This window comes from Cnephaeus nilssonii (assembly GCF_951640355.1).
Source record: "Cnephaeus nilssonii genome assembly, chromosome: X".
Taxonomy (NCBI): Eukaryota; Metazoa; Chordata; class Mammalia; order Chiroptera; family Vespertilionidae; genus Cnephaeus; species Cnephaeus nilssonii.
Window position 1 is genome coordinate 4,944,630 of NC_137071.1, and position 57,303 is coordinate 5,001,932.

Sequence of the window (57,303 nt, forward strand, 5' to 3'; positions counted from 1 at the left end):
TTAAGCCATCGAGGAGAGGCTCTAGAACAAGTCTGCTTAGACATAATATAAAGTAATTGCAGGAGTGATGGCTCATCACCTTCGCTGTATTCTATTCATTAGAAGCAAGTCACAGGTCCCATCCTCACTCAAGGAGTGCAGGTTGCATGGAGGTGTAAACATCAGGAGATGGTAGGTATCTTAAAGTCTGTCTGCCACACTCGCGCCTTCCTCACTTCTTACAGGTGTATTTCCTGAGAGCAGACCTCAATAAACCTTCATGCAAGTATCTATCTTAGAGTCGATACCCAGGGAGCAGTACTGGAGGCAGGGAAGTGAGCTAGAGACTGTTGCTGTAACATCAACTATGGGTGATAGCAGTCGGAGACTGAGTAGCAAATTTTCTATTAATAAATGTATAATAATTATTAGCATTTAGAATGACACATGGCCTATCTGAATGGAAAACCAATTCTAAAAAGTACAAGATGTCTTCAAGGAAGGATACACACAACAAAAATAATTCATTTCTAGGTCTGTAGAACAGATTAAATATAATAAAAATTAGGCTTACTGTTTCACAGTGTAAAAATAAACCTCAGACCACAGTCACATAATCAAAAAAATAATTAGCACTTTATTTAGTATAGATTGTACTTCAACAAATTGCAGAAAAAGTCAAATAGAGCTGCACTAGTAGCGGTTGACAGAAAATACACAAGCAACGGTTGTTATAACAGGATCAAATTCTACCTTGTTTATCAATACTTCCATTTTTATCCATCCCATGTACAATAATTAATTTTATCCATGCTTAGTCATATACAGAATGATATAAATAATATTCATAATTATTTCCACACAATATTATAGGGATTCTCCATTGGAAAAAATATTTTTCCTTAGGTCTTCAGAGTTTAAAATATATATAGTCCTTATTTTTGAAAATGCTTAAATACTGATGGACTTCTAAATCAATAATTACAAACACCAAATGACTACACTTACACACTGTGTTTTCAGGGAAATACTTTAGAATATTGGGAGTAGTCAACAGCTTATGATTCCAATGGTCTTCACAGGTATTATTGATTGCCTTTCATTTTCATGCATATTCAAATTTTCTTACAAAAGAAGAATGGTGAAACAAAATATGTAATCTGCCCTTAATAATTTGTGGTGCTCAACAGTTGCACAGAAACATGTGTTGAGTTTCTTGGGAAGCAGAATAGCAGCCCTTCAAAGAGGAGTGAGCCGCTCATCCTCTGTCATGAAAGTGTCATTAATGTGCCATCCCTTCGTATCTAGGGGGTCACAGGGGATGCCATTTTCAATTGTGATCGTGTTTTCACTCTTATCTTCAGTGTCATCTACTTCAGATGGTCCTTTGTTCTTCCTAAATGCACATAAAAAGAGTTATTGGGATCTAGGAGGAGAAAGCATGGTCTTTTACACAAATAGGGAAAGCAGGAAAGGAAAGAGGAAATTTAGAATGATGGAAAATTTATGCTATTTATTTATATATATAAAACCCTAATATGCAAATAGACCGAATGGCGAACAACCGAACAACTGGTCGCTATGATGTGCGCTGACCACCAGGAGGCATGCGCGGAACATGGCGGGTGTTGGCCGTGGTGGGATGGTGGAGCAGGTGAGCAGGGGTGCCAGACCAAGGTGGGGTGCCGGTCGCTGTTATCAGGGCAAACCTCTGGTGGTTACTGAAAATTCTTTGCTCCCACACGCCACGGTCCTACCCGGTGCTTGCACCTGCTGCTGGTGCCAGTCCCACTCACACCCGCTGCCAGCACCAGAGCCGCCACTCGCACCTGCTGCTGATGCCCAGCGCTGGTCCCAATCGCTCAGCGCCAGCAGCTGCCAGCCCCGATTGTCCCTAAGGGCTTCTGCACCTTCCCCTGCTCCTGAGGGGCGATTGGGGCAGTGGCCGCCACTCACACCTGCTGATGGCAACAGCCCCACTAGCACCTGCTGCCAGCACCGGCCCCAATCACTCCACACCATCAGCAGGTGCAAGCAGAACTGGCTCCATCCGCATGTGGGAGCAATGGCGGGGGAGGGGAGGAAGTAAGACTGCTGGTAGACAGGGGACCAGGGGCCGCAGTGGGAGGGGTTGGGCAGGGGTGTGGAGGATGGGCCGATGGTGCCCACTGCAGCCTCGCAGCCCACAGTTCCTTTCAAGGTGCACAAATTTGTGCACTGGGCCCCTAGTTTTCAAATAAGTTTCAAAGATCATAAAGAGCTGATGTGGTGAAAAGATGCTATTAAGATAAGAAGTCTTCATGGATGACCTATACATATTGATCAAAATGAATTATCTTACTTGGAATACATACATATATATATACATATGAATACATATGTATATTTATATAAATGCTTACGTTTGTATACACACATATATACATTACATTAACACACAAATTGAATGTAGGAATATGAGGAAAATAATTGGTAAGTTAAAAAATTTGGCTCTAGGAGAACTTCACAAAAATTGAGTTTAAAAAAGTAATAAATTCCTCTCACAGGATTTGATAAATAAATGGTCTGCAAATGTTGAGTGAAAATCAAATTGAAATGGCTTGTGAAGAAGCAAACTCACATTACTTTAGAGAAAGGAAGTAAATATTATAAATTGTAGGTATCACTGCTTGGCTCTACTCATTACAAAACAATTGTATTTATTTGTAAGCCATGTTTTTGGAACTCAAAACACATTTTACTGATTACATTACAACTCGTAGCTATAATTTCAGGTCATTTCAAAAATACTACATGACGGGATAAATTTTGAGTTTTCACTCTCAGATTCTTTGTAGACACTGCTACCCCAACCCAAGTGGTAACCAGGCCCTTAATATTTCCTTGGAGTGTGGAAAGCTATAGCCTTTAATTCAAAGGTTCTTCCTGTCTTTTGTGAAAGACCAAAACAGTTGAACCAATTATGCTTGATATCATAGAGGTAAGGGGCAAAAAAGAGAGGTGGGTACCTCTAGGCAATCACAGGGAGGAGGAGTTTCCCTGAGGCTTATCACAAGTGTTGGGGCACAGTGGAAACATGATGTGAAGCACAAAGCTTCCAGACTTACCAAAGATTCTATTGTCCCAGGAATCTAAGAAAACTCCAAAGAGGCAGACCTGAATGATCACATGTCTGGGATGATAGGCATTGCTGTGGTGACTGGGACAGACACTCACCACTATGGAAGTGCCTTAGAACCTTAGTGACTCTGGAAGGTGAGGAGGTGGTGAAGATGCCCCAGTAATGACTGAGGTAGTTTCCTATTAGTCCTATATGAAAGTCCACTTCAATATGCTTTAAATAATATGGAGTAGGAAGAGAGAAAAGAGAGAGCTTGTGTTTATGAAAGAATCATAGCTGATATAGAAGGAATGACAGAAAATCACCACTATAGTAGTTTATTCTAATGAGGCTCATCAATGGATACGAAACCACTGAGTGAGAAATGGTTAGGGAACAGGATATTTACATGGTCTCAATATATCACCCCCAAAAGCAATGTACTAATTATAAAGAGACATTTGTATTTTGTCAAGGGAGGAATTTTGGTGAACATCACCAACAAATGAGACAAATTCACAAGTGCCTCCAGATGTGACACACTAAAATTATATATTATATATGTAATTCTGTGATCCTGCCCCACCCCATCACCAATTTTTTTTTACCTTAATCTCTCAGGAGGAAGTAATCAGAGTAATCGAAATCCAAATAAATTTAAAGATATTTTGTAAAACAGCGAATCTGGACTCAGCACAGAGTGGGCTTAGAATTGGATGAACAGACACATAGGTGGCTGGCTAGCTAGCTATACAGAGGGTAAATGGATGGATCAATCAATGTATATCAATGACTGATTGGCTGGATAAAAAGTTAGTGGATGGATGGATGGACGGACGGATGGACTGTTATTCAGACAGTACCCAAAGGTATATCTTGAATGGGATCCACTGAAGAGAGAGAGAGAGAGAGAGAGAGAGAGAGAGAGAGAGAGAGAGAGAGAGAGAGAGAGAAAGGAAGGAAGGAAGGAAGGAAGGAAGGAAGGAAGGAAGGAAGGAAGGAAGGAAGGAAGGAAGGAAGGAAGGAAGGAAGGAAGGAAACATACATATGTGTTATTTCCTGTATCTCTTGTTATTTTTTCAAATGGATGGAAGAAAATATTCATTATCCTACCTTAGGAATTAGGAGTCAGTATAGATTTTGCCAGGCTTTGTTGGTGGTTTATTAGATAATTTCAAATAGCTATAGTTCATAATGAAAGTAGCATCCAATACTGTAGATCCCACTGTCATCACATGAAAGTATTGTGCCATTTTATATGCCTCTGTCAAATGTGTCACTATAAGACCCAATGCTGGGTTGAAAGTTGGGGGTTATAGTCCCAGAGACCTAGGAAAGGATAGGCTTCTGTGTTTCTCCATCCTCAGAGTGAGGCACTACAATGGCTATTCCAGGCCCCAGCAATCAGTGATGAACACAGGTTGGGGTGGGCATAGAGTTTCATGTGATGAGAAGGTCCTCCTGCCAGATGATGTCACCTACCAGAGGATTAGAATACTCTGGCCCCTCCTCTTCTGGACAGGAGTATTGTTACTTTCCATGTCCTCCAGAAAGCAAAAAACCAAAAACCAAACTGACATTCTATAATGATCAATCTCATCATTTCACTCATAGTACCCAACATTCATTCAATAACTATGTTTTAAGTGCCTACTATATGTTGGAAGAGACACAGTCCATGTCCTAAAGTGAAAAGAATAGATTCAATAAAAGGGAAAACCTCCAAATTTCACTCATGCTCCCTCCCTCCATTTTTCATGGATTATAAAAGAGAGGAGTGGTATTTCAGTAGGGATGAAGCCCTGGAAACAAATGTATATTTATAAATTATCATTAAAAATGCCTAGCTCAATCAATTTTCCCCCAAGTCACTCTTGATTGGGCTTGGAGTAAATAATAATATCCATAACAATAAGGAGATTTTAAACAGTCCAATCTTACCCTAAAATTTCTGTGTTAAGTATGAAAGCCATATTACAAAAATCTTAGTGGATGGAGCAGTCTGGAGTAGGTGGCAATGCAACACAGTGTTGGAAATAACAGCTGCCAGTATTTATTTACCAGTTTCTTCACTTTAAAAATGTTTTTATGGAATTAGAAGAAAAATTGCAGAGAGCTGAATCCAGGCAGATCACTGCAAGGAATCTTGCCTCCCTCTCCTCAACCACAAAGGAAAAATAATCCATCCGTCATCACAAAGGAATGGGGAGGAACTAAAAAGGAAGATGCAAACAGATGAGGACAAGTTTATATTTTTTAGAAGAAGGATTTCTCAACCAAAAAAGATTCTGAGTGAAATTGCTGTGGAAATTTAGCAAACTTAGCTGTGTCAGTGGCTAAGTAGGTACATATTGTTCTTTTGTGACCTTAGAGTCAGTTGTACAGAGTCTTGACATTGCTGGGCTTCACAAATTGCAGCGTCAGGAACATTCTGGCTGGTGGAGATGATAAGCAGTTCAAAGGTGATCTTACAGTAGTAATACAGCACTTTGTCACGTTTCATAGTGTGTACTGTAATAAACTGATTCACTGCCTGTGCATTGCTTCTACTAAGAATAATAAAACTTAACTATCTTTCTGAATCATTCTGATTTGTTGTTCTGAAAAAAAAAAAATCCTGAAAAATAAAATGAAGTGTTAAATGACTTCTGCTGTTCCTGCAATGTCAGGTAGTTCAGGAAGAGAATAATAAAAAAAGTGACTGGCCCAGCTGGCATGGCTCAATGGTTGAGTGTCGACCTATGAACCAGGAGGTCACGGTTTGATGGCTGGTCAGGGCATGTGCCCGGTTATGGGCTTGATCCACAGTGTGGGGTGTGCAGGAGGCAGCTGATCAATGATTCTCATACATCATTGATGTTTCTATCTTTCTCCACCTCCCTTCCTCTCTGAAATCAACAATATACAGATATATAGATATTTTTAAGTGACTAAAATACCTGAAACTAGCCCCTAGGAGCCTTGAGAGTGAATAATCTCCCACAGATCTAGAGAGAATAGGGGACAAAAGAAGTATCACATGTCCCTCAGAACTAGGGGGTGTTAATGAATAGGGATTGCTCAAGATAAAGTAGTGGTGGAGTACTTCTGTCTTCCTTCAAAAAGATAGGGCTGAAGAGACAAGGCCCAAGAATAGCCATTAAAACAACAAAAGATAGACAAATATGATTTTTAAAACATAATAAATTATTGAAGAATTGGGGCTGTCCTCATAATACGGATGATTCCTGGGGAAAATCGTGTTGCTGGAACAATTTCAGTGGGCATTGCAGCACAGTGAGATTGGTGGGCTTTGGGATCAAGCCTGCCTTGTTTTAAACTTTCTAACCATATATCTGTAGGCAGGTCGCTTTATATCTGCCATGTGATAGCCATAATACTAATTAGTATCTCTTACATGGCAGAAACCAGTGCTTTGCATACATCATTTCCTTTAATTCCCATTGCAATATTATGAAGAATGTATTGGTATCCCTACTTTTCATATTTGAGCTAAGATTCAAATATGTAGAGTAACTTGTCTTTCAGAATGCAACAAGATTGGTGAAAGCAGTGGACCTAGAACTCTATTTAGTCTCACAGGCTTCACTCAAAACACATATTTGATTCCTATTGAGTATGCACATTTAAGAACAGCAAAGAAAAAGACAATTATTAGCTCTAAAATTTCTGCAACAATTAGGGAGCTAGGTGAAAAATATTATTCTCATTTTCCATATGTGATGTACTCAAGCTCACTCAGCTAATAAATGCCAGGGCCTGAGACTGGAACCCAAAATCAATAGTATTGATCCAGTGCTCTTTCTACTAAAACACACACAGCACATCATTGACATCATCACCATTACCATTATCACATCACCCTCACTATTATAACCATCATTGTCAACATCATCATTCACCATCACTATCATCATTATTACTCAAACACCATCATCATCATCATCATCATCATAAGGGTGACAAGAGAACTAAAACATCTACATCTGGGCTGGAGCTAGTCCTAGATCTAGTACAGACATCATTGTGAAGCATATGCAGTTCATCTTGTCTCCCTCAAGACTAAAAGTTTTAGGGACAGATCATATCTTTTCCATGATTAGAAAAGGCTTTCATCACAATTATTAGGGCTCTCCCCACTTCAAACTACACCCTCTCCTCACTTTGAAATAATACTTTGCGCAAGAGAAACCCACCAGATTATAGCAAACTTAAAACACAACAAATCAATTTATCTTCAGAATGCTGTCATAATTGTCCTGACTATATTTGCTAATTATTGATGCTCTCCAGGTTTACAAAGAGATTTGTCCATCTGTTTTCCTAGTTTGAACATGAAATGAATTTGTGGAGGCAAAGCTGTGACAACCGCCTCACTTCTCCCAGGCAACAGATTATGATGCCACACACCCAATTATTATATTACTGTAGAATCTACTCAGAAGGAAAGAGCTGATCCCAGCACAAACTAGCTGAAAGGCCAGCAAATGGCAGGATAATAAAATAATAGTAACAGCTCACACTTATTGAGCGCTCACTGTATGCCAGGCACCACTCTAAGCACTTTACTGCATTAATTCTTTTTACCCCACCAAGTTAATTATTTCTAGTATACCTCACTGTTGCTCTAGCAAAGTTATCTACACAAAGAGAAAAAAAATTAACCAACATGATTCTAGCACCACAAACCATATTCTCCTGAGCTTGATTTCCCTGACTCATTGCCTGTGCTTCCTGATATCCATACAGTTAATGGATTATATATAAGAGCAGAATCAGGTGATAAATACTTGGAATCTAAGCAGTTTATCTCCAGAGTCCATTTTTTAAACTCCGATACTATATTGGGAAACAAGGAGATAAAGTTAACCCATAAAGGTTACAATCAATAGAAGCCATAGAATTATAGCATTTTAGGATTAATGCAAAACTGTAAAATATTAAATGTAAGTATTCAAATATTACAGGTAATATTTCTTAATATTAAAAAAAAACATAATAAACGACTTGTACCAAGTTTCTTTGTATTACATATCATGCCAAGCTCAAGAAAATCAAGCAAGCACAACTTGATCTCAATCTTTGAGTTTCATTTGGGACTAGACATAAATCACATTTATTCCACAGCATTTCACTTATCATTTATGAAAAATTATAAAGCCCATGATTTAAAATGATTCCTTTGTGTTAGTAACTAAGGTGAAACATATGGAAAGTAGCAAACCTCAGGAGAAACATTGAGTTGAACACACACTTGGCCAAACAGATCTTACATGTCCTATCTGGCATCAACCCTTTTGAAAACAATGCATGTCCCACTTATCAGAATTTTCCTTTCTCGGTATCAGAAAAAAAGGTTTAGAAGCATCAAGTGTCTAGTGAAGAGTTGAGGCCTCCCTCCACTTCCCCTCTGTATCAGAGGTACTTGTAAACAAAGTTTTCTCCTTTCATCAGGCTGAGAAATCCTGTCTCTTCTCACCCTGCCCCACAACCTTACTAACTCCGCCTCTAGTCTGAAGTTCTCTCTTAAAGTAATATCAATCATTTAGACAGCAAAATTTCAAGTATTCTAGAATCCAGGTAAATAAACTCAAGGAGTGGAAATCTTCCAAGTTAGCACCTTATGAATAGATTTCCACTCATAAGGTGCTAACTTGGAAGCTGTCAAACTAATTTAATTAAAGTAACCGGGGAGAAACCAAGATGGCGGCATAGGTAAACACCTAAACTGCTACCTCGCACAACAATTTCAAAACTACAACTAAAGGACAAAATGAACATCATCCAGAACCACAGGAAAGCTGGCTGAGTGGAAATTCTATAACCAGAAGAAAGAGGAAAGCACATGGAGAATCAGAGGAGCTGCAAAAGGCTGAGGTGCAGAGACATGCGCACAGGCGGCTGAGTGCCTGGCTGGCTTTCTCTAGCGGGAAGGAAATAAAAGCTCCTGACTGCACTGAACCCCAGTTCTGACTGCACTGGACCCCAGTTCCGGGCGAGACCCTGGGGGCCCAGGCTTATACGGGGGGAATCTGGACTGTCAGGCGGAAACTCAGGGGAGCCGCGAAAGGCAGAGGTCTGGAGGCACGCGAGAGTGCGCAGAGAGGACTGACTGCTGAGTGTGCCGCTGGCTTTCTCTAGCAGGTGGGAAACAGAAGCTCCCCCACTACACTGAACTCCAGTTCCGGGCGAGAATCTGGGAATCCAGATTCATTGGGGGAGAAACTGGACTGTCTGGCAGCGGGAGAAACTCAAGGGTGGCTTACTCTTCGAGGTGTTTGCAGTAATTATCGAGGGACACTGAGACCCAGGGGCATCATAGGGCAGGGCTGACGGGAAGCCAAGACTGTCTGCTCAGCCCTGAGAATCCGTCCCATCCAAGCTGAGCACAGAGGCTTTTGCAATTTTGCAAGTCTTGTCTCATAAGGCTGTCTCCAGCACAGAAGTTCTCCTGGCGTAGACACAGCTGATCCTCACAGCCAATTGGCCTGGAGGTCAATTCCTCCCAGTGATACCAACAACAATCAAGACTTAACTATAACAAGGCTGTACACACAGTCCACAAAGGGGTGCACCAAGAGCGTCCACCTCAAGTAACTGGGGAGGCCGAGCCACTGGGCCATATAAGACACCTAGCACACAAAGCTACCCTACCAACTCAGGGAAGCAGCGAAAATGCAGAGACAAAGAAACAGATCACAAACGAAAGAAATGGAGGAAAACAAACGACTGGATATGGAGTTCAAAACCACGGTTATAAGGTTTTTTAAGAATTTCCTAGAAAAGGCCGATAAATTTAATGAGACCCTCGAGGATATGAAAAAGGATCAACTAGAAATTAAACATACACTGACTGAAATAAAAAATATTATACAGAGACCCAACAGCAGACTAGAGGAACGCAAGAATCAAGTCAAAGATTTGAAATACAAAGAAGCAAAAAACACTCAACTGGAAAAGCAAAAAGCAAAAAGAATCCAAAAATTTGAAGATAGTGTAAGAAGCCTCTGGGACAACTTCAAGTGTACCAACATCTGAATTATGGGGGTGCCAGAAGAAGAGAGAGAGCAAGATACTGAAAACCTATTTGAAGAAATAATGACAGAAAACTTCCCCCACCTGGTGAAAGAAATAGACTTACAAGTCCAGGAAGCGCACAGAACCCCAAACAAAAGGAATCCAAAGAAGAGCACACCAAGACACATCATAATTAAAATGCCAAGAGCAAAAGACAAAGAGAGAATAATAAAAGCAGCAAGAGAAAAAGTTAATTACCTACAAGGGAGCACCCTACGATTGTCAGCTGATTTCTCAACAGAAACTTTGCAGGCCAGAAGGGAGTGGCAAGAAATATTCAAAGTGATGAATAGCAAGAACCTACAACCAAGATTACTCTACCCAGCAAAGCTATCATTCAGAATTGAAGGTCAGATAAAGAGCTTCACAGATAAGAAAAAGCTAAAGGAGTCCATCAACACCAAACCAGTATTATATGAAATGCTGAAAGGTATTCTTTAAGAAGAGGAAGAAGAAGAAAAAAAAGGTAAAGATAAAAATTATGAACAACAAATACATATCAACAAGTGAATCTAAAAATCAAGTGAATAAAAAATCTGATGAACAGAATAAACTGGTGAATATAAGAGAATCAGGGGCATAGAAAGGGAGTGGACTGAAAATTCTCAGGGGGAAAGGGGTGTGGGGGGGTGCGGGAAGAGACTGGACAAAAATCATACACCTATAGATGAGGACAGTGTGGGGGAGGTAAGGGCAGAGGGTGGGGTGGGAACCGGGTGAAGGGGAGCTATGGGGAAAAAAGAGGAACAATTGTAATAATCTGAACAATAAAGATTTATTAAATTAAAAAAAAATAAAGTAACCGGAATATTTATTAAAATGCATCCCATTTTAATAAATTCTAATTTAGTGGGTCTGTGATAAAGCCAAGTGATTCAGGGAGTTTATTCAAAGGCCACTTTAAGGAATGCAATTCTATATCATACCATAAGCACTAGAGGGATGAGCATCCATCAAAGGGAGGAAGTATAAAACAGCCAAAAAGAATCTGGGCCAAGATGGCGGCTACAGGCACTAGGCCAAGAAGAGGTAGGCCAAGGTGGGGAGGAAATAACTGGAACTGCTGGCATTTGGAGGTGGAGGACTACTAAAGACTAACTCTGCCCACCCAAAAAGTCTTAGCTCTGTGTATCTAGCTTATAAAATCATAACGTAGATTTAAAATTGACTCAGGATATGTAACATTCATATGTAGAATAGAGAGAATTATAGTAATAGAAAGAAGCATAATTAAATAAAGGACATTGGACTCCAAAAAGTCTCTAAATACAAGAGCATAGGTGATATTTTTTAAATCACCATTTTTTTTCAAAGTTTCAGATATAAGGCATTATCTTCAGCTAGGGACAAATCCTCTCCTTATTTTTCTAAGTCATGAGCAAACAGAAAAACACTCTTTAATCATTCCCTTTCAATATCTTACCTTCTACGTTGCCAGATTCCTGATAAAACCAATAGTGTGATTGCAACTATGACGATACAAAATACCACACCAAATATAATAATCCAGATGGGCACAGATGGGTCAGTGGGTGGTGCAAAAGTGGAAGGAATTTTTAAAAATTCCAGAGTCTGGTCATTCAAAGAGAAGGCATTGTTGATCCGGTTCCTATTCATTCTAAAATACAATGACAATAAAAACAAACAAAACAAGACAGAAAAAAATTAGAAAATGTAGACCTATCTCTCCATGATTAGACAGTTTCACGAGGGCATTCATGCTGTGGTATTCTTTTCATAAGTTGCTGTGCTCACTGTCAGAGAGGTGCTCTTCTATACACTACTGCTCTCCCTTGTTGCAAATGTTCTAGAAGTAACCAGAAGTCCTGAACTTTGAGCTCTGCCCACCATGTTTTATTTCCTAAGAGGGTAGCATCTAGATTAAAATGACAAGAATCTATTTAAGGTGATTTGCATAAATACCAACAGCCCCAAAAGATAAAATTATATGTTAACAAGTGAATGATGAACGAGAACAAAAGAAAACCAGGAAAAGAAAACATTAATCCAGGAGCAGTTGCAAACCCATTGGTTTGATCTTTTCCCTCCATTAATTCAACCAACATTTGTGGAAAACTTACTAAGTACCAAATACTGTGCTAGGTGCTGTAGATACAATGTGAAATAAAAATACCAAAGACCTTACAGTCTAGAAGGATGACAGATCAGCCCCTCTACAACCACAGTGCAATACAAAATGTTTTATGAAAAAGGCAAATATGGATACAGTTAGGGAGCCCAGCAGAGGGCTAAGGACATCATAGTGAGAAGTCAGGGCCGCTTTCCTGAGAAGGAACTTTTGAACTGTGTTTTGAGGAACAGGTAGGAGTTCTTTAGACCAAATTGTGTAGTGAGCACAGGAATGGAGACATGGCATAGTATGATTTTCTCAGTAAACTGCAAGTAGTTCTATATGACTAAAGTAAATGGTGCTTTAGGAGTCCAAAAGTCAAGAAAGCATAAAGGTAAATGTGCTACTTTTCCTGGGGAAAATCTGCATTTTGGGTGGTTACACCAGTTAGGAAACATGCCTTAGGGAAGGGTTGGTTATAAAGACTTCTTTGTCTGAAACAAAAAAAAAAGTTAATTTCTAACTGGAATTTGAAAACTAGATGAGGAGATTTCTTGGAGATATGGTATGGCCTTTACTGAATTCACACTAGACAAGCTGACTTCATCTCCCTCTAGAGCAGCCCTGAAAAACAGAAATACAATGTGAGTCTTATGTGTGACTTAAACATTTTTAGGAGCTGCATTTTTAAAAAAAGTAAAAACAAACAAGTGAAATTAATTTTAATAATATATTTTCCCAATACATATAAGAAAATATAATTTCAACATATAATCAATATTGCCTTGGTTCACGTCTTATTTTGTATTAAGTATTTGAAATGCAGTGTGTTCTTTACACTTAGAGCATATCTAACCTTGGACTAGCTACATTTCAAGTGCTCAATAGCCACATATGGCTGGTGACTACTGTCTTGTACAGTGCCGGTATTGAACTTGACAGTAATGGCTTGAGAATCTCTGCTGATCCGCACCAAGCTATCAGGAAAGACCTCCTTTAGCAAATAAAAATCTATGCTGACGCATGATTATTCATTAATATAAAGGATAATCTCAACCAGATAATCTACAGCAGGGGATAATGTCAATGTGATTTTTACCAAACTGTAGAATGTTTTCATTTTTTACAACCTAATATTGATAATCCAGGAACACAAATATTTCCACAAAATAATGAATTCTAAGGTCTAAGTCAGAGTAAAATGAAAAGTTGCTCTGCATTCTCATCCTATCTACCTGGTCGGTTAACACTTTGCTATTCTATCACCTTTCGGGCTGATTAGAAGTTCCAGTTCAGTACAGACTAAACCTCAGTCCACCACTGAAATCCCCAATAGGTATCAATCAACAAGAATCTTTCAGCCAAGATTGGCCTTGAATATGGGCAGACCCTCACAAAACAGCTAAAACAGCCATCTTAGAACTGGTCAGTCATTCCCTCACCTGATTCTATAGGTGTAAACACTCTAGTAGAGAGAAAAAAAATCACTGGACTTGGTGGCAGCATGCCTGGGTTCAAGTCCTCGCCGTTTATTTTTCTAGCATGGTGGCCTCAGCAAATCAATTAATCTCCCTGAATCTCAATTTCCTCATTTATAAATGTGGAATAAGAATAATGACTCAAAAATGACTGGCATTGGTATTAAATGCCACAGATGCATGAAAACATGCCTGTGAAGCAAAAACTGTTAGGCAAATTAGGTATAACTAGTATTATTTTGCCCAACTATGTAGATCCTTCAGACTTGAAATTTCTCTTGCCTGCACTCTAAGTACCACATCCTTCTTTTCACTCTATCCTTCCCTCTTGGTATTGTTTCCTTTCTTTTCTTTTTTTAAAATTTTATTTAATTGTTTAAAGTATTACAAATAGTAGTACTTATGTCTCCTTTTTTTCCCCATTGACCTTCCCCCGGCCTCCCCTACCCCCTGGGACATGCCCTCACCCCGCCCCCCCCCCCCCCCGCAGTGTCTTGCATTCATTGATTATGCTTATATGCATACATACAAGTCCTTCAGTTGATTTCTTACCTCCCCCCACAACCCTCCCCAGCCTTTTCACTGTAGTTTGACAGTCTGTTCTATGCTTCTCTGCCTCTGTATCTATTTTTGTTTATCAGTTTATAATATTCTTTATTATGCATAAATGAGTAAGACCATGTGGTATTTTTCTTTCACTGACTGGCTTATTTCACTTAGCATAATGCTCTACAGTTCCATCCATGCTGTTGCAAATGGTAAGAATTCCTTCTTTTTTACAGCAGCGTAGTATTCCATTGTGTAGATGTACCATAGTTTTCTAACCCATCTGCTGATGGATATTTAGGCTGTTTCCAGATCTTAGCTATTGTAAATTGTGCCGCTATGAACATGGGGGTGCATATATCCTTATTGATTGGTGTTTTTGTTTTCTTGGGATATATTCCTAGAAGTGGTATTATTGGGTCAAATGGCAGTTCGATTTTTAATTTTTTGAGGAAACACCATATTGTTTTCCACAGTGGCTGCACCAGTCTGCATTCCCACCAGCAGTGCACGAGGGTTCCTTTTTCTCCGCATCCTCTCCAGCACTTGTCGTTTACTGATTTGTTGATGATAGCCATTCTGACAGGTGTGAGATGGTACCTCATTGTTGTTTTGATTTGCATCTCTCGAATGATTAGTGACTTTGAGCATGTTTTCATATGTTTCTTGGCTTTCTGAATATCCTCTTTCGAAAAGTGTCTATTTAGGGCCTTTGCCCATTTTTTGATTGGATTGTTTATCTTCCTTTTGTTAAGTTGTATGAGTTCCCTGTAAATGTTGGAGATTAAACCCTTATAGGAGATAACATTGGCAAATATGTTCTCCCATGCAGTGGGCTTTCTTGTTGTGTTGATGGTTTCTTTTGCTGTGCAGAAGCTTTTTATTTTGATGTAGTCCCATTTGTTTATTTTCTCTTTAGTTACCATTGCCCTAGGAGCTGTATCGGTAAAGATATTGCTACGACAAACGTCTACTATTTTGCTGCCTATGACTTCTTCTACGATTTTTATGGTTTTCCATCTTACGTTTAAGTCCTTTATCCATTTTGAGTTTATTATTGTGTATGGTGTAAGCTGGTGGCCTGGTTTCATTTTTTTGCATGTATCTGTCCAGTTTTCCCAACACCATTTATTGAAAAGACTGTCTTGTCTCCATTGTATGCTCTTGCCTCCTTTGTCAAATATTAATTGAGCATACTGGCTTGTGTCGATTTCTGGGTTCTCTGTTCTGTTCCACTGGTCTATATGTCCGTTCTGGTGCCAGTACCAGGCAGTTTTGAGAACAGTGGCTTTGTAGTATAGCTTGATATCTGGTATTGGGATCCCTCCAACATTGTTCTTCTTTCTCAAGATTGCTGCAGCTATTCGGGGTCTTTTTTTATTCCAGATGAATTTTTGGAGAATTTGTTCTAGGTCTTTGAAGTATGCCATTGGTATTTTAATGGGGATTGCATTGAATTTATAGATTGCTTTGGGTAGTATGGACATTTTAATGATGTTGACTCTAACAATCCATGAACATGGTATATTCTTCCATTTGTTCATGTCTTCCTCTAGCTCTTTTTTTAGCATCCTGAAATTTTCCTTTATTTTCATATAATCCTGTTGAGCCCTATCCATTCCCTGACATAAATTTCCATTCTATTAGCCATCCTCACCCCCTGAATAGCTTCTCCTGCTATTTGAAACAAACATTTTGTAGTGAACATATTCATCTACATATCTACCTTCACCCCAAACACTCTTCCTCCTTACATGAACTGAGGCCTGGTTTAACCACAGTGCCTTCATTTTCCTTGCAGCCTTCCCACATCACAGGGCTTGAATAAAAGCCCTTATAACGTGAAATACTAATACAATATTCCTAGTTCTTACTACCTAAGTGGTGGATCTTGACAGTATTCTTAGTAGCAAAAGTGTAGGAACAATTTAGTTCAAATCATCATTTAAAGCAGATTAAATCATTTCCCATTGGTATAGATCAGGAGTGGGGAACGTCTGGCCCACAGGCCAAATAAGGCCCTCGAAATCATTTGGTCTGGCTCTGCCAAAGCATTAATGGTGAGTTAATGAAATGTTTGACCAAATATAGCAGGCTAATTTTTTAAGTTGAACATTTTCTATGGCCTACGAATAATGTTATAAATATCCAAATGGCCCTTGGCAGATAAAAGGTTCCCCACCCCTGGCATCAATAACTTTGCTTCAGCAAGGGAAATAGATGATTGTTCACACAAAACCTTTGGCATTTGATCATGTGCTCATTATCTTAAATGTTAATATTTTACAGAAAGCAAATGAGTTCTTTCACTAGATATTTCTCCTTGGTAAAGACAATAATGTACACCTTAGTAACCTAGAAATCCATAGTGAAGAGAGTTATTTACTTTGTTTCTTTTTTTTTCCAGAAAATACAGGGTGTCCCAAAAAAATGTATACATACTTTGAATAATTATTAATTCCAATGGGTTAAATCTGAAAAGAAAGAAACATCAATTGAGCTATCAGCTGCTAAAATGTATGTGCATTTTTGGGATACCCTATAGTTTGTTTCTTCCAATATACCTTTGCCCAACATGAATCATGCATGGGATCTGAAGTTTTGACACATAAAGTGTGCACAATAATTGAAATAAAAACAAATTGCATCCTTATGCTTCTATGAAATAAAGATTACATTTCCCTTTTCAAAGTCTGTTATGATCACAAGGAGAGGAGGAGAGGAACCGTCAGGAAAAACTATAAATCTTGAAATGGGTAAAAAAATATCACTGAGTATCTGGCAAAAACACCTTTTTGAATAATTTCTGCCTTTTCTTGTTTATGAGTTATTTTGCAAATCTGTAAGTTGTATATAAAACTAACATAATGTAAATGATTCCTGTCCACACAAAATCAAATGAATTGTGTTTGGTGGAACACGATTGATGACTACTTGATAAATAAACCGGTGCATCTTTTTTTAAATGAATATCACCATTCCTCAATTCCTATGTATGCATGCTTACCTGAAGTCTCCTTTGAACTAGTTTTAATATTTTACTAGTTTCCTCATTAACAAATGAAATAATAAAGTATTTGATAGAATTTATTTTTTATTTGTATGAATCCTAATTTTATCTCTTTTTTAAAAAGGTATCTTTTACAAATTGGTAGTCACAACGTAGTCATGAGGATGCAAAGTATAGCACAGGGAATATAGTCAATAATATTGTAATAACTATGTATGGTAGCAGATATGTACTTGAAATACAGAGGGAACACTTTGTAAAGTATATGATTGTCTAACTTGAAATGTTGTACACTTGAAACCAATATGAAATAATATTAAATGTAAACTGTAATTGAAAAATTACAAAATAAGATTAAAAGGTATCTTTTAAAGATAAAGACTGTACATTGACTAAGGAAGGTAAGTTCTTAGAGACCCAAGAAATCTGAGCTAGGAGTACCATATTATTCTTGTTTCATAAATGAAAAAAGGAAAGTAAAAGAGAAGTAATTTGTCTATATTCAAATAATTAGCAAGAAGCAAAACCAGAATTAACAACCTAAACATTTGGCCTCCAGAATCCATGTGATGCACCATCACACAATAGTTCTGTACAAGGTGTTCTTGCTTTAAAAAAAAAAAAGACAGTACTAAACATTCTTAGCTAATATTTAAACCAAGGTCTCTCAACCACAGCATGATTGACGTTTGGGGTCTAATAATTCTTTGTTGTGAGATACTGTCCTGGGCATAGTAGGATGTTTAACAGCATCCCTAACTTCTGCCTGGTGGCAAACTTCCCTCTGCCCCGTGCTGTGACAGCAAAAATATCTGGAAACATTGCCAAATGTCTCTTGGAGGGAAAAGTACCCCTTAATGAGAACCACTGATCTATAATCTCTAATACAAACTAGCAAAATAAAACCTTTGACATCTTAATAAATAAATATTGTGAAGCAGAAATAAATTTCTTTAATGCCTATGAAAAGAGTTGCATTAATCAACAGGTTGATTTACTGGTAGAAGGCATATTTCACAGTGATTACCTTATGGCTGACTGTATCTCATCAGCAGGAAGTGTGTAGTTTTTCGTAGGATCTGTAACCACAAACCAGAATGACACCCTCCGGGTTACATTGCAAAGTAAGACATGGGAAATTCTGCAGATAATGGGGAGAAAAAAACACACACCATAAGCAAATTAAGCCACATTTCATTGGACTATCCACTCTGGTGTTATTGCCATCTTAAGAGATGTCTTAGCTATTAATGAAAAGTAATTTCTACCATTATGAAGAGAGGTATTATTAAGAATAAAATTACATAGGAAATTTCTTTTGTTTCAAAATCATATACTTGAGGACCACTCCTTAAATAAGGACTCTACCAAAAAATAAAATCAAGAAGAATTATTTAGTAGAGAGCTTTAGAGACCTCACTCTCCATCACCTGTTAGCTGGCAGCACCCCTGCCTTCCAAACACTGGGCCTCTGAACCACTGAAGCTTCTTGGATCCAGATAAATCCATTGCCCACTCTTGATCCAATAGTTGCTCTAATGGCCACTATTTTTGTGCCTCTCCCACTCCGGTATTGGGCTGGACCAATAACAACCTCCAAACTGAAGTGCTTTGATCAGTTTACCATAAACCTTTGAACACTGTTTTTGCAGTTACCTGCTTTCCAACTGTAAATTGGAAATGTGCTTCCCTCTGATCATACACATGTATCCACCCACCCAAGGGCACCCTGACCCCTGTGCCAAGGAGACAGTACTGAGGCCTCTCAGCCAATGCAAGAAAGGATAAAGGAAGTTTGACAGACAACTCTAGTTGAGACCCAGACACCAAGAGAAGGAGGCGAAGCCTAGAGCACAGGCCATTGGCCTTCAAGCCCGTATGGAGAAAACGGAGTGATCCTTTCCTTTGTGCCCAGGCCAGAGACTCTGCTCCTGGTGCAACAGGTCGAAAGGAAGACAATGCCACTACCCTCCCTAAGCCTTTCCTGTCTGTCATCCACCCTGATGCAAGGACACCACCAGCACAGGTCACAGTCACGGCTGGAGACTGTGAGAGAACTGGAAGCGTGTGGTCATGCTGGTGTCCTATTACTTGAGGCCCTGCCACCACCAACTCCCAAAATTCAAACCCACAGTTCTTTTACCCTGGTGAGTACTACTCTGCCCCTGCATGAGTCAAGGATACTACCAGGTCACCTTCCACCATCCCAGCTGGCAGGTCTGCCAAGCCCCAGACCCCCACCCACCCCTCCTGCCTTTTCCTAGGAACATACTAATGAGGAGGGCATTTTTCACCCCTGCTTGTCCAGTGTGCATACTAAAAAGTTTGTTCTTGTTTTAAACATTAAGTATAGGCATCTTTATTATCTTGGAGATTGTCATAGTCTTTCTTTCAAAGATTCATATAATAGGATTCTTCCACACCACAGTTTCCCCAGCTTGGCACTGTTAACATTTGGGGCCAGATAATTCCCTCTTGCTTGCTGGGTGCTGTCCTCTGTATTGCAGGGTTTCAGCAGAGTCCCCGGTCTCTAACCTCTAGGTGCCAGCAGCATACCCACATTGTGAAAATGTCATTGCCAAATAGTCCAGGATGTGGGGAGGCTTGGAAGGAGGTGTGTGTGTGTGTGTCACAGAGACAGAGACAGAGACAGAGAGAGAGTCACCCTAGTGGAGAATCCCTGATGAGAGAGAGAGAGAGAGAGAGAGAGAGAGAGAGAGAGAGACCGACCCTACTGGAGAATCCCCGAGAGACAGTGCCCTCTACTGGCAGAAACTGTTAAGCTTCTTCTCCCAAAATGGTGTGTTTAAAACATGCCCAAGATACAGAGATGAACAAAATTAAGTGCATGCTTGGCAAAAGTATTGTCCCCAGTTTTGTAGAATGCTGTAGCATGGGAATTATTCATGGTTTTGCCCTTATTAATAATCAGACAATGTAAAGATTTTTTTAAATGAGCTACTCATTTAAGCTCTTCAGGTTGCTGAAAATTAAAAAGTAAGATAGCAACAAATGCTGATAAAATGCAGAGAATTGGAATCCCAGGCAGTGCAGGGAGGGGGGGGGGTGTCCTTGGGTCCATCCATTCTGGAAGTGTTTCCTAGAACAGAGTGCAGCTACCAGCAGTTCTCTTACAGGGAGAGAGAGACATCAGTGAGACTATTCTCTGTCAAACTCTGTCAGAGCTGAGAACTGGAACAACCTCAATGTCCATCAGTATGGGAATGGATCATGTAAATCTGGTCTGTGCTATCAAGCGAGTACACAGATTCAAGGAAAGAAAGAGCCCAGGGCATCTGGACTATTGAGCCAGATAATTCTGTGTTGGGTAGCTGAGCTGTGCATTGCAGGATGTTTAGCAGCAACCCTGGCCTCTCTCAAATAGTTGTCATTAGGCCACTTCCACTAGTGACAATCAAAAATTTCTGCAGGCATTGCCAAATATCTCGTGAAGGACAAAGATCACCTCCAGTGGAAAGCTACTGAACTAGAGCTACACTTTTACATATAAAAGGACAAATCTCAAAAATACATTTATTGAATGAAAAGGATGGGAGGTGTAATGTTATATGTAGCACATGCCATTTATATAAATTAAACACCAAGTAATACTGCTGGCATAAGAGAGGAGGCCAGGAACCAAGTAAGTGGTCATCTGAACACTTGCCCATGATTTTCTTTCCACCTAAAGTCTCTTTAAATACTGCTCAAACATGAATTTTGTGGTATTTGTCTTTAGAGGCAGAAAATAGCTGTATTCTCCCTTGAAGCTTGATTTCTAAAGGGGCGGAGACAGAAGATAACCAAGTAAATAAATGTACATACTGCCAGGTGGGAGAAGTGCTGTAAGAAAAATAAATCAGGAAGAGGAATGTATACACTTCATCAATTCTTCTCCGTGTCCTCCTCACCATGGAACTACACTGTCTCTTACTATGAATTCAAGTTATTTATTCAGTGTTTCTTTGGGGTGCTAACTCATGCTTTAATACAGCACCTTGGCAAATAAAGTAAAAACATTTGAAATAAAAATTTCCAAAAGATTAAAATGATGATGAAAAGAGTAAATCCAACATTTTCAATGAAGACAGTTACTATTAGATACAAAAAATCTTGGACTGAAACTCCACAAATGATGCTTCTCTTTTGAAGATTACTTCCTGTCATTTGCTAGACTGGAGACTAGGCTTTTCACTATACATGACTAGAAAGGGCTTGAGATCTTAGTGTGTCAATGAGAACACTGCTGGCATTTTGAGTAGGAAATTCCTCATTATGTGGCAATGTCCTGACACGGGTACCAAATTGGTTATCTCTCATCCCCACCTTCTAAATGCCACAACAATCTCCAATAATAGATATAACCCAACAACACACCATTTCCATATGCAACCTTGATATGCTACATGGCTGGAATCAGTACTATACCCAGGTGAAAAACACTTATAAATCTCTTCAGACATGTCAAGGTCATGAAAAACAAGGGAAGATGGAGAAACTGTTAGATTGGATCAGCTTAAAGAGGAATAGATTCTAGAACAGAAACAGGACATTAGTCTAAAAAAGGGAAATCTGAAAAATGCCACAGTTTAATAACATAGAGCCAATGTTAATTTCTTAATTTTGATATATTTATTCTAGTTATTTAACACTAGAGGCCTGGTGCACAAAATTCATACACGGGTAGGGTCCCTAGGCCTGCCCAGTGATCAGAGCCAATCAGGGCCTTCCAGCTGACGGCCGGGGCCTTCCTTCATTCCGTGCTGCCCCCTGGTGGTCAGCGCACATCATAGCGAGAGATCAAACTCCTGGTCTCCCAGTCAAACTCCCAAGGGGACACTGCATATTAGCCTTTTATATATAGATATAGATATAGATAATAACATTAGGAAAATGGGTGAAGGGTCTAGAGTAGAAATTCTGACCCTCAGTGCTACTGCATTTTACACTGGCTAATTCTTACTTGTGAGAGTTGTCTATTCTTTTGAAGGATTTTTGCAGCATGCCTAGGCTCTACACACCAGATGCCAAGAACACATCAAATTGTGAAAAACAAAATGCCTCCAGACATTTCCAAATATACTCAGGAGCAGTGGAGGAACAAAATACCCTCAGGTTGAAGACTATTGGGACACAGAATCTTTCTTTTTTTTTTTTTTTAATATATTTTATTGATTTTTTACAGAGAGGAAGGGAGAGGTATAGAGAGTTAGAAACATCGATCAGCTGCCTCCTGCACATCCCCCACTGGGGATGTGCCCACAACCAAGGTACATGCCCTTGACCGGAATCGAACCTGGGACCCTTTAGTCTACAGGCCGACGCTCTATCCACTGAGCCAAACCGGTTAGGGCAAGGAACTTCTTAAGATGCCTGACATCTATAATAATAAAAACATAACATGCTAATTAGACCGGACAGCCGAACGACCTTCCGGACATCCTTCCAGACGACCTTCCGGACTCAGCCAGGGCTGCCAGGGCCAAGGCAAGCCGTTGTGGCTGCGAATTTCATGCATCGGGACTCTAGTATTAAAATAACAGGGAAGCCCTGACCCTGGGATTGTGATTTATTTTAATTTTTTTTAATTTCTTTATTGATTAAGGTGTCACATATTTGTCCTCATCCCCCCATTCCCATCCCACACCCCTCCCCATGGATGCCCCAACCCCCTGTTGAACTTAACCATTGGTTAGGCTCATATGCATGCACACAAGACCTTTGGTTGATCTCTCCCCCCTCCCCCCACCCTCCCCTATCCTCCCTCTGAGGCCCGATAGTCCGATCAATGCCTCCTTGTTTCTGGTTCTGTTGTTGTTCATCAGTCTATGTCGTTCATCATTTCCCCTAGATGAGCGAAATCATGTGTCACTAGAGATATACTTATAAGAACTGAATGTGAGACGAGCAATAATAGTTATGCTGACAGGCAAATGAATCAGTCTGTAGTGAGTTTCTTTCTGGACCAACAGTTCTTTTGAGACCCAATATCAATGTCCACCAGTTCCTTATGAGTACATGTTGGCACTGACCCCTCAGCTCTGGATGGTGGACAAATGTTGTTAATGCAGGTCCGACTCCCTCTGGTTTGGTCTCGGCCGGACCCAGGGGCATGTGGCCTCACCCGGACCCAGGGGGTGAGCGACCTCACCCGGACCCAGGGGCGCGTGGCCTCACCCAGACCCAGGGGCGCGTGGCCTCACCCAGACCCAGGGGCGCGTGGCCTCTCCTAGACCCAGGGTCGCGTGGCCTCACCCGGACCCGGGACCCAGCCTCACCTGGATCCAGAGGCACACGGCCTCACCCGGACCCGGGATCTAGCATCACCCAGACCCAGGGGCGCGTGGCCTCTCCCAGACCCAGGGGCACGTGGACTCAGCCGGACCCGGGATCCAGCTTCACCCGGACCCAGGGGCGTGTGGCCTTACCTGGACCCAGGGGCGGGTGGCCTCACCCGGGCCCGGGACCCAGCCTCACCCGGATCCAGGGGCACACGGCCTCACCCGGACCCGGGATCTAGCTTCCCCCAGACCCAGGGGCGTGTGGCCCTACCCGGACCCAGGGGCCCGGGGACACAGAATCTTTCTGCATTATCTCTGCAACTCTCTTGTAAATATACCTTTTTTCAAATTAAATACAAACACATATACAAATACAGGAGCAAAGCAGTTATTTTTAAAGTTCCCTGAGCACATTAAAACGATATACAAGAATAAAATAAGGCAATGGATTAATAATAGTTCTTACTTGCTTCATGGATAAAGCGATAACAGATACACATGTACTTAGAAAATCAGGAAGAGCTGTGTTCAAATGCAAGATAATGGCATCTGTCAGCATAAGGGTGCTTTTAATACTTATGCAAAATTTTAAAAATGTGTTCTGTTGTGTATTAAATTTTATCGAGTATTTATTAGGATACCCCTCCCCCCACTGTACTAGTAGTATCTTAGGAAGCACTATTTCCATAATTTACCTAAGACTGATATTACCAAAATAAAGGGCAATACTTTTAGCTGCATAGGGTCTTCTTCCACAGAATACTAAGTATCCCTCCTGCATGGCGCTTCCATGAATAATAATAAGTCTAAGACGTTAAACAAATAAAAAAGTCACTGCCTTTCCTCAAGTGTGGGGAGCCCTGGACTGAAGGTGCTTCTCCAAGAATTGGCTCCATTGCCATTTCTCATCAATGGCGCCAGACAGGGCCAACTGCATCCAAGGGGTCTAAGAATCGGGCTCTTGTTTCTGGAAATCAAAAGGACTAAATAGGAGCTGGGATGCTGTCTTACAAGCACAAGACTGTTAATCCCCTTACCATGGATACAACAGCACGTTGTTCCTTTTTTGGATCACAAGACTTTTCCTTGAATAGGCAGAGGAGGAAACCCATTTTGTGCCCTACACCATTAACTCAGAAAGAAAATGGCATGCCTGAGTTAGACTTCTAGCTCTCTTGCTAAAAATGATAGATTATCTTAAAAGCCAATATTTGAGTAAAATTTTAAATTTAGATTATATTTTCCATAGAAATGATTTTCAACATTTCAAAGTTCCTGTGGAGTTATTTTAGTAAATCTGGCCTAAATCTTATTGTAAAATCTTGAAAACACCTGGTTGTCATCTTCAATTAAAGTCCCAACAAAACTTCAAGTAATCTGGCATAATGAAATCAGAACTTTCTATCATTTAAATTTTTCTATCCATATTCCATTCTACTATTACGAAAATCCAAAAAAAGAAAACCACTTGATATCAAGGATTGTAAAAAAATACTATGAGCACTAGGATGGGGGTGCGCTATAAGGGGTCAGTGGGAGGAAAAAAAGGAGCATATGTAATACTTTCAACAATAAGGATTTTTTTAGAAAAACATTTGTTAGTAATGATTCCAAAAGAATCATATTTAGTCTGTCCTCCTATAATTTCTGGTAGAGTCAGCTTATTGGGTGTGGGGGCCTAAGCTGTATGAAACCTGGCTCTACCCATCACTTAAATATCAATGCCTAGCACATACTACACTTTCTATTCTTAATTTAATTCTCTGGATCCAACCACGGCAATGCAATTCAACAGGCTGGCCTCAGTAGACCACAAAAAAAAAGAGGTCCATGTAGTAAGGACCAGGCAAAAGGTGAGATGAAAATGAGAGTATTCGTTATCCTGTTTATTTCTTGTCTATCTTTAGTGAATTACTCTATATTTTCAATTCAGTATATCTCAGTATCTTCATTGCCTTTGGTGCTCTGTCAGCTCTTGCTTCTTGAAGGCATTTGGAGCAGTTGGCTAGCTTTCCTGTCACTTCTGGCTATTAAAAAGTCTCTCCCCTCACATCCAACCATACTCTCTGTGAGCAACTCTCCACCTGACTGGAGGCTGGCAGGGAAACAAGCAAGGCGATCACTCTGAACACTTAGTCACTGGTGCGGCATGGGCACCAACTCAGCATGGGCCCAGCTGTGAGCACCCCACCTGGCTGCCGGTGTATACACATCAGAACTCAGTCCCGCCCGAGTGCTATGGGGAAAAGAGTGGAAATGCCACAGCCTCTCTGTAGGCTCACACCCTCTGCCTCTCTGAATCCCCAGCCTTCTCTCCCACCGCCTGCTTGGGCTGATGGGGACTGGAGCGGTTCAGTTCTCCAGCACCTCCTGCATGCGTGCAGCCAGGGCCTCCCTTTAGAAAAGACATTCCCTTTCATAGTCAGTCAGTGTTATACTGGATCAAGAATATGCCAACTGTAGCCCTAACTGGTGTGGCTCAGTGGATAGAGCATCAGCCTGCGGACGGAAGGGTCCCGGGTTCGATTCTGGTGAGGGGCATGTACCTTGGTTGCGGGCACATCCCCAGTCGGGGGCGTGCGGGAGGCAGCTGATGGATGTTTCTCTCTCTCATCAATGTTTCTATCTCTCTATCCCTCTCCCTTCCTCTCTGTAAAAAAAAAAATCAATAAAAAGAATATGTCAACTGTGGGTTTCCCAACATGCCAGGACATCCTCGGGAGATACTGAGCTCTCTGTCACTGGAGGTGATTAAGCTGATAGAAGAGATACTATAGTAAGGACCAGGCAAAAGTTGGGATGAAAAGGAGAATATTCGTTATTCTGTTTATTTCTTGACTATCTTTAGTGAGTTACTCTATATTTTCAATTCAGTATATCTCAGTATCTTTGAGTTTTCTGTAATACTCATAGAATAAGCAATAATGAGGTGGACAAAAAAATAGACAGCAAATGTTCAAGATTTGAATCCCCGAAGCCATCTGAGAAAGGGATATTTCCCACCCTCCAGAATTCACTCTGTCTCACACTGGCACCAAAAGACCTCTGAAAAGCAGAATACTTTATTTATTTTTTAATATTTTTTTTATTTATTTTAGAGAGAGAGAGGAAAGGAGGGGGAGAGAGATAGAAACATCAATAATGAGAGAGAATCATTGATTGGCTGCCTCCAGCATGCCCCCTACTGAGGATTGAGCCAGAAACCCGGGCATGTGCCCTAACCAGAATCAAACCATGATCTCCAGGTTCATGGGTCAACGATCAACCACTGAACCACACCGGCCGGGCAAGGCAAAAGACTTCAAACCAGAGCCAGTTGCCAAGTGTGTCTTCCATGCACCCACCACATGAGATATGACCACCTCTCTGCAAAGTTATCTTCAAGCCCATCTAGCATTCTGTGGTGCCCTTTCCCACAGGGGAAGCGTTTGTGTAAAGATGACGCCTCCTTTATGGCAGGGCATGTAGAATTCGGCCCAGCACTTTGAATTGCACTTTAAACACATCCTAATTCATTAGGCAGACTTGTCACTCAGCCCCAACAGCAGTACTGCTGGGACTCACAGCCTGAGCCTTGACAGAAAAAAGTTTGGTGACCCTGATCTAGCTTTCACTTTTTTTTTTTTCAACTGATTCTGGCAATAAAACCCTTTATATATCTTCTGCACCCAATTCCAAGGAAAACATATTTTTGCAATTAATCCAGGTCAGATATTCCCAGACTCCTACAATGCTCAGAGTTCTGGAAAAAAATTTTTTTCAAAAGTGAATTCCTCAAAATTAATCTGAAATGTTTAAATGAACTTTTCCTAAGAATGGAAACATCTCATTTAACGTAGTCATTTACAAGATGAAACTTAGGCACTTAAAGGAAATAATAGTAAAATGAACACCGCAACATATAAAACCTGCTGAATAAGAAGGATTAGAAAATAAAAAGAGACTAGTGAAGGGATTAGTATTGTGAGATGACCAGTAGCTTTTTTTCTTATATTTTTTCTTTGGAATTTTTTTGTGATGCTATTATCTAATTTTTGTTGAAAAAAGTAATTATAAATAATTGTGGAAAGAGTACTAAAGGTTCAAGGCATCAAATAACAGCAAATATATTTTTTCTAAACATCTATAAAATAGGAGTAGAGTTCACTTAGGGCATAATTTTGTTTTACTATAGACTTCATTTTTTAATTTTCTGAATCATGTGAATATATTACCTATTTTTAAATATTACCTATTTTTAAACACACACATACATGGGTCACATGTTTAATTTGCTCCCCCAAATTCCGCTCCTACTTTATTCCTTATATTTATAGCCCATTCATCATATATTATGTGGGTTTGAGGGAGACCAATAAATAGCAATCCTCTTTACCAGCTTCTGAAGCATTATAAAATTAAGACAAAAGAATGAAGCAGATAGACCAAAATAAATGGCTGGGTTGGAGGATGTGACTTTAATCAGCAAATTTCCTTCCTAATTTAAAAAAATCTGAAATAAAATCAATTCCTCTACAGTGTCCCATGTAGAACTGAACTGAGGCAGGTATCACCACACCCTGGAGTAGTCTACAAGATATTCAACACTTTATGATCTGCACCTACCAATCTAAACAGTGCTCAGCTGAAACCAGCACACACAGCCTTCCTGGTATGTGCCTGCCCATGCAGGGCCAGATTCTGTACTTACTGTAGGGAGCAGCAAATGGCTGCAGCCTGAGGGCAGGAAGGCTCTGAAGGAGAAGAGAACCCAAGCCCAGTTTCTCCTTGCAGCTCACCAATCAGATCATTCATTTTACCTCTCAAGGGGAAGAATGAGGGGCAGAGGAGAGAGAAACCAGGAGTGCTGCCTTAATCACAGATAGAGATGGTAGGAAACATCATAACTAGAGAAAATTCCTCTGGATGAATAGATAAAAAAGTAAAACTATTAAAATTGTACTAAAGCCTTTAAAAAAATAAACAAGGTACTATGATAGATACCAGCAAACCTATTCATATTTAAATTATTTTCAAAATGAGTACTATGGATTTATTTGTCACCCTCCAAATTCATGTCTTGAAGCCCAAACCCCAAATATAACTGTATTTGGCCTATAGGAGGTAATTATGGCTAAATTAGGTCACAGGTGGAGCCCTATTATAGGATTAGTGTCCTCATAAGAAAAGATACCAGAGAGCTCACTCTTTGCCCTTCCACTTCCCCTTTGTTGAAGAGGTCACATGAGCACACAATGATCTGGTGGCACCTGCAAGCCAAAAGAAGAGCCCTCAGAATGAAACCTACCTTGGCAGCACCTTAAATTTGGACTTTCCAACCTCCAGAACCGTGAGGAATGAACTTCTGTTGTTTAAGCCACCCAGTCTGTGGTATTTTGTTACAGGAGCCGAGCTGACTAATACAATGGGAGTAGAGTTCTTATCTATACTATCTATCTATTCATTAGCAAGAGAAATATGTATACAACAGAAATGCAGAAAGCTTTTGTAAAAGTTAAACAAAAATGTGGTTCCCTTAAAAAGAGATTAATAAATTTTTTTTTCAAAATCAAGTTTTAAAATATTACACTATCTCAAATAATACTGCAAGTTATCAATTGAGATTTTTCAATGTTTACTTACTCTGTTGTTTCTCTGTTGGGAACTTTCCTCAGGGAGAAAGCCACCATCGCTTTAAAGAGATATTCTTCATTTGTATCCCAGGCATACTGAAGAGAAGTAAAACAGAAATGAAAAGCGAAGAGGCATGAGGTAAAAAATAGTGCACTGGATTGCCCTGGCCTGTGTTGCTAAGTGGTTAGACTGGGCTCGATTCCCAGTCAAGGACACATGCCTGGGTGGGAGGTTCGCTCCACGCCCCCAGTCAGGGCGTGTGCGGGAGACAACCAATCAATGTGTCTCTCTCACATCACATGGACGTTTCTCTCCCTCCCTCCCTCCCTCCCTCTCTCTCTCACTTCCTTTCTCTCTGAAAAGCAATGGGAAAAATATCCTCAGGTGAGGATTAACAGCAACAAAAATGGTGCACTGGATTATGATAGATCATATCACCATAATGTTCAGGATAGAATTTCTTGTACATTCTATCATTCCAAGTGTGGCATGTTTTCCACTGCATTATCTTCTTCAGATCTGCAGTATTAATAGCCAATAAATAGGACATTTGGACATCTCATAATGGACAAATACAGTCAGTTCCCTTCCTCCCTTTCTTCTTTCCCACAGAACCTGATTCCCCCTCTCAGCTTCCTTCCTTTATAAACATCAGTACACATTTTCTTAGCTTGAAACCTGAGTGTATGTGCATGTTATGGGCTGAATTGGGCCGCCGCCCCCAAAGAAACATTAATTTTTATGTCCTATCCTAGTACCTCAGAATGTAATCATATATGGAGATTGTGTCTTTATGAAGGTGATTAGGTTAAAATTAGATCAATAAAGTAGGCCCTAATCCAATATGACTGGTGCACTTACAAGAGGAAATCTGGATACACACACACACACACACACACACACACACACACACTGAAAGAAGACAGGTGAAGATATAAAGAGAAGACAACCACCTACAAGCTAAGAAGAGAGGCCTGGAATGACTCCATCCCTCATGGAACTCAGAAGGAACCAACCCTGATGTCATCTTGTCTTGGATTTCTAGCCTCCAGAACTGAAAGAAAATAAACTGCTGTGTTTAAGTGACCCAGTCTTTGTTGCAGCAGCACTAGGAAACTAATGTAGCCTACCTCTTATTATAGTGAGTAATCAAGTATTACTGGAGAAAATCACAAAACAGGGTCTGTTGGTTACTCTAAATTCATGGTGACCTACTCCCACATTTCCTTAGGTTTCCCCATCAGTTTTCTTTCTCTCGTGGTTCACAATGACTATTCCAAGCCCTCTTCAGGCCCCACAAATCTCAGTGCTATCCCTCACATCTCACTAGATGCTCTTGCTTCATAATTTATAGATACATCTCAAGTTATCAATTTAAACTCCCCCAACCTCCTGTCACCAAATACAAAACTTCCTCCAGAGACACACATTCTATTCATATCCTTCTCTCAATGGATAGATGTGGTATTTCTCCTCCTGTCCAGGGCTGATCCACCCACCTCTATTAGGAACACTTCCCTTCTGCCCTTCTCAGGCTCTAAACAATATCAGTTTCCACCTCCTGTTGTTCAATGCTGACTTGGGCCTATCATTTGACTTTTAACCACACTCAAGTCTTTCCCATTAAAACAACAGCAAAACCAAATCACTTTACGCAGTCTTCCTTTTTCCACCTACTTATGTCTCTCTCCATCCTTCACTGCCAAAATACTTGAAGGAGTTGTCCATACTTCTCACATTATATGTTCAATGACCACTTCTTCTTAAACCTCTTCATTATCTGCCTTCCAGTTCTGCCAGTCTAAAAACACAGCTCTCTCTAAAGTTACCAGTTATCTCCACATTGTTTAACACAATGAGCACTCTTCATTCTCATCTTGCTTGGCCTCTCAACAGCATTTGCCGCTCTTGAAAACTCCCTTCATCTTGAAGCACTCTCTTCCCAATTGTGATACAAGAGTTTATTAGTTATCCTCTTGCCCCCTTTGCAGATTCACTGTCTTCTACAAGGACTTCAAGTTTTAGAGAAACTCAAAGCTCTCTCTACTCTTGGACCTCTGTACTTTTCCCCTGGGCATTGTCATTTCCTCCAGCTTTCCATTGTCATCTTAGAACAAAGGACTCAGGAATGTATATCTCAAGCCAGCTCTGTCCTTGCCTGTTTATCAATAATAGCTCAAACACAACAAGTTCAAAATTAAAGTCTGTTATTGTCTTTTCTTGGTTGCCTAACTCATAAATAGGACATCACCTAACCAGTTGCATAATTAGAAACAAAAGCTTCATCCTTGACTCCTCCTTATTCCTTCCTTGTCATACTATCCCTATGGCTCTCGAATCCCTTCACTACTCTCTCCACCAACACATTTTATTTCAAATGAACATCATCTCCCACCTCCGCTATGCCAATCACCTCCTAATTGGTGCCACCTTTCTACTCTAGTACCCTCCAATCTGTCTTCCACACTGTTGTTAAACTGTCCTCCAAACACAAATTCTACCATGACATTAAAGATAATATCAAAACTCCCGAAAACAGTCCACATATTCTTTGGCCTGACTCCTCCTTTCTCTCTAAGCTCATCATGTGCCACACTCCTCCTCACTGCTCCAGTTCCAGACAACTCAGTCTTCCTTCTACCCCTCACTCTCACCAAGTTCCTTCGTGAAGAATCCTTTGCACATGCTGTTTCCTCTGCCCCTGTTTCTTTTATCCCTTAGTTCACTTCTACTTATGCTTCAGACCTCAGAGCAAACGTCAGGTATTGAGGCCCCCGCAGAAGCCAAAACCCACTTGTACTTCTACTTCCTGTAATATTTGTCCAGAATGCACATTTGCATTTGGTTCACTGACTATTTAATGGACAACCAATTCTCCGACTACTATAATTCCACAAGGACAGGGACAAGCCTGATTTTAGCTGCTCTGCATCCCTAAACCCAGCATGGTGCCTGCTCTCAGAAGATCCTGGGATAAACAGTGTATAGCACTGGGAAAGAGAGTGGATCCTGCAGCCAGACTTGTCTGGGTTCCATCTTACCTTTGCCACCTGCTGACTTGAGATCTTGCGCAGGTCATTTAATTTCTTTGCACCTCTCATCCACTTGATGAGAATAGGAATACCTGTACTACATTCCTCAAAGGGTTATTGTGACAGCTAAATGAGCTGATGTGAGCAAAGTGCTCTAGAAGGGGCCCACCTAGAAAGCAAACTAGGTTCTCAATAAATGTTGGCTGCCATAACGATTACTCATTGAGTGAATAAAATAAAACATTGCCTCTAAACAGAATACCTCTAAGTTTCTTTAGCGGTTCTCTACTGTTTATAGCCTAAGCATCTTAATATCATCTTCTCTTGGGGGAAATTTTCACAGACCATACTGGAAAACTGAAACTAAAATTACAAAACACCATCTTATTAATTCGATACTCTTTACTGTTCCTATAACTACATGAGCACCATGAGTATTACATTTCAATTTTATAACAATACATTTCATATTATTTTGATATTTAGGAGGAATTAAAGAAACTTCATGGTAGAATGTGAAAATTTTGTGCTACGAAAACTCTTATGCAGATGAAATATGACCTCTTTTCAATGTCTACAAAACTGAGGCTAACAACATTCAAATGACCACAATAGTGAAGCACAGAACCCAACCAAGACCTAACTGCCAGATTCAGGCCGCTTTGCTGCACTATGCTGGGTTGAACTGTTCAAGGGTACAAAATTGTTTTTTATAATACAAACCTTCACATATTTTCTAGCATAAACTGTAGATAAAGTATTTTAGGCAAAATCATTTTATTAATAATTTCTATTTTACTATAACATTTTCATTTTTAAGAAGATACTGGATTTGAGGTCTTTAGAAGCAATCTATACAACTTTAAAATAACCAGGTAAAGAGGCTCATTATTAGAGAAAGCACAATGTTATTAGCAAACAAAATTTAAAATGAACACGCAGGTTCTCCACTTACTGCTTTATCTCCCAGAGCTGTTCTGATACTAAGTCTCACTTTAAAAGCATTTTCTGCATCTGCCAGAAAGAAAAAAGAACAGTGTATGATAAAATCTGCCCAAACTGAGCCTAACAAATCTAATATCTAATGCAAATCAAATCAACAGAACACAGAACTGCAAATAAACTGCTCTCCAAATTCCTGAAAGTTTAACTGTAATCATCTCAGATGGTTTAAAATTTTCTTTCAAACTCATAAAACAGCTTAACTTTCAAGCCACAACATGTCTATAGATTTTGAAAAATTAAGTGGTCTTTCGATCAAAAACTTATCCAACATTAAAAACTATTCATCTATTTTTAAGTTTCAGGGCTACATACCTGGTTGACAGAGTTCACCATGAATAGCAGTCACCAGAAAAAAGAGCAGCCACAACATTCTTTCAGAGAGGCAAACACAAGACAAACCAAGGGAAAAATAATCCACCCTCCACTTAAAGCAGCTTTAGCCATTCTGTGACCCGGATTAGAATAACAGAGAAACAAGCAAGCCACCAGCTACAAGGTTTAATGATTAATCCCCATCACTTGGGTTAATACTTTGACAGAAGCAGCCCATCTCCTGTCAGTTATTTACAAAAGCCTGTTTGGAAAACAGGTTAGCTGTGCTTTGCAAACTCTAGCTTGAAAGAATGTTTCCCCTGCTGACTCAAAGTCAGAATTCTCCCCACGCCCCTTTGTTGTCTGGTTAAGTGCAGGATGGAAAGAACTGAGTCCTCTCTGGAGGATTTTCCTGGTATGAACTTCCCATCTTTTCAGGCCTGAAGTATCTATCTGGCTGACAGATAAGCTATCTTAATTTGGGAAGCTAATATCACTCCTTTCTATCTCTGGTGAACAAAGGCCTTGCAAGAGGGGCCTTACCTGACTCACACTTCTGCAGGTCAACATCCTGGCCCAGCTTCCAATTCAAAGGGGATGATTTTGGTCAGCCCGAAGGGGTGGCAGCTGTGCAAAATCACAGCTGATGACATAGAGCAGTGCTGTCCAATGGAACTCTGTGATGATGGAAATGCTCCATAGCTGCCCTCACAAAGTGGTAGCCAGTAGACATGGGTGACTGTTGAGCACTTGAAACGGGGCTGGTGCTGCTGTGAAAGGAATTCAAGATTAAATTAAGTAGCCACATGGGCTGGTGAGCACATAGGTCAATGATGCTACAGAGCAGTAGTCAAGAGCTGCCCACCACAAACTAGGTCTGCTGGGCTCTCTCTTTAACCCTCCAAAGAGCACCTCACTGGTGCGGTTGTTATAATTGTCTTACAGCGAGGAAATCAAGGCTCTGGTGTTCAAGGCATCGGTGGCAATGGGAGGAGTGAATAGGTGTCACTTGAACCCTCTCTCCACCACACTGAACCGCACTGCATCTCAGGTCATCATTGGTAAAACTGAAATTGCAGCAAAACCTCAGAAATGCTCTGAGTAAGATAAAGAATGGACAAGACTCCTTCCCTCGTGGGCACTCTACGGAGGCCAATAGAAGCCCCCAGAGGGGTTTGATCGATGTCAGGGCTTTCCTCTCTTCCATGCTGCCTCTTCATGCATTTGGCCCCCAAATTTGACCTTGTTGCTTGAAAACCACGAGTGGGAAAATTAGGTTGGGTGACCCGGATGTTAATAGAAAGTTTGGATTTTTAAAGCAACAATGAGAAAATGCAAACAATGACACTTCTGCAACACTTTGAGAGTCAAATCATTTCCCCCTCCTACTTAGGGTGGTATGTTATCATCTATGACCCATTTCTGTTGGCTAACTCCACCTGAGGAAGCTTTTTTGCCTTTCCTCCACTTCAGTTGCCAAGGCACAGAGTCAGGAGAAGTTAGACTAGAGGGAGAGGCAGCCAAAAGTTAACTCAGCCATTTTCGAAATTTCACTATTTGGTAAAATGGAAATTTCCTAGAAGTAAGAGCTAATATAACTAACCCCTGCAAACAAGGTCAGACTAGATCAAGTTATCTTGGCAAATGTTAGATAAGATAAAGTCATCATGGGAAGGAAAAGTCAATAGAGATTGTAACAAAGCTGATAACTGGCATCAAGGAACAAAGCCATGTTAGAGAAAGAAATCCTTTCCTTTAGCCTGAAACTTCATAGAAGTATCAAATACCTCTCTTTTGCTTCTACTTAATCATCTTTGTAACTAGAGTTGAAGACAGTAAAATGCTGAATTGTAGTCTAAGCCATTCATTTGAAGAGAGAAAATATTTTCCCTTTTAAGGTATGATTTCTCAATGTTGTCTCATTTTAAAAACAGAAAAATCGCAACACAAATTCTGTACAGAAAATATAGAAAAGTACAAAACTCCCATAATGAAGTATCATAGATGACCAATATTAATATATTTTAATAGTTGATACACACCTTCCTTAACCTTGGATCTTCTTGCATGATGTTGCCGTGGTTTTGTCTCATTGTAGCAGCACTATCAGAACAGGATGATGTAATGGGAATAACATGGACCTTGTCGTCTTCCTCACTTTAATGGGATTACTGCTCTTCCACAGCATCTGGTGAGTCACATTAGATTTGATCTGTCACAAGAAAACGTCTCCTTTTATTCCTAGTTTACTATTTTCTTTTATCAATAACTAATGTTGAATTTTATCAACTGTTTTTTCAGCACCTCTTAATATGATTCTCGAGTTTTTACCATTTGGTGCTTTATATTAATAAATTCCTTACATTGATCCCTTAGATATACTCATTTTGATGATTTTTAACATGCTTCTAGACTTAATTACTGCTTTTTTCCTAGGGTTTTTAAACTTATTTTCATAGAAGAATATTATGTAGCTAATTCTTTTTTAAAATATGTTTTCATTGATTTCAGAGAGAAAGAGGAAGTGAGAGATAAAAACATCAATGATGAGAGAGAATCATTGATTGGCTGCCTCCTGGGAATCAAGCCCACAACTCCGCATGTGCCCTGACAAGGAATCGAATGTTGACCTCCTGGTTCATGGGTTGATGCTCAACCACTGTGCCACACCGGCTGGGCTCAACTGCTGATTCTTAAAGTTTATTTTTTCCTGCTTTTATATTGCCATCTTGAAAATGTTATAGAAAGATTTCTAACATTGTCTATGCTTACAAATACTTAAAATGCAGAAAAAATACAAAATTCAGAGCTGAATAATGTGGATCATTCCTATTTTGGAGGAAGAGTTATAGCAAAAGTTTCATTTCTTGTATTGCCATTTATTATAGGTTTCATATTTCTTTCTGAGTCCATTTTAGCTATTGACAATTTCAAAAAATTATTCATTTTATTAAGATTTTCCAGTATTTGCCGAAACCGGTTTGGCTCAGTGGATAGAGCGTCGGTCTGCGGACTGGAGGGTCCCAGGTTCGATTCTGGTCAAGGGCATGTATATTGGTTGCCTGGGGGATGTGCAGGAGGCAGCTAGTCAATGTCTCTCTCATCGATGTTTCTGGCTCTCTATCCCTCTCCCTTCCTCTCTGTGAAAAATCACTAAAATATATATTTTTTTAAAAAACAACAACCTATTTGGCCTTAGTTTAAAAAAAAAAAAGATTTTCCAGTATTCTCATGAACTTTATATATATTTGCCATTTAAAAAATCTACATTCATTGCTTATATTCCCTTTATATTTTCTGGTGTGTATTTTTTTCTCATTTTCCCATTATCTTGCCAGAGGTTTATCTAGTTTTATTGTTTAATCAAAGAATAAGATCTTGAATTTAATTTTCAATTCTTTTCTTTCTGCTTTGTGATTCATCAATCTTACTTACATTCATTAAGTCCTTACCCCTGTTGTCATTATACTGGCTTTCTTGTTCTTTTTATAACTCTTGAGCTGGTTAATAGGCTTATTTCTTTTTAATCGTTCTCAGTTAATAATGAAAATATATGTGGCTATTAATTTTCCTTGGAGTATTCTTCTGGCACATGACATAAGAAGTATAGATGCACAGTGATCTCATCCTTCTTTTCAAAAAAGTCTATAATTACAGTTTTAATTTTTCTATATTCCAGTATTTGCTTAGAAAAGTATTTGACAATTGCAAAGGAAACTGCAGCCCAAAATGAAATGATTAAAAATATCAACTTTTGCCCGGCCTGTGTGGCTAAGTGGTTGAACGTCGACCCATGAATCACGAGTTCATTGGTTCAATTCCTGGTCAGGGCACATGCCTGGGTTTCGGGCTCAATCCCCAATAAGGGGTGTTCGGGAGGCAGCTGATCGATGTTTCTATCTCTCTATCCATCTCCCTTCTCTCTCTAAAAATCAATAAAAACATATAAATTGTTTAAAAATATCAACTTTCATGGGTCCTGTCAGGTGAATAGAAAGAGAAAGAGAAACTATAAAGACATTGACTTAAAATATGAAGATTCTTAAAAGGTATGGATCACTTCAAACATGCTAAAAATGATTTAATAAAGAACTTGATAGCTCAATAAAATAGGTAGAACACAGAACTAGATACTATTGTTCTTGCCTCTTAATATACTGTCTTTACTTTCTTATACCTTTCAAAATCTTGTATCTATTTAGTCTTTATTTTCATGTACAATTTTAAGTATTAAACCTCCTGAGAATTCATATCAAACTTGCTTCATACAATGCTCATTTCAGCAATTCCACATATTGGTGCCTAATACCTTATTAGTAGCCATGGTAATAATGATAAGTAAAGCAGTTTCAAGCATTCTGAATATGTAACTATTGACGTTCTTTTTAAAAAATTAAATCTTTATTGTTGAAAGTATTACATATGTCCCCGTTTCCCCCCATTGACCTCTCCCACCCCACCCCCACTCCCCACCCCAGGCCTTAGTATTGACTTTCAATGTCCCAAGCTTAGAGAACATAAATAAAAGGTTGAGATTATTGTTGCCATGAGCAATAGGAAACACAGCAAGTCTCTTGAGACAGGAAAAAGAAATTGATTTTTCCACGTTTTTACATACTCCACAACAGTATAGAAAAGCAGTTTCTCAGCACATAACTATTGATCTACTGCTCAGGAGGGTAAATTAAATATGACATCACATGAAAACATGTGGGTTGTTCTTTTCATTCATGTGAGATGCCTTTTAAAGATCATCAGAGCTGTAAAAGCATGTGGGGATATATATGCTCCATTTACCTTCAATAAAACAAGAGGTAGGAAGAACCAATGTTGCTTTTAAAACTTAACCCCAATTATTGTTTCATTACCACATACAGGTATTCATAAAACCATAACACCTAAAACTAGTAAACTGTGAAACCATTTCAAATATAACTTTACTCTGCACATTTTATTGGGTTTTGAGAAATGTATCCAGCTGTGACACATTAAAAGAAATCAAACCTGTAATAGCTGAACATTTTGTACCTTTAAAAACTATTGGCTCTACTTATTCGTTTTCTAAAAGTTGTAGAATTTTTAATAAATGTGACTCTTTATCATTTAAACTGAAATGAAATTGATATGCTATAAAAACAGTATCAAGATATTTATAGTAATTAGTCTAATATTTTCAATATAATTAGAAGGTAAAAATTATTTTTCTCTTTAAATTTTCAGTGTTAAGGTACATGGGAAGATAAAGTATTTTGTCTATTGTGAAAAATACTAATTTTAACTCAGTGGTTGTCAATGGAGGTGGGGGTGGTGGATATTTTTTTCTTACGGAAGACATTTTGGCAACTCGAGACATTTTTGGTTGTCACAAATGGCGAAGAGGTGCTACTGGTATCTGTTGGTTAGAGCAGTGGTCCGCAAACGGCGGCTCGCGAGCCACATGTGGCTCTTTGGCCCCTTGAGTGTGGCTCTTCCACAAAATACCACGACCTGGGCGAGTCTATTTTGAAGACATGGCGTTAGAAGAAGTTTAAGTTTAAAAAATTTGGCTCTCAAAAGAAATCTCAATCGTTGTGCTGTTGATATTTGGCTCTGTTGACTGATGAGTTTGCTGACCACTGGGTTAGAGGACAGGGATGCTGCCAAACATCCTACAAACTTTAGAAACATCTTTTAGGCCTTTATAGAGTACCTTTCTGCTCCTTATATTTGAGTTAATGGAAATAACTTAACTGACAAAAGGAAGAACAGGAGATAAAAGGGAACCCAGTGTATGTGTGTGTGTGTATAAAATCAAACAACGATGAGATTTTAACATCCTTTGCTTCATGTTCTGAAATTAAAATAAACTCGTTTGTTCCACATTCTGAAATTATTATTAAAATAAACTCATTTATCTTTTTATTAAGATGGCTAATAAGAAAGAACAATTGCCTGGTTGCCGGACCCAGTCTAACAGCCTATGATTAATAAGCAGACATCTAAAACGCACTATCACTGAATGATGTTTCTCCATTCTACTGCCCTTCTCCTTGTCATTTACAATGAAGTCATTTCCACATGAAATCTTCATTAGCACCCCTGTGCCTATGTCAGAGAATCCAAACTCTAGAACCCGTTAAGATCTGAAGCTAAGTTGGGCTTTTCAGAGCATCCACATTAATGCCGCTGCTCCATCCTCCTCTAAGCCATTCTGCCAGCTAGTCCCTGCAAGTGGGCTATATCCTACCTCTGATCTTTCTGTGTGTTCTTTTCACACTATTTCCTTAACTTCGATATTGGGAGCTTTTCCTTTTTTATTTTGCAACTTTAAACATATTAGCCATTTTTACAGGCCTATCTCAATATCATTTCCTTTGAGAAAACTTTCTTTAGTTTTTGTTACAGATTTTTATTTGTTGTAAACTTGTCCAAACTACTAACTTTCTATTCTCTCCTCCTGCGTTCTCATAACATTTTGTTCACAGCCATATATGCATTTATTGCTGACATGATTTACTTTTGTATCCTACAAACTTTAAGTTCCTGGAGAGCAGGGGCTGTATTTGGTTCAATTCTACATTTCTCATGCCCCTTGAATATTTGATAATTTAATAAAACTGAATTGACTTATATGAATTATAAACTGACATTCTAAGTAGCTTGAGACTGTGAAAATGAAGTACCTATGAGGTACACTGCAATTTGTTTTTACATTCTTGGCCAGAAAAACAACAACTTCATTATCATTGATAAACAAGAAATCCTGGGCTTTGGAATATTTTTGTTTCCACTCCCATATTTTGTGCCCTTTTTAAGATGAGAAAAAAAATCTGAAGGTTCATCAAATTTTGAGGGTTAATCAAAAGCCATAATCATTGTGAACTTTGTCACTTTTTTTCCACAGGGTAACATTTTTCTAGTTCGGAGAAAGTTAATCACTACTGTGTGGAAATAAAGATTAATTCAGACAAACTGAGTGAATGTAATCCTGCCAACTTAATATTCCTAAGGTAGGAATTTAAAGGACACTTTCTTAAACAGAATGCATGTGAGCTTGTCTTCGTGCCTCATCTTGTACATGAAGGCCAATACATTAAAATGGGTTCTGTGTAGTAAAAGCAAGACTTTACTGACATTTCTTCCTAGATGTTTAACTGTTTCTAATATTGTTGGGTTGTTATACAAAAAGAGTATTCTCAGTTAGGTAAGTCATGATTTTTTTCTAGGCTAAAATTATTGCAGCCATGCTCTACAGAGTAGCATTTTCCATCCTTAATCTTCTACTTGGCTGACAGTCACCCTGTCACGTTTAGCCCAGCCTAACTTCCTTTGCCAACCTCTATAAGGAGGTGGAGGGGCTATTGGGCCATGTGGCTTTTTGGTTAGATGTTCTCTTTTTCATAAACGAATCTTAAACTAACCTTGTTCTGGCTGATATACAAAATATATGGATTAATCAATATATCAAAGTTTCTGCCCTTAAGTTTGGTCAGCAATAATGACCTTGATCCTGCTATTGTGTGAAAGTCATCAAAAGCCTATAGAAAAAAATGTTTGTTTTTGAGGACTGCCTAAAAGACATGCATGCTAGACCTCTATTACTACAAATCTGAAATGCCAGATAGATTGTTTGCATCCACTCATCCATCCTGCACCCACCACAGACTATGTTATTTTATTAGAGAACTTATTCCTTCTGAACATGGACTTAGTCACAAAAGTTCCACAAGCAGTTGACATGTGAGTTGAAACTAACTTGTCATAATGGGGAATGGTGATCTAAATGCTGTCCTGAATAAAGCCTGTGATCTCAAATGAAAAGGAAGTTTGGGAGTGTCAAAGAATTGATTTAATGCACTGTGCTTTGTGATTGTGGCCACAATTTACATTGAGAGTATCTATATAAAACTCTCATCATACTTTGTTTCCTACTTAGTTCTCGGTATCATGATGAAGAATCAGGATTTCCCTTGAGACTAAAAGTCAAGAAAAACTATGCTTCTCAAAAAACAAACGAACATGGACCTGAAGGGCATTATGTAAGTGAAATTAAGTGAGACAGAAAGACAAATACCATACAATCACATTTATATGTGGAATATTAAAAAACTTACAAAAGCAAAAAAAACAAACAAACTCAGATATGGAGAAGAGACTGGTGGTTGCCAGAGGTGGAGTGAGGGATGGGAGTGGGGGAGGGCGTGAAATGGGTGAAGCGGGTAAAAAGGTACAAATTTCCAGTTGTATAATAAATAAGTAATGGGATGTAACATACAGCATGGCAACTATAGTTAATAATACTGTATTATAGATTTGAAAGTTGCTAAGAGAGTCAATCTTAAAAGTTCTCATCACAAGAAAAAACCTGTAACTATGAGTAGTGAGATGTAAGTAAACTACACTTACTGTGATCATTTCAACATATACACTAATATCAAATCATTATGGTATACACTTGGAACTAGTATAACGTTATATGTCAATTATATTTCAATTTTTAAAAAAAGACCAGCATTTGCCAAGTCCTTTTCCACCTATTAAACAACCCCCATATTACACCTTCCTTAACTTTCTCATCAAATCTTGTTCCAGCCAAACTCAAGGGGGGGGGGGAGGACTTCAGGCTGTAAGCTTCTTGTGGTTTTCTTATTTGTCACTGGAACACATACAATTTAAACTAATGAATAGCTGAATGGCTAATGGAAAGTGCCCTGCCCCCAGGAGTGCCCGTTCCAAGATTTCGGGGCAGGAAAAAAAAAAAAAAAAAAGCTGGTAATAACCGCTTCACTTTTTTTGTGGACCCAGAATTGTAACTGGAGGGAGTAAAGGAGATTAATTTCAGAATAGGGGGCCGAAGGCAGCGGTTTAAGTGTGGTATTGTCTCCACAGGCCCTACACACAGGATGCCTAGGAAAAATCATCTGAAGGCTACATCAGGAAGTAGAGGAACAAGCTTACTCCGGGCAGCTGCCTAGCACTAAAGGTCAGCCGGGGGACTGGTAGGAAGACAGTTCCAGTAGGTTCCCAGTTATGTTTCCGATCCGGATTCTGCTCATAGTCGTGGTTTTTGGAGCTGGGAGAAATATGAAGAAAAGTCAATTACTAGACGAGGATCTAGGGTCCCCAGGCCTGTTCCATTATATAAATGCCTCTGACTTCTAGCTCTGAAGGTTTTCTCTGGAAACTCGTGGGCCCCGCCCACTCCTCCGTGGCTTCCCAGGACCAGGCTCCACCAGCGGAGGGAGAGCGGGAGGCACGAGTTGGTCGGAAAGGAACCAAAAGTGGGTGGCCTGGGACCCCAGGAAGAGGCCAAGACTGAATGTAGGAAAATGCGCGGGAGCGGGATGAGCCTGGCCAATGGGTCCTGCCGTGTATCAGGGACAGAACGTCGGAATTGGCCAGGACAGAGGGGCGTGGAATGCAGGAGGGAAGAAATTCGACCCGGAACGTAGGGGCTGAGCCTGGAACCAGGGGAAAGGAGCGCAGGCGCCGGCCCTGAGGGTAGGGGCGTGGCCTTGGCCTAGCCCAGAGATTGCGGGAGGGATAAACTCAGGCACAGCAATTACTAGAGTTAAAAGCAGGGACAGGGCACAAGGGACAGGCGTGGAGTGAACACCAATAGAGAGGAGGGACCGCGGAGTAGTGTACGCAAGGACGTACCCTGAACGTGAGGGCGCGCCCCGTCCGTAGGGCGTAGCTTTGCTGCCTTCAGAGGCGTCGCGAAAATAGTCCCGCTAGGAGGTTTGAACCCTAGCGGAGGGCAGGGGCGGGGCCAAGTTAGCGCGCAGGCGCTGGATGGCGGAGGGCACGTGCCCTTAGGGGCGTGGCCAGGGCGTGGCTTAAGGCATTGTTGGGCGGACGGGGGGCGTAATATGAATAAGCGAATGACGTAAATGGCGTGAGGGGCGTGGCGAGGCGTAAGGGGGCGTAGCCAAGATGGCCGCCCGCATGAACCTCACCCAGGTAGCAGCAAGTGCAGGGGTTTGTGCTCAGAGCGTTTGGGTAAGGTTCCCGGGAGGTGTGGAGCCTGGGCAGCAAGGGGACGTGGCCTAATAGAGAGGACAGGGACCCTCTCATATACACGATCACGCTCTGCGATGCGTCCCGGAGCCGGGACAGCTGTTGACCTCGGGAGGCTGGCCACAGTCCCGGCGGGAATTCTCTGAAGAAGGGTGGGGAGGAGGCAGGAAATCGCCCCTTCCTTCTCTAACCCTGTTCCTCCACTCCTCAATGTCATTGGACAACGACACCCCCTTAGACTTCTGGCCATTTAAAAGTAGAACAGCTGTCCCAAAGAATTTGGGTGCTGGAGGGTGTTGCCGTTGCAGAAACCGAGGAGCCTGTATCTGGGTCTCACTCAGACTTGCATTGTTGATCTTTCCCCGAAAGAGTCCCAGCCACTCCCAGAGCAGAAGGTCAGTAGCATAGCTGTGTCATTTGGACTACCTGAGCCTTCTCTACTCCTCAGTTCTTCCTCCTTTCCTTTTTCTTTTGTATGCCGTCCCGAGAGCTGGAGGGGAAGAAACTACAAAATACAAACGTTGTTGGTGCCTATGATTCTTTGTGGCAGGAGTTAAAAACTTTTGCTGTAAGGCTCCTGGAAACTCGTTCTTATAATCAGTGTAATCCCCACCCACCGTTATTTTTGTTGAGAAATACGGGGAGGTAAGAAGATGAGTACACCTTAATTTAGGTAGGATTTATTATCTGTCAGACAGTGAAAACCATATTGCTTTTTGCTTTCCCTTCTTCCTTTACTTACAATCTGGGTATATCCTCTTTGCTATTTCAGAGTCTTGCTGCAATATGGCGAGAAGTCAGAAATCTCTGGTGGGAAGCTGCCCTACAGACCTACACATAATCTGCCCCTGCATATCCCTCAGAAAGGTTACTGTTCTCAGCCTGCATTGGCATCTACAGTGAACCAAAGTTCATCCCATCCACCTTCCCTTCTGGGCCCTGGTAAGGAACTGCATTGTTCTTATATGTTTTGTAAATGAAAGCCTTTCAGCTTTCTAGGGCTTTCCTCAGAAATTGTAAACTCAGTACCAGGACTGAAATTCACCTAAAGGCGAAATTCAGCAAAGGTTCCATTCCTGTGCCCTGTACACACCTGCCATACAAAAGTTTACCACCACTCATAGTTGGAACACAGTAAAAGTTAAGTGAATTTTGTCAGAAGGTGAATATTGTGAAAATATGATGGAAAGAGGAAAGTGCATTTCATATCCGAGGTGGCACTGGGGCGGCACACAAAACAGGTTAAGAAATGTATTTTGAAACCTTAGGCAACCCCAGATTAGGAACATACTCTCGGAAAAAGAAGTGGGTGAAAGGAGGAAGCTAAGCTTTCTCAGTTAAGACATGGAAACATAACCTCTAATTTAAATTTCAGAGAATTGCAAGAGGCTGACTTTCTATATCAGGAGATGAGAAAATGAAAGGTCAATCTGATGAGAATCAAGGGATTTTTCTCAATGTTTTCATAACCTTTAGTAGGTACTTTTTTTTGCTATCTGTCATATGTGTATATATATGACAGTTCAAGAGCTGAGGCATTTAATAAATACATGATTTATGAGTGACTTTACAAAGCTGTTAGAATCATTTTTTCTTCACACATTTCTAAGTCTGCAAAACAGATGAAGAATGTGTAAGTAAAATTTAATCTCATACATAAATAATCAGTGATAGCAAAGGGCATGTAACATAGAAAGCTTACCTTCCCTGTGACCCATCCAGCCTACGGTCCATCTTTCTGGACAGATTTAAGGACAGACAGATTGTCTGTGAAATCCAGTAATGTAGGTTATTAGTTCATTGTTGTCTGCTATGTTTGAGGATTAACATTATTTGTGGTTTTATAATCTTGGTTTTTTATGAGATATGTGAGTTAAGTTTAAATAACCACTTCTCGATAAACTGTTACTTTTCATTTAAGAATTGTGATTGGCTTTAGGCAGCAATGCTGACCTTGCCCAGTATATATCTTATCTCTGAAGTGTCTATCTTTTTATGTCTTGGTGTATAATTTTTTTCTTAAAGCTAAAAGGCATAGCTGACTTGCAATTACTGAATGTCTCTGACAAGGTAAGCATTATTTTATACTAGAGGCCCAGTACATGAAATCTGTGCACCGGTAGGGTCCTTAGCAGCTGCTGGCCAGGGCCTCCCTTCCCTGGCTGCCTGCTGCTGCCACAGCCAACCAGGGTGGGGCCAGCCAGGGGGAGGGGCCACGGGAGGTTGACCAGCCGGCCCCACCCCCTGGTCAAACTCCCCATCGAGGGGACAATTTGCATATTAGGCTTATATTATACAGGATATTTGAAATCCTGTTATTTTAAATATGTGCGTTTGAGAAAGGGAAGTATTTATGTTCTAAAATTTTATCCAATGATCTTCGCTGGTGTGGCTCAGTGGTTGAGTGTTGACCTATGAACCAGGAAGTCACAATTCCATTCCTGGTCAGGGCACATGCCCAGGTTTTGGCTCGATCCCCAGTGGGGGGCTTGGAGGGGGCAGCTGATCGATGATGCTTCTCTCTCATTGATGTTTCTATTTCTCTGTCCCTCTCCCTTCCTCTCTCTCTCTAAAAATCAATAAGAACATTTTTAAAAAGTAAAAGCAGAGTAATTCATCTTAAAATAAAAATATAAATTGCTAGAGCATTGCAATTTGTTTTTTTAAAAAGGAATTCATTAGTAATGTTAATTTAGTTAAACCTAATGCCTTGAAACTGCTTCATTCATATATTTTGAGTGTATTTATTTCCTCCACATTGACCGTGTTTTCATTAAAATGAACTGCCCAGAGTTATAATACATTTCTGGGTGCTGTGTGTGGCTTCCTATCAGCAGGCCCACATCCTACCCAGTTTCAACACTGGCACTTTGAGTCTTAAATTGGAAAAAAAAAAAAGTGATATTTATCTGGTTAATAAAGTTTTACTTTTTTTTTTAATTTTTATTGATTTTTAGAGAGGAAGGGAGAGGGATAGAGAGATAGAAACATCAATGATGAGAGAGAATCATTGATTGGCTGCCTCCTGCACACCCCCTACTGGGGATTGAGCCCACAACCCAGGCATGTGCCCTTGGCTGGAATCGAACCTGGGACCCTTCAGTCCACAGGCCGACGCTCTATCCGCTGAGCCAAACCAGCCAGGGCAAGTTTTACTTTTCTTAACAGAAAGTTGAAAGGTATAAGTCTAAATTCCAATATGCTCATATCTTTAAGATAGTTTTATTTCTTTTTTGCTGACAAAAAAAAAAAAAAGTAGCCGTGGCTTGGGGAAATGGGACTTCCCTTGATTAAATTCCCACATCAGATGTTCTTGTATGTAAGTTGCTAAGAAAAACAGGTGACAGTCAGCATTTGATTTTGCTTTTGTCATATGACACCATCCCTCCCTGTTTTCACCCAGGATGCTCTCTGCTGCCAGGGGCCAGTGAGCATGTCTTGTGCTGATATCCTGGTATAAAGATAATCCTCATTGTTTCTGGCAGCTCAGTACCCCAGCAGAAGACCCAGTGTTCACTTGTGACCAAGAACGAGTGACCCAAGAGTGTTGGAGGTTAGCAGAAATAACTGGCAAGTCCTTAGCTATGCCTGCCACAGAGAGGACTCTCTGTTGGTGGCTATTCTGGTCCTGGAATTATAATCCTCATCACCACCTTTCTCATCATCATAGGCTCAGTGTCTCCCTCAAGTGTTTCAGTTTGACCATTTTTAGGATGGGGTGAAGCAAATTAAGCTGTCAATGAAGGAGGAAGATACGGCAAATTCAGAAAGCAGCATTTCATTAGAGGCCTGTGTTCCTTGCTTTACCTTCACTGTCCCCCCTCCCCCCTAGCTAATCACTGGCTATAAACTCAAATTGCTGTTTGCTGTTATCTCAAGTAGCAGACAGTAAATGTTGACAGTCTTAACTGTGGGGACTGGTAACATGATAAAATAAAGATAAAATCCTTGCACCTATTACCCAAGATGAAAATAAAATCAGTTTCACTTAGTGTACTTTCCCGTGAAATTTAGACTAATTGTCACATTAAAGTAATTTAGGCATGAGATCTTAGACCATGAAAAAATACATTTAATTATGTTAATTCTTAATTTAATGAAATGCAAAGACTATCATCTAGAGTGGAAATAGTACAGTTTTGTTACTAGTCCAGTGATTCTTAATGTCATGGTCTCCTTACTTTTAGAAGGGAGAGAAACATTTCTTTGTAGAACAACTTGGAATAGACTGGCACTGTATAAATGTAGCCACTAGCTTCATGTATGTATTTACATGTAAATATAAATTTATTAAAATTGTATGGCCACATGTGGCTAGCACTTACCATATTAGAAATGTCCATCGTTAGAGGAAGTTCTGTCTGACAGGACTGGTCGATATTATAACTGAACTGTATTAGAAAGTTGTTCTATATTTCTCCATTTAATTGTAAAGAGCACAAATAATGCTTGGAGAACAATAGTATAGTAAGTGCTCACCTACAGGCATGGATGGGTTCTTGGAAACTGTGACTAACCAATTTTATCATAGGATCATTGATATAATAAATAAGAGTTACGTTTCTATGGCATATTTCTGTATATCAATGAGCCTATAGTAAAATTGGTTGCCTTATAGGTCATTTTGCTTAAAATTGCAGTTTCCAAGAACTATGTTGAGGATTTAACTTTATTGTATTTATATTACTGTTTTCTTCACAAAGAATTCTGTCAATCCCCAGATAATTTAGGTGAGGACACCCAGCATGTGTTGTCTTTCATTAACTTTCAAGTAGTCTTGAGAAACAATGGGCAGGTTAAGAGCCCCTTGGGATTATATTAACGGCCCCAGGGCTATCTGTAGCTATAGGGAACTAACAAATAGGGCTGAATGAACTGAGCACCAAGAAGTGTCTCCTCTGCTGATAACGTGCTAGGTTAATTGGGCTCAGCATCAAAGTGCCTTTTACAGCCCTGGTGCTCTAGTAAAACAATTTACTATGATCATCCTCACAAAGTCACATGGAGGGTCCCTGTATATCCAGTCCTGCACTAAGCTCTAGGCCTACTAGGGTGATCTTCAATTAGATGAGGAAATAGCACATCTCAAGTTAAAGTACAGCACAGGGGCAAGGCACAGGAGAAAAAGCTAACAAACATGTAGAGTAATGCGTTCCAAAGATATAATGTAAGCCCTGGCCTGTGTGGCTCGGCTGTAGCATCATCCAGTGCACCAAAGGGTCTCCAGTTGTATTCCCGGTCACGGCACATACCCAGATTGTGGGTTTGATTCCCAGTTGGGTGCTTACAGGAGGCGGCCAATCAATGTTTCTCTCATTGGTGTTTCTCTCTTGCTCTCTCCGTCCCTGGCTCTCTCCCTCTCGCTCTCCCCCACCCCCACCCCCAAATCAATAAAAGCATATATATCCTCAGGTAAGGATTAAATATAAATAAATAAATAAATAAATAAATAAATAAATAAACAAATAAATAAATAAATAAAATTATATAAGAGCCACATAGAAATCTAAATACAAACCAAGTATTTCTAATGAAAATTTAGCTTCCAAATTGATGTATACTGTACATGTAAGATAACAGATTTTAAAGACGTATGGAAAAAAAGTGTAAACTGCCTCAATTTTTCATACTGATTACAGGTTGAAATGAATGGCAGTATTTTTCAATATATTTGGTGAAAGAAAATATGTTATAAAAATTAATTTCTCTTTTTAAAAATATTTTTAAATGTGACTCCTAGAAACTTCAAAATTACCTCTGTGGTTGGCATTATATTTCTGTTTGGAAGCATTAGTGTAAAGGGATAAAAGCACATAACCCTAAATAAATAATGGTTAAAATGTGAGCTTAGTTAAGAATGTTTTTATTTTTTTATTTTATTTTTTTAAATATATTTTATTGATTTTTTTACAGAGAGGAAGAGAGAGGGATAAAGAGTCAGAAACATCGATCAGCTGCCTCTTGCACACCCCCTACTGGGGATGTGCCTGCCACCAAGGTACATGCCCTTGACCGGAATCGAACCCGGGACCCTTGAGTCCGCAGGCTGACGCTCTATCCACTGAGCCAAACCGGTTTCGGCAAGAATGTTTTTAAATGGCATAAAAAGATACAGGCAAACAGCTATGGGAAAGGAACATAAAAGGGGGTAATATTTATGAGTGCTGTGTGACTCTACACTTTTGTTTATGTTCCTAAGAAGTCTCTGATAGCAATATTGTCATCTCTGTTTTTCAGTTGAAGAAAGTGAAGCTCAAGGAGGTTAAGTGCTTTCCTGCCAGGTCACACAACTAGCAACTGGAGAACTAGATTGAAAACCTGGGGACTGCACTGTGCACAGGGCCTCTGAGTTCCTGCAGGGTCTGCAGGTGCAGGCCTCCTGCAAGCTCCCTGCTTGGGTTCACTCTGGAGATCGAATATTTAAAGGGAACCCAGGATTTGGTTTCATCAGGTATGGGAAGACACACAGACATGGAAATGACTGTCAGGAAGGAAGAATTTTGTTATACTCACAGATCCCTAAAAATAGGAGGCACACTACCCAGGGCCACGTGGGAAAGCACCAGGGATGGTCAGGAAGCAGTGAGAGAAAAAGAAGACATGGACAGAGCCCTTACTGTGGAGTCCATGGGAAAGAATCAGGGAGGCAGCATAAACAGGTTTAGGATTGGGTGTTTTGAATACTTTCATTCAGTGACGTTTATAACACTCTAAGTTGTCAGTTTAAGTGCAATTTCACTACTGGGGGTTGTTTTTAGGTAGTCACCAGGGGTCTGATTTTAAATCACATTCTATTACAATTGCATGACCAAGTGAGATGTCAATTGTTTTAATGTTTCCTCATTTATTGTTCTTTAGCTACACAAGCATCTTAAAGAGCTACAAAAATTGGTGGATATATTGCCATCAATTAAGCATAAGGTAATATTTTTTTTTAAATCACTTGAAATATATTTTATGTTTCAATCTCAGACTAGAGACACTAACAAGGCCCTTTGTATGTGGAGATGTACTTCACCTCAGTGGATTCTGTTAGTGGGCACTGGCCACTGGTTTTGCTGCCTTGCCTTGAGCATTCGAGGACTTGGGAACATAATGCGTACCCTTCTCTGCTCCCGCCACCTGCTCCCTCTCAGTCCTTGTGGACACACTTAGAGCAGCCTTCTTGACTCTAGCTACCCTCCCTCAGGCAGGAAGCAGAGAAAAGTTGGACAGAAACTTGGCTTGTCCACCTCTAAATAACAATTACCCATATCCTTCAGGACGCATACCTTTGTCCAGCCCCAAGATCAGTTGTTCAATATTCAGAATCCCAAAGGGGCTGCTCCCTGGAAGTCCATATGCTGTTCTCTTTCTCTTACCCTCCCCATCTCCCCCTCTTTCCTTCCTTCTTCTTTCTCACTCCCTTTTGAGTCTAGGATCCTGGCTCCTCCTAATTTGCACTGCATTTTAGAAAGGAGGATGCTATTAGTCTCTTGAAAAAGGAAGCCTCCCTATTTGTACACCAGCCACCACCTAACGCCCCCCAAGAATTCAGAGGAGACCACCTGCCGGAAACTCACTAGAACGGAGGGAGAAAATGGGTTCTGCTGTGTTCCCACTGAGGAGTGTCAGAAATGCAGAGGTCATTGCAGGCATGGGCGTGATTCAGTCCAGAGGACCTAAGGAGCTCCTCTGGACCACGGCTGGTCCCCAGACACTCCTAGAGTTGTTGCCTTGTCATCTGTTTCCTGAGTGGTTGTCATCACCATGAAATGATAGTTTGGTGACCCTTTCTTTCTCTTGGCTAGGATACCATAGTGGAATTTGGGTCGTTCAGCCCTGCCTGCCTGATGCCCACCTGCCCAGACTACTGGACCTACTCAGGATCCCTGACTACCCCACCACTCTCCGAGTCTGTCACCTGGATCATTAAGAAGCAGCCTGTAGAGGTTGATCATGATCAGCTACATTCTTTCCATGTTTCCGTATAAGGAAATTCTAGTTTTCCTCTTCAAAACAAGCCTGGGCTCAAACTTTGGGATCAGTTTTTAACTTATAATGCTTAAACATTTTTATTAAAATGTGCTAACTTCTTGTCTAATTTGGGTATGAATTAGAAAAAGCTTTAGTGAACCAGAGAGAGGTGTTAAAACATAGAACGTAAGCTTTTTGCTTACATTCTTGACAGGGACATATATTTTGCTGTATATGCATTGGGTAGAGTCTCTATAAAAATTAAGACTCTTTTAAATAGGAAAAAATGAAGGATAGAGGTTTAAATGTTTAAAACCTTTTAGTTAAGTAAACTTTACTGAGGAATCTTAGAGTAGAGACAATATCCAGTAAAGCCTAAGTTGGGAGTTTAGACTTGGTATTTGTTTCTCCTTTAGAAATTAAGTGTATTGTATCAACACACAAAATCCTGTTTAATAAGCTAGCTAAACTATAATAACTGTTTTTACTTGTTTATATTGGATTTTTATTGATTAAATTTTTTCATAACAAAATCTTCCAAATTCTTTTTTTCAAGGCAATGTAACAATAAAACCAAAACCCACCAAATGTTGGGATCCCCCAAAAGAGTAAACAGCAGACATATAATATCTCTCAAGGAAGTTTTGGAAAAAAGAAAGCTAAATAAAATATTGAAATGGAATCCAGAGTACATCAGAAGAAATAAATACTTTGTCCAAGTGTAGGGTTTTTTTTAGTATTGTAAGGATATTTCAGTATTAGGAATGATATGGTTAGGTACCTACTATTAGCATATTAAATAAAATTGAATTAAGTTCCAGTAGTAGCCAATAAAGTTAGATGAAAAAAGATAAAGACAATTGGATAAACCATTAGTGGAGTCCTATATTAATTTATAGAAGTCAATTCCTTTGACGTATAAAAATCACAATTAGAAAATATAAGGGAAGAAAGAGCCCTACTTATAATGGAAATTAAAAAACTAAAATACTTTGGAAAGAACTTACCATAAAATGTCAACAAGAAAACTGTAAAACATTCCTAAGGGACACAATAAACTTGAATTAATAAAATTTATACCTTGCCCTATCTGGTTTGGCTCAGTGGATAGAGCGTCGGCCTGGGAACTGAAGGGTCCTGGGTTCGATTCTGTTCAAGAGCATGTACCTTGGTTGTAGGCTCCTCCCTGGCTCAGGCCCTGGTTGGAGCTTGTGCAGGAGGCAACCAATCGATGTGTTTCTCTCACATCAGTATTTCTCTCTCTTTCCCTCTCTCTCTTCCACTCTTTAAAAATCAATGGAAAAATATCCTCAGGTGAGGATTTTTAAAATTTAATTAATTAATTAAAAAATAAAACTTATACCATGTTTAATAGGAAGTCATCCTAAAAACATCTTTAATGTCAATTTCCCTTAAGTTTATTTTCCATACATTTTGTCTAGTCCCAATAAATATATCAATGGTTATGAATTGTTTATTTTCCATACATTTTGTCTAGTCCCAATAAATATATCAATGGTTATGATGTGGGAGGCTGCTCTGTGGTAGGATATTTAACAGCATTTATTGGTACCATAAAATTATTGGATGCCAGTAGTACCCCAAGTATGACAACCAAAATTTTCTCATTATTCTTTAATGTCTATTGCAAACTCACCCCTGGTTGAGCACCACTGATATATGCTAATCTCTAATATCTACTAACTAATGAAATCCATTATGTCATGATACATGAGAAGAAGAAACTGATGTGTCTTCAGTGGCTATGAAAGTGGGTTTTAACTAATCAACATGTTGATTTACCAGTAAAAGCATATGGCTAATTGACTTATGCTCGTACCTTACCAACAGAAGACTGGTTTGTTACAAGGTAATTAGCCTCAAACCAGAACACCCATTGGGTTATATTGCAGATAGGATGTGGGAAATTCTGTAGACATTGGGAAAAAATGCATTATAAGAAATCCATACCCAGTGGCATTAGACTATTCGGTCTGATGCTATTACCACCTTAAGAGATGTTAGATGTCTCTGAAGAGTCATTCTATCATGTAAAATGCCTTAAGAAAATTTCACCATAGGAATTTTTCTGATTTCAAAATCATACACTTGGCGATAATTCCTTAAATAAGGAATTAGCAAAAAAAAATTCATAAATGAGTGTAGAGTCTTAGGGATCTCATTCCCCAATACCCACCATCTGGCCACACCCCTGTGTCCCAAGACAATTAGCCTATCACGGACCTCAGGAACCTTCTGGTTCTCCCTCATTAAGTTTAGTGTCCTCGCCATTCAGCTGTCCACCTCTCAGATCTGGATGAAATCTGTTGCCCACTCTTGGATTTGATTGATTGTGGGCTGTTATTTTGGGCATCCCAGCATTGTAATGCCTTCTATGTGAGCTTTTGAGGATAATTTTCATAAGGCGAGATTGATTCACACCACCTTGAACCAGCGTCCAAACATAAGCACTATAATCAGTTCCCCAGATACTTTGGATGCTCTGTTTTTGAACTTGGATGTTTTCAACTATAGTGGAAAATGTGCTTCACTCCAACATTACCCATAGAAATGAAAAGAGAGAAATGACATTAGTGTTCAGAGAGAACAAATCTACCCATGAATGAATGAAGATGGAAAATTATGTGAGAGTTGCCCTAACAGGTTTGGCTCAGTGGATAGAGCATCAGCCTGCAGACTGAAGGGTCCCAGGTTCAGTTCTGATCAAGGGCACATGTGTGGGTTGCAGGCTCGATCCCCAGTGGGGAGCGTGCAGGAGGCAGCTGATCAATGATTCTCTCTCATCATTGATGTTTCTATCTCTCTCCCTCTCCTTTCCTCTCTGAAATCAATAAAAAATATATTTTTTAAAAAAAAGAAAATTATGTGAGAGTCCACATTAAATCAACATCGTCAGTACTAAAACATAAAATCCTGAATGGCTTTCACCACTTCCTTAAGAGCAAAATTGCAAAAAGTGACATTAGCAACCATTCTAGAAGAATGAAACACGAATCCTTTACTAGTAAAAGTAAATCCATTGTTTTTCCTTAAAATAGCATGTAAGTGTATTGTGTTCATTTTTTTCAACAATGAAAGAATGTGTCCTTCTGTCAGTGTTCTGTTCCTTTATGAACCTGGTAGAAGTAATTACATTTTATCCCTTTAAATGTCAAGTACAGAAGTCAAGGCCTCCTAGGCCCCTCTGCCCAGAGCCAAACACCTGGGGCCAGCAGTGTGGGAAGCTGGAGGTTCCCCAGGCCTCAGAGAGCAGGGGGCATTTTGTGAGGTTATAGTGTGCAGGTGGCGCTGGCCTGGCATGTGCAGGACCCAGTGCACAGGTGGCCCTCATATGCCAACACCCCACGTGCTGTCCTTGCACCCTGATGCCCACTTACAGCCTAACCCTTGTTGATCTAACCCTATCTACTCTGCATCTCCAAAAAAACAGGAATGTTTGGGAGCTGAATAGCCCCTGGCGAACCCTACCCCACTACCCTGTAACCATGGGAAGCTACCTGGGAAATTACCTAAGCACCAATTCATATAATAGGATTCTTCCACACTAGTTTCTCCAGCTTGGTACTGTTAACATTTGGGGCCAGATAATTGTTTGTTGAGTGCTGTTTTCTGCATTGGTTTTAGCAGAATCCCCGGTCTCTAACCTCTAGGTGCCAGCAGCATACCCACATTGTGAAAATGTCATTGCCAAATAGTCCAGGATGTGGGGAGGCTTGGAAGGAGGTGTGTGTGTGAGAGAGACAGAGACAGAGAGACCTAGAGAGAATCACCCTAGTGGAGAATCCCTGATGAGAGAGAGAGAGAGAGAGAGAGAGAGAGAGAGACACCTTAGTGGAGATTCCCTGAGAGACAGTGCCCTCTACTGGCAGAAACTGTTAAGCTTGTTCTCCCAAAATGTGTGAGTTTAAAGCATGTCCAAAATACAGAGAGATGAACAAAATTAAGTGCATGCTTGGCAAAAGCATTGTTCCCAGTTTTGTAGAATGCTGTAGCATGTGAATTATTCATGGTTTTGCCCTTATTAATAATCAGACAATGTAAAGATTTTTTTAAATGAGCTACTCATTTAAGCTCTTCAGGTTGCTAAAAATTAAAAAGATAGCAACAAATGCTGGTAAAGATGCAGAGAATTGGAATCCCAGGCAGTGCAGGGAGGGCGGGGGGGGCGGGGGGTTGTCCATGGGTCCAGCCATTCTGGAAGTGTTTCCTAGAACAGAGTGCAGCTACCAGCAGTTCTCTTACAGGGAGAGAGAGACATCAGTGAGACTGTTCTCTGTCAAACTCTGTCAGAGCTGAGAACTGGAACAACCTCAATGTCCATCAGTATGGGAATGGATCACGTAAATCTGGTCTGTGCTATCAAGCGAGTCCACAGATTCAAAGAAAGAAGAGCCCAGAGCATCTGGAAAACTGAGCCAGATAATTCTGTGTTGGGTAGCTGAGCTGTGCATTGCAGGATGTTTAGCAGCAAACCTGGCCTCTCTCGAGTAGTTGTCATTAGGCCACCTCCACTAGTGACAATCAAAAAGACCCTTAAAGACCAAGGTCACAGTGTCCTAAGGGCACCAGAAGATGAGAAACCAAAGTGGAAGCCAGTAAGTCCTGAGATGTCAGAATCTGCACACAGGACTCCATGCCCCGTCTGAGAATAGACCCAGGCCAGTGGAGAGGGCAAAGGGCTCCTTTGTCAGAAGGGTTGCGCATCCCTGCCCAGATTTGAACTTCATTGCCTCCAAGCAAAGAACATCCCTTTAAAATTGATCAGCTGAGGGTCACCAGGGAGACTATCAAAGATGTCATCTGTCACACAAGACTTCTCTGGGCCCTGGGACATGAGGTCAAGGCCCCAAACTGCCCTACACTGTGAGCCCCTGTATTCCTGGCCTGTGGCCAGTGTGGGCCCTCAGTGACTGTGAAAAGAAGGGGCAGATGAATGAATTACAGAATGGAGTAATGAACTCTCTTGTTTCTACTCACTGTTTGTACATTATTCTAAGAGGAACAAACAGAAATTAAATTGGGCCAGGACTGCAAAAATAAAAAAGGGGTAAAGAGAAGGGGGGAGATCGCTTCTACAGAACTTTACCCACTCAGAGATATTCAGACAACATAGTAACACAAATAACTGTGTAGTATACGAAGATTCCTGAACATAGTGTATATAGGGGTAGCCAAGAAGAAATGTAAATGTGAGGAAAGTTGGTGCTAAAATGAAAATAACGTGAAGACTGATTGTATAGACTTTAGTGGTTAACTTAGCAACCGAAGACACAAATTCCTTCCATGTATAGATTGTGTATAAATAAGGTGACTTCTTCCCTGATCTTTCTTCCAAATGGGACCACACTGAAGTTCCTCTAAGGTTTGCCCAAGTGGATAAATTAATCAACCAACACTTATTGACCTAAATATGTCTTTTAAAGGGTGTTTTAATGTAATAAACTGAAATGCCATTAGCACAGCTAAATAGAAAAATCTACATTTTCAGACTGTAAATATAGATGGGTCTGATGGAATTCTTTACATTTACTTCAATAATCACTTTGACCAATAGTTTTTACCAAGAAATGATTTTGATGGGTACATAAGTGGCTTATTTCAGCAAATCACCAAAAAGGTACAAGTGCCCACTGCCTTTCCTCAAGTGTGGGGAGCCCTGGACTGAAGGTGCTTCTCCAAGAATTGACTCCATTGCCATTTCTCATCAATGGCGCCAGACAGGGCCAACTGCATCCAAGGGGTCTAAGAATCGGGCTCTTGTTTCTGGAAATCAAAAGGACTAAATAGGAGCTGGGATGCTGTCTTACAAGCACAAGACTGTTA

General features: G+C 40.1%; 1 protein-coding gene and 2 long non-coding RNA genes across 4 annotated transcripts; 1 reads left to right on the top strand and 2 right to left on the bottom strand.

Moving 5' to 3' along the window:
• Positions 1-687: 687 nt before the first annotated feature.
• CLTRN (collectrin, amino acid transport regulator) lies at positions 688-33,841 on the bottom strand. Its single transcript, XM_079765219.1, has 6 exons — positions 33,505-33,841; positions 33,143-33,201; positions 29,165-29,250; positions 18,289-18,402; positions 11,580-11,774; positions 688-1,375 (listed from the first exon to the last, which is right to left on the bottom strand). The coding sequence occupies exons 1-6, from the start codon at positions 33,560-33,562 to the stop codon at positions 1,219-1,221; spliced, it is 669 nt and encodes a 222-aa protein (XP_079621345.1). The 5' UTR covers positions 33,563-33,841; the 3' UTR covers positions 688-1,218.
• Positions 33,842-34,238: 397 nt separating this feature from the next.
• On the bottom strand, positions 34,239-42,537 carry LOC307095872. The gene is made up of 3 exons (XR_013813234.1): positions 42,442-42,537; positions 35,547-35,692; positions 34,239-34,274 (listed from the first exon to the last, which is right to left on the bottom strand). It is a non-coding gene; the product is annotated as an uncharacterized lncRNA (long non-coding RNA).
• Positions 42,538-43,390: 853 nt separating this feature from the next.
• Positions 43,391-50,425, top strand: LOC307095741. Of its 2 annotated transcripts, XR_013813222.1 has the most exons (4): positions 43,391-43,485; positions 44,276-44,445; positions 49,741-49,954; positions 50,362-50,425. It is a non-coding gene; the product is annotated as an uncharacterized lncRNA (long non-coding RNA). The 2 variants fall into 2 exon arrangements; XR_013813223.1 differs by lacking the exon at positions 50,362-50,425 and having other exon boundaries at positions 49,741-50,328.
• Positions 50,426-57,303: the final 6,878 nt, after the last annotated feature.

Bases quoted from the DNA above. Each gene is read 5' to 3' on its own strand.
- CLTRN (XM_079765219.1), bottom strand. From the start codon at position 33,562: ATGTTGTGGCTGCTCTTTTTTCTGGTGACTGCTATTCATGGTGAACTC. The intron at 29,251-33,142 runs GTAAGTGGAGAA...ACTTCTCTTCAG, and splicing joins CAGCTCTGGGAGATAAAGCA to TATGCCTGGGATACAAATGA. The intron at 1,376-11,579 runs GTAAGATATTGA...ATGTGCATTTAG, and splicing joins GGAATCTGGCAACGTAGAAG to GAAGAACAAAGGACCATCTG.